General features: G+C 42.0%; 1 protein-coding gene across 1 annotated transcript; it reads left to right on the forward strand.

Annotated features, from left to right (window-relative positions):
• Positions 1-6,402: 6,402 nt before the first annotated feature.
• suclg2 (succinate-CoA ligase GDP-forming subunit beta) lies at positions 6,403-38,509 on the forward strand. Its single transcript, XM_061291949.1, has 11 exons — positions 6,403-6,534; positions 13,299-13,446; positions 17,140-17,239; positions 17,986-18,076; positions 18,886-19,038; positions 19,178-19,267; positions 19,869-19,965; positions 20,515-20,676; positions 21,499-21,641; positions 33,208-33,328; positions 37,595-38,509. Exons 1-11 carry the CDS (start codon positions 6,412-6,414, stop codon positions 37,705-37,707), a joined length of 1,341 nt encoding a protein of 446 aa, XP_061147933.1. The 5' UTR covers positions 6,403-6,411; the 3' UTR covers positions 37,708-38,509.
• Positions 38,510-54,292: the final 15,783 nt, after the last annotated feature.

A 54,292-nucleotide genomic window follows, 5' to 3' on the forward strand; every position in this document is an offset into this window, starting at 1 on the left:
CTCAAATTGCCTCCGAGCTTGTAGTTTTCATTTAAAAAAAACATTGATGTGGCTTTACAAAGCATTCATTGTTTTGAAAAAAAAAATGCCGCGCCTTCCTTCTTAAATAACAACATTGCGACAAAGCAAACAAAAATAAAGCTTGAAGGATCACTCTAATTTATTGCAAATGCAGTCCTTTCACCTGAGTATATTATAAATCAAATTTTAGCACCCAATCTCAGGGAAATTGCTGTGCAGGCTGCTGGGTCCCCATTGTAGTCATGTGGGTCCCATATAGCACAATCACATCTGTGCACAATGGCTCGATCATTGAAAGATGGCAGTGCGGCACTAAGCCTTTTTTTGTGTCTGTGTGTAGTGTGAGGACGTGATATCCATTTTTGCGTTTTGTCCCTGGTGTTTGGTAACATATTCATATGTACAAAGCTTCATATTTATATGTATCCATAGGCTTACAGCATCATATAAAAATATCCAGTGTGTATAATAAAAAGTCTAAAAAAAAAAAAAAGGCAGTATTTTTTGTGATGAAACACATCACAATTTTGAGATTGATTTATTTCTACTTCAGCTCTCAAAAATATTTTTTGATTGATTTGTACAGTGAATAAGTCACAGCAATGGTGGAAAAAGTTCATCTTGGTCTCATTTTTATTCACCAAATGGTATTCATACAGGGGTGTGTAGACTTTTTCTATCCACTCTGTACACCATGGGGTTGCTGTGGTACTGTATAAATTACAGGTATCCAGTTAAAGCATTATAAAGAGCAGGACCAAGCTAACTAAATGCACCTTTAATGGTGCCTGTTTCTATTCAGGGCACAAAGCCTCGACATGAGAGCCTGTTAGATTGGTTTAGTCAGTGAAGTGAAGTAAGAAATATGCTCAAGTCGTGAACCACGTTGAACCTTAAAAATGTGTCAGAGAATAATTCATGGCGAATGAGCTCTATAAGGGAAATTCAATCAAATGAAGTAAAAAGCAGTTTTTATGATATTTGGACAGTAACGTTGTTTTTGTGATATTCCCAAATGTAAAAAAACAACAACACAACATTCTTTATTAGTGTCCTGTCACTTTAATATATTCATTCAACAATGACAATAATAACCTTTGACGCTAAATTAATTTTGCACTAAATTGTATTCAATTGTTTTTTGTTTTGTTTCTGGGGATGCTCTGTTGTGCAATGCACTGGACTGAGCGGACAAAGAACCCAAATAGCCTGCCATGCATGAACTTCCTTTTGTTCTTTACAATTTGGAGGCGCCATCCATTGTTTGACCTTGTGAGTAGGACAACCACTGTGCCCGGCTTAGAGGTATTGGCACAGAGTGGAAGTGGAAACTGCCGAATGTGTGGGCTGATCTTTTCTGAATAGCTAAATAGGCCACTCAGACAGTCCTCGGGAGCCCTCATTACATGGCACATCTTGAAAGGGCACGAAGGGCAAAGCGATCATAAAGAGCAGTGATTATGGCACGGGGCATGAGATGAGATGAAAGGCGTAGTGTCAGCACGCCGAAGATAAGACAAAGCCGATGAGAAGAGAAACACGCTTTTGCGGACCTTTAACAAGGAGGGGGAAAATAGATAGATCATTTTAAAAATGAACAGTGGCCCTTGTTTAACAATTTTGTGCTGAGTCCAAAAAAATGACGCTTCCTGGTATAAAAGAATTCACATCTGTATCAACATCATGTGTTTATTTTATGACTGTAACTAATGAGATATGTAGAGCAATATAGAATTTCGAATCAATTTGACAAAGTCAAAAAATCAATCAAGTCATTTTGGCTTGTTGTGTGTATAATTATCTGATCGAAAGGTTGACCGCAGGTTCAAGTTCAAATCATTGAGATTCATCCAAGCGTAGAAAACAATCATCGTACACTCGTCGTTTCCGCCTTATATTTTAGGTGCTCCAATGGCTCTAATGAAGTTTGACTTGTTTCTGTCCCATTTTCCCGCACCTCCTCTCCCCTGAGGAAAACAAGGAATGGGAAGACGGAGGGACTAATTTGTGGTTTCCCCCAACAATCTATCCTCAGTTTACACTCAGCGAGGAGTCATTACACCAAGAGTCAGAGCACCACAGCTCCCAACAGGAAGTGCAGTCACAAATAAGCCCTCAATCACACTTAAATGGCAGCAGGGGTGCTCCGTAAACAACAGACAGCTCGCAACCCTGAAACCGGGAGTTTGCACCACACCGTCAATCCAATATCGAGTGTCCTTTACTTCCGTAGCTCTGCGAATTCCATCTTCTTTTAAATTCCGTTTCACTCTCTCAACAAATTTGACATATTTTATAGACAGTATTTTACAGGTGGCTCGGTGATGCACTGGGTAGCACGTCCGCCTCACAGTTAGGAGGGTGCGGGTTCGATTCCACCTCCGGCCCTCACTGTGCGGAGTTTGCGTGTTCTCCCCGGGCCCGCGTGGGTTTTCTCCGGGCTCTCCGGCTTCCTCCCACATCTCCAAAACATGCTTGGTAGGCTGATTGAAGACTCTAAGCAATTCAGAAAATGGATGGATGGAGGATATTTTACAACAGTGTTTGTCAACCTGTGGTCCGCGGCTCTCTAGTGGTCCGTGGCAGTATTGGAGGTGGTCCGCAAAATTGGAAATGTAAAATAACTGTGACAGTTTTAAAAATAAAACGGATTTATTATTTTGACTTTTTTTTATTTTCCAGCGGATCTTGTGAACAATGTGTGTGACTTTTTCTGTCTTCCTGGAGGCGGGTTCACCAAGTGGAGCAGATTGGAACTGGTTCCCCCCTCCACAAAGTTACGCGGCCCCATTATAGACCTTGAAGGTGGTGTGTTAAATCTTTGAGTCAATTTAGACTTGATTTATTCTCCAGCTAATTTTGTGAATCATTTACCTTTCCAAATGATGTCAAATGTAGTTGTATGGACTAAACCAGCCCTGTTTTACAACATGCACTCAAAGGAAAATCCATTTCGATTTAAGAACTTATCGACTTTGTAACTTTGTGTGTTTACATTACATTTATGTTGCTTGAACTAGCCAGCAATCACTTGAGCTTTCTTTTAAGCAGAGTTACAGAATAGCGAATGAACGAGCGGGATTGGGAATGAATGCACTAAACTGCTGAGTCAGCGCCAAGAATCCTAACAGCTTAGACAGCATGCTCCAAAACAGAATAAGGAATTAAAATCAGCAAGAAAAAGAGGAAAGGAGGAGAGAAAATGAAGGAGAAGGGATGGTCACTGCCATCATGTATTCAGCACATCTCTCTCAATGTATAACAGATGGCAAACATATTCCGTCATCATTTTTTCCCCAAACCTTCGGTTCACAATGTCACCGCGACGATATGCATATGTATGATCAAGACCTTCCTTTCATCCTCCCGTCTTGCTCCAGAAGAGTTCCGCTGCAGATTATGCCAGAGTAAACATTTTTCCAACAGGAATAAACGGCGTATAGAGTTCTGTGCGCAACCTTCACCTCACTGCTCAAGAACATACCACCTGTGGAGTTTGTCTTTGGGTGACCTTTGCTAATGATGAGAGAACGAGAGAACGTCTTATGATATTCAATCGGAGTGACATCAAAACGAATGCTCGGCAAGTTATTATTTTAACAAGCTGTAAACGACAAGCTTGTTCAAATTATAACTTGCCGAGCATTCATTTGCTTGATACGGGAGTTTTCTCTGACATTTTGTCAAAATTGCTGCACCATGTGGCAGCTCTCATTAGAATCATTTGTAACAACACATTCATGTTAAAGTATGTATTTCGTTAGAAATTAGAAGATAATTTTTTTTCAATGTTTTCAAACTCTTGCCATTGTGGGCTACTATAGAGTCATTTTGAGTCTCACTATTGTCCAAATGAAAACAATGGATGGTCCTTCATGGCTTTGGTATCAAACACACACACACACTGTACAGGCCAGCAGATGCCATGAACGTGCTCAGATGTGCAAATGAAAGAAAGAATGAAGCCAGTATCTTCACAAGCGCGACAGCTTGCTCTCACCCACACCTCAAAGAGGAAGTGAATCATAGTTTAAAACTTTACTCGCTCCTCTGCTCTCTGCTTTTTCCTTCTTTCCTCTTACAAAGTTCATGAATATAAGCATCTGCTGTATTTTCTTGTGACCTCAGAAGAGGCAGCAAGAAGCCAACACACCACTGGCACTTGAAGATTTTCATGCAAAAAAAAAAACATACATTAATCCATTAAAAATAGCGTGATCGTTCTTGCAGACTACAATTCTGCAAATATAAAAAATCTGCAAATAAAAGTGTTGGTGATTTATTTATACATATAGCTTACATTTGGGTCTTACAATTTTCTGGAAAATAAAAATACCCTCAACATGTTCGAACAAGAAAACTATGCAATCAATGCAACAGACACCCCTGAAAATAAAGAAGTATTTCTTGACGTGAACAAAAGCAAATATGATTGTTGCGCATACATTTCAAGACATCCAGCGTGAAATATGGACTTTTTCTTAAGTGCCTTTATGACTATCCTCTATGGAGTCTCGGTGTAATCATGAAAAATGCATGCTGGTGGAGAGGGAGGAAATGTCAATAGAGGAATCAAAGCAATTGGGAAGGTGCTGAAAGGGATATTGGGGTGATAAATCATCTTGTTCCTGACGGAGGTCACAGCAGAGGTGGGAGGATGAGCAAGAGGGAGCAAGAGAATTTTGCCACGCACACTTGCTTAATCATCCTCTAGAAATGGCTTAAAGATGAGCTTTGGCAAAGGTTCGGAGACTGTGTGTGTGTGTGTTTTATTATCTGTAATACTTTCTCAAGAAAAATTGATACACAGTAACAGAAAAGAACAAGCCTCATCAAAACGCTGACGCACAGCTAGAGCAATAATGGATGATATTTATTTTTCCAATCATAATTTAGCCATTTCAGCCGGAGAAAAAAAACAAAGTATTTTCTGCACACTGACATATGATTGCGCCCGGGTGAAAATACCATTTGCCTGTTTACCATACTGCCCTTTAGGACTGCAAAAGGAAATAATACTAAAATAATAGAATGTAAATATATGTCATCATAATAGGTAATGCCAAGAGTTGACGGTCCCAAGGCAACCGGCCCCGCCAGCATATTGGCTGAGGGATAAGTCAGGCACGGTCACACGTGTGGATGCAGGAGAGAGGAGGCACTTACTCGTCCTTGTTGGTGTAGAAGCACCTCCACTAGCCCAAACATATCCCACATGGCTTGAGGAACCTCAGGGGACCCTTCACTAATTAACCTTGTGGAGACACCCTCAGCAAAGAAGGCTGAACCCGGAATAATAAGGAGGCCTTTGCCTGGCCATTAGCAAGGAGATAAACACATCCAAGTCTCAAGTAGCTTTTTGACATAAAACCAATGTTTGTCTGTATGCTGTGAGGAGAGACAAAGCTTAATTCTAAGAGGCAGATGTTTAACCTCACAGATCCCTCTGTCAACAAATAATTGTTTGTTAAGTGAAGCGACAGTGTTTGTTAAGTGGTTGGTGCAGCGATAGTGTTTGGTGGTTGGCTCAAAAACGATAAAACATTCAAAAATGTCGTTCCCCTCAAACTTATATCATGTATTATGAATATAAAGTCTTTTGGATGTCACATGACTCATCCCTCTGTGTATTTGTTGAAATATGCCACCGCGTGGGTTTTTGCTGCAAATGATCAGACTTTGCTGTTCCCGTTTCTTTCCCTCTAAAGAGTGTTTTTAGCCTTTCTGCAAAAAAAGGCACAACATTTGTGTGGTTGACATGTCCCTGTACCTTGTTCCACTACATTGAATTTTGCAGCAAAGTGGAGGGATGTTTTGAATTTCTACCCAGGAGAAAACTCACAGAAACCTGAACACTCCCTGACAGCACTTTGTGATTTTGCATCGAGAGGACACGGTGCACTTCAATATCTTTTCCATCTTCCTCTGTGACATTTTGTATTAAATCCTTCTCCATAGGGAAGCAGGTGTCAGACTTGAAAGGTAATTGACAGTTAGTCACATTTCAGTCGAAGGATTTGGAAGTGGTCAAGGATGAACATTTGTAAGGATTAAGCAGCCAGGGCCTCAAAGGAAGGTTTGGCATCTGAAATAAAGTTAAAAAAAAAAATCAAATGTCAGAATGTGTGACTTTGACTTTTAACTAACTTATAAGTTTAATTATATGACAGTGTATGATCAGTTTTTTCTTAATAACACAACAAAAGTGTCTGATAATCTATCCTAACCTATTTAACGTTTTTTTTTTTCAAACACAAATGACGATTGATCAAAAAATTACATTTGAATTTGCCTATTTTTCTACAGTCTGAAGTAAATGTAGCCACCCTTGCTGAGTGCGCTTTTCTCCAAGCACCGCCCCTGCGTGTCGGTTGACGTGGAAACCAGCACATGCTCGTGACGTCATCCTACTCTCAGTTCCCTAACAATATGGCGGCATCCATGACAGCCCGTGCTGCAACGAGAGGACTCGGTGCAGCCACGTCAAAGCACCTACTTCTTAACAAGCTGAAGGTACAGTCTCTTCTTTTCTCATCACAATGCAGGTTTGCGAAATCGGGTCATATTCGATGATTGCTTGCACGATTGTGTGCACGTTATCGCGAGTCATGCATAAGGTAAAGTTGACAGTAGGAGCGAGTTGTTGACACACCATAACATCACCATCTTATTGTCCTCTAATCGTTATAATCGTGCATTACGTGACTAGTTACACGAGGTTGCGTGAAGAAAAATGTCAGATCATATGAATAAACGACAGTTTATCATCAGTGCATTAACGTATTGACAGCATTTAGAATGCATGTGTTCCCACCGTAAATCAAAATATGACCTTGCCATCTTTTTCAGAACAGAACCGAATGTCTGAAAGCTTTAAGCAGAGGACAGCCTCCGTTTCAGATAAGACCAAAGTGTAAAGGTCGGACGTTGTACTTTGACCAATTGTTAACTGAGTTTGCTACTTAAACAACCCGTTTGTTCTTATCAGATTTGCACATTGCAAATAGTTACTGTTGCATCTTTAAGTTTGTTCTCTACAATTATTGCAATACATTGTAAACATACTTTTAAAATGCATTGTGAATGCATTTAAATGCATCACATTTCGCAGGTAATGAAATCAGCCAGCTATAAAGATAGTCGTCTTGGAACAATTGGTCAAGTGAAATGCATGGAGTCCAAAAAAGTACTAGTTCCTTACTTACATTGTATGAACAACAAGTAAGGTTCAACTAAGTGCATCAAAAATATTTCTGGAGAAGCAACATTTCACATCAAGCTACATTCCATTGTCGACAAAACATTTCTTAAAAATTGACCAGATATTTTGAATGGTATTCTTCTTCCTCAATGTAATTGTTTTTATTTTTAATCAGTTTCATTGTTTCTTATTTTAAATAGGCAAAACCTATTGATAATGAAATACACAATGTTGTGATGTTGGTTCTTATTTTAAATCGGCAAAAACTATTGATAATGAAATACACTATGCTGTGATTCACCTAGCCCACTGGTGTCAAACTCAAGGGCCGGGGGCCACATCATTTTATGTGGCCCGCGAAGACAAATTGTGCATCAAATTCGTGTGTCATTACTAGAGTTGTTTTCACTTTTAATAATATATATATTTCTTTTTAAATATTTGACCAGTTTTTACTCGTCTGATTTGAAAACGAGTTATTTGTCAGTTTGTTTTGTAGCTTTGACTGTATATAATATGAGGTGCTCATACATTTATTTGGGTTGACAGTCATAATGGCCCTCCGAAAGAAGCTATGACTACAATGCAGCCTGTGAAAAAGAAAATGAGTTTGACACCCCTGACCTACCCCCATTAAGCACAATATTTGTCAAAATACATTCATTCAATATTTTTGAGCATCTTCCCCTTTTTGCTTTGCGCTGTTGTCATTGTTGTCGGTTCAGAGGTCATGCATTCAAGATCAACAAACGGCTGAATTACTTGTAACCCAAATTCTTTCAGACCTAATAAAAAGACCTAAAAAATAATTAAAACAAAAAGATGAAAAGAGACCTTTAAAGTAACTGGCGAGTGAGTAGAATGATGCTGTTGCAATCTATTTAGATGGTTTGGATATTACTTCCATTTTTTTTGAGGATTTTATCATGATATCATTGTTCTGTCACTTGTTCGTTATCATTTTTGGTGATATGAGACTGTCAAATGGTAAGGTCTTGACAGGAGATGAATATCCCAAGTGCGGCGTGTATGCGCTGAATGAGAAAGTGGCATATGTTCGGGTCGGAGCCAGGCGGGCATCTGCCACCTCGTCTCGCGAGACGCTCTCTCGACAGTAATTATCGTCAACGGCACTCCAGGGACGACCTGACTCGCTCCTGCTACCTAACTGCCTCTGTACTTAATGGCACACAAGGCCCATGCAACAGCTAGCCTGACACCTCCGACAACAAGGATGCAAGCAAACGTGCTGTAATGTTTTAATTCCCCGGCTGCGCAAAATAAAATATTACAGCAGCGCCGCCGCAAATTCATTTTGGCAGCCACTTATAGATTTGGACACAACTTGTCAATAGGTAACTGAAATTCAATTAACTTTCTTTTGCCGCACGGACGAGCCGCTCTCCTCCTTGTGTGAATCTGCCGATCGATGCACATTCGACTTTTCTTTGTGGTACGCTACTGCATATACACTGCCTCTGTGTGGCCTACTTTTTGATATCATTTTTTTTTTTTTTCCTGGTTGGCCTTTTTTCTCAATCATTTTGTCTTCAAGAGTGGCAGATGTTTGTTTGAAGTCTCTCTGGCGCAACGTATTTAAAAGCTTCAATCAAGTCAAGGTCTTTATGTTTATGTTTGTGTCGCAATTTAAGCATAATTGATGTCTTTTTCTTCTGGGAGAATAAATTAGAGTAGGTTCAAGCAATGTCGTCAGCCACCAAAGGTGGAAACGACGACAAAGCTAAAGTTCTGATGCGATTGCACTTTATAGCGGCTCTTCAATGTTTCCAGGAATAGTGGAAAGGTACAGGTTTTTGGGGGGTTTTTTTTCTCTCTGTGAAAGGACCCAAGTAAAACCTCTCTCACACAACTCACATTAGGCTGAAAATAAAGTAACAGCTAATCTACGGAAGAATTTTGCTTTCAGCAGACTTGCAGCAAGAGTCTTGACATTCAAAGAGTGTGATCACAAAATGTCACGCTAATATGCTGCAGCAGGGATGCGTACTTTGGTCTTAGGGCTGCTTCTGTTTTCAAAATGGGAACTGGAGTTCTGTATGTATGGGCTTGAATGTCAGCCATCCTTTTTTTCAGCCATTTATCTGTTTTCTGTACAGTTTGGCGCCTCCTATACCATCTGCAGAAAAAAAAAAAGGCTAGTAACATAAATCGGTAAGCATTAAGAAGCCAGTTCTGGTTTCTCTATCCAGGGTCTGAGTATTTTCCTGACTGTTGCATTTTTTGGAATTTTCAGAGGAGCTTAATTTCTACCCCCAGTCTGATGAGGTTAACATCCTCATTATTTGTCATGCACTGACCTTGAACCCTTTTGTCTAATTGGTGATGACAAATGGCTGCAGGGTTAATTTACTAGAATGCTCCCGACAGGGGCTTTTCCAAATGCTCATGAAATTAACACATTGCTGGTTCACTAATTCCAAGTAATTGATTTGTTCCCATTCTCATTATGAACTCATGTATTTTCCCTGTTCATTTATCAAACCACATGGGGAGAAATTAAAGGGAACTTGATCGTGTGAACTTCCATGAGCACGGACATCAAATAGCACAGGACCGAAAAACAGTCATGTGTAGCATTAATGTGCTAAATAGAAAGCCATCAAACTCGTCTTGATCTCTTCAACTAAATTCGTGTTATGGCCTATGTTTCTTTCCGTGTACCGGTAATGTTTTTTTTTTGTTTGTTTTTTTGGCGCGCCCTTTATTTGAAAGTTTTGTTATATTAAAATAAAAAAACATTGCATATTTCTCAATACAAAAAACATTACTTTCATTCCCAATCAATATTGATTCACTAATTATGAGTTTGTACATTTACTATGAGTAATGAATTATAAATTAGGGCTCAACATTAACGGTGAACTAATGGCCTGTGGCCCTTAAGGGGCAGTGTCGGGCCACCTGTAGTTCACCAATGGCGGCCATTAAAAATGACAAAAGGTCGACTCAGCCACTTTTGCTTATTTATGTATTCTAACCATTTACAGCAGCTACAACACCTTAAATGGCCGAATTAATATACGACAGACCATATTCGACATGTTTAATGTATTCAGATTTTTTTTTTTTTTTTTCACGATCCTGTTAACGAAAACATTCAGTGTGCTCGCGACAGGAGCTACAACCTTGCAGTACGTTATTTAATCATCTTCTTTTGTAATCTGCATCATCTAGTCGGGTTAAATAGTATTATTCAATGTATTACATACAATAGGTTTTGTCTTGTATGCAATATGGAAAAATAATCAAATGTACAAAACCATTTTCCTTCCTGTTCTTCACCTTTCAATGCACCGTTCTGCGTCCTTGCCTGTTCAAAACGAAAGTCAAGCGCAAACCATGAGGGGATAGAGAAAAATGGCATCTGTCTGCGAACGACCTGTAAATAGTACAGATGAGCAGTGGAGCATGGCCTCCTGGATTTAGATCAAGTCGATTTGCATCCTGGCAGACTCGCTCTAATCTCAAGCAGACAGGTTTAAGAAGGAAAAACCTGACTGGTGTGTCTCAACAGGTATTTAGGTAATTAGCATCGTTAATAAGCTTGCATCTACGGAGTCTCGTTCCAAGGCGTCATGTTTGAGGAAAGATAACAAATGTGTTAGCCACTGTAAAACTACAAAAGTGTTGCTTTGTAAATAAAATATGTTTTGGGTGGCAACACTATTTTTCTTTTTGATGCAAACATTTGAGAGGCAAAAGGTTTGTGGGCCAGACCTTGCTGACCTCATGTTATGTCTCAAATACAACTAAAGTATCTTCATGGGACTTTAAAAATGCTCTGGTGAAAATTTATGGCTGGGTTGTCATTCTTTCTAATGCCCCCGGCAGGGGACATATTGATGTATAACAATGTGTACAGTCGCGTAGTAGTGCTGCCGTCAGTAGATTTATTGCTCAAAAATGACTTCAAATTGTCTTCCTCTGATAAAGGCGAGTAAGGTCTCCTTGACTTTAATAAAATGACTTTAAAATTATGTCTTAAGGAATCCCCTCAGGCAAGCTCTGTATATAGAATGCACAGCAGCATTTTTAAAAATATTTATTTGACTGAAAATGTCTGATAGCATAATTTACTACTGCAGTTGTGTTCATTTATTGTTAACATCAGTTTGTTGCATGCCAGCAACTGATTGTAAATGTCACACACACATTTGACTTCTTGTGACAATCACATTCCCAGTTTTAGAACCCTCCAACATTTCTTAATGGTCATGTAAATTATTGAAAAGCCCTAAGCAGCTGACTAGTTACAGCAAGGCCTATTAACCTTGGTAAAGCAGTATTCAAATCTAGTCGAAGCTAACTTTGTCCCTTGCGGCGAGGAAATGGAAATGTGTTCTCTCGCTGAGACAGAAGGAGAAGCTGCCCGTTGTTTGAAGTTCCTGCAAGAGATGTTTCAAGTTGAGGGGCTCTCCACCCCTCGGTGTAAAATATTCAGTACCGAGTCTCATTGAGACACCTTTGTTGACGGTGTTTTTACACAAGGCTGGGAAAGTGTGTCTATATCATTAAGTTTGCTTGAGGGTATAAAAAAAAAAAAAAGCAAAAAACAACAACATGTTAACGATGAAAGTAGTTTGGCAGAATGCAATCTGCTTTGATTTGCTCGAGAACTACTGGTTGAATGATACGCGGTAAATTTTCATAATTTATTTATTAATTTTTTTGGTTTTTTTTGTTATTTTATGTTGTTTTATTTTTTTTATTAATTTTTATTATTTATTAATTTAACAATTTTAAGAAATATTTGAATTGGTGCAAATCATATTACTTGGCAGAGGAAAAGAAACGACAAAATTCCCTCTCTAGCGACGTGGGAAATTTAACGATAGGACTACAGGTGAAAATGCGTCGAATACATCGACTCGGTGAACTGTCGCCCTGCAGGCTTTGCAGACCAATAGGTTGAAATATTGTTTTGACGGTCTAATTACTCAACAGCAATAGAAATAAAATATTAGTAATTACCTTCGTATCTGATCTATTAGTCCCATTTCCCGCGTAACGCTGAGGCACACGGTCATGGTGCAGCTGCTCTCAATCGCTCTTTGCGCACATGCAACGGTGACATAATGAGAGGCTTCGCTGCTCATAAAAAGGATTTTACCATCTGTCCACGCCTTGTTAACAAGCCACACGACCATTGTACATATTCAGGGTTATTTAATAATTGATACGACAGTAATATTGTTAGTTGGACACGTAAGAAAACAAATTGACAAGAGCACGTTCAGTGCTCAGCTCTCCAGCTATCATTTAACGGTCTATTTGTTTATTTCTTATATACGGCTTATCCTGTTCAGTTCACAGAAATCCTTCTGTCAATTGGTTTTACATTGAAATTGAATGTTTCCCATAAGAAACCAGTGTAACTCATGGGGAGGCACCATAGGTTGCGGTTAGGAGTTAAAAGAAAATCAAATAGGGGGCTTAGAACATAGTCTTGCGGAACATCCGTGTTCAGTACAAGGATTGGAAAAGTGGGGTAACTCGAGCTGACAGATAATAAGTCCATCCTTAGTCGGTCAGTTTAGTCAAATTCCGAGGCGAGTTTGATTTTAATTGACGAAGAACTGCACAAGAGCGAATCGCCTGTGTATTTGCCACAACCTACCTTCCGATTCTTATTTCTATTCACGTAGGGCATCTCTTTCGGGAAACTCCAACCTGCCTTTGTCTCTCCATCACATTTAAAATTCAATCTCTTTTTAATAGCGGCAGCTGGAGCTGACAGGGTCTGTGTCTGCTGATGGTGCAAATAGCTCAAGAGCTGTCCCGGCGCTCAACCTGACTTAACGCCTCATTACTGGAAAAAGGAGAACGAGACATGTTTGGAGGTAGCAGACAAGACGGAGTCAGGGAGTGGAGAGAGGATGTAGTCTGTGCAGTACTCAGTAAGATAAAGACACGTGTACTGTGATAGAGCTTTGTTCTGACACAGCGGAGGAGGAAATGTTCTTGTTAGAGATTGTGGAGATTTGCAACTTTATCTTGGACTGTTTTAACTACATTAGGTCTCGTCCTGACATTCCGGCTGCTTTTCCTTTATCAGCTTCAACGCAATTGGCTGAGTCCTAAACGATGGCTGAATCTTCAAGAGTACCAGAGCAAAAAATTGATGCAAGACTGCGGCGTTGCTGTCCAACGCTTCTTTGTAGCCGACACGGCCTCCGAGGCCTTGGAAGCTGCCAAGAGATTAGGTGAGTCGTGGAAACACACACATTTGTGGGGTAGGATCATTAATCAAAGTGCTACATTGTCAACAATTCATTTATAGTAGATGCATTTCATTTTCTGTGCATTCTATTATAGTATCGTATAAAAATCTAGAAATTGCTAAATAAAATGTTTATAATACTACTTATCATTGGATTCATTTTTTTGGGGTAATCTTGCCTCAGGACAGGAAAAGACATTTGATCTGAAAGTCATAATTTAATGACATCACTACTTCCAAATGATTGCCAAAAACAATGATGTGTATGCAAGCCGTCCCATTTAGCTTGCATGACTCTTTGGCCGCGCTGTTGTGAAGAATCAGAGATGAAGTTTCATCAAGATTAATCATGTCTTCCAAATGTGTCGCTAATGCATCGCAGCCTGTTAGTTTTGTTGTTGTTGTGGTTGTTGTTCTTTCAGCTTGATGGCCGTGCCTTCTTGTTTCTTCATCATGGCACTCAACCAAATTAATTGTTTTAACAGCCTCTCATGTTCAGTTTTTTACACATGGCATGGCTTTCGTTTGCATTTCTCTTCTTCATAGCTTATTTTAACCCTCGCATGTTTACGATTTGGATCATTACCATGCTCGCATAGGGACTCAGAGATAACAGGCGTAGTTTTAGCCTTTTGTGTCAAAAGGTAGGAAACCGTGATAGAGTTTTAGCAGCAGTTCAGATTTTTTTTCTGTATGTACCGTAATTTCCGCCCTATAAGGCGCACCTAAAAACCTAAAATTTTCTCAAAAACCAACAGTGCGCCTTATAGTCCGGTGCGCCTTATATATGGACCAAATTCCTAAATTTAAACCGGCCCAAAGCATTGTGTCATGAAATCAATCATAAGTGGCCCGCTGAAGACTATGAATCATGACTCAAAAAGACTATGGATCATTATTTTATGATTATAAAGTCATTTGTTCCGTCTGAAGTTGAAATAAAAAAGATAAAATGGAGAATGATTTGATTTGGATTAAAAATCTGACATGATGCATTAATGGTGCGCCTTATAGTCCGGTGCGCCTTATATAAGGATAAAGTTTTCAAATGGGCCATTCATTGAAGGTGCGCCTTATAGTCCGGTGCGCCTTATAGGCCGGAAAATACGGTATATTGTATGGCTGCCTGGACCTCCACTCGGTCCATAAACCTTCTTTTGTTGTTCCAACTGTCCCCACTGAAAAACACTTCAAGCGCCTTTTTTTATTTTTCTTTCTTCTAAATGACTTTCATCTTACGCTTTCACAAAAGAAGGCAGTTGTCTCTGGTGAAAAGTGCTGACAGTAGCATTTAGCGGTGCTGAGTAGAGTTGGCTTAACCACAGCCCTTTGTCAGAAGTGCTGAAGGATAAGACGAGCGACCCTCTTATAGCTTTGTGCGTTTGCGACCGTGCTGTTGTGCCTTTCTTTGTGTGTAGGATGGAGACCGTTATGTCCTCTTCTTGATGGTCTACTCCACAGGTGTCAAACTCAAGGCCCGGGGGCCAGATACGGCGCGCCACATCATTTTGTGTGGCCCGCAAAGAAATTGTGCGTCAAATTCGTGTGTCACTACTAGAATTGCAAATTGTCTTCACTTTTAATATCTTTTTTTTTTTTTTTTTTATATTTGACCAGTTTTTACTGGTCTGATTTGAAAACGAGTTATTTGTCAGTTTGTTTTGTAGCTTTGACTATATATAATATGAGGTGCTCATACATTTATTTGGGTTGACAGTCATAATGGCCCTCCGAAAGAAGCTATGATTACAATGCGGCCCGCGAAAAAAATTGGTTTGACACCCCTGGTCTACTCGATTTTTGGAACCATTTGAAGTTTCACAAGACAATGACGTAATTGTGAGTGCGTAAAACTCCATGTTGTGCTGTCGATGAAATAGTCAAGCAACAGCAGTGTGACTAGTTGTAGGCAATTCAGTGTAACATAGGATATGAATAAATTGAGTGCAGTAAGGGATTGCCGTGCTTCACCGACATATTCCCCTGAGTGCTTGCATGGACAGAGCGGCTCTTCTTCCTTACGAGTACTCGCCTGTGACAAAACAAGACAGATAGTATTGCACATCCGTCCATTGTGGCAAATACCTGATTAGGAGAAAAGGTATTGGAGGCTGGAGATATAATTAAAGTGTCTGAAACAAATAAAAAGGATAAAAAATAAAATAAATATGGAACAGAGGACTCGGACAGTGCGAGGGCTTACACACGCATGGACACACACGGTTCAAGGGACTCTCATCGAACCTGCTGTTACAGCAGAAATGAGCTGGCTCTTAAGACTGTGCTTTTGAGAAAGCCCTGAATTTCTAAATTGTCCTAACATCTGTAAATAGGCTTTGCAGGCTAAAGGCGCCCGTCTCTCTCGGAGATGATTTTTGTAAGCAGCTTAGTGTTTCCACCTCCTCATTACGCACGCTAACCTATTCATGTGGCGGGTGAGACATGGAATTATTTTAGACACACATCCTCCTCTATCGAATTAGCATGATGCTAATGTGCCAGCAGAAGTCAACCTGAGACTTGTTTCCATGGTGCCTGGCATGCATGGAGAGGTACGAGGGAAAGTGTTTAGGAATTCAATTTTGGTAAAATGGGGAAATGTGACTTGAAATATATTCAGAAATATAATTTCAACCCTTAGACACAATCAGAGTTATTTAGAATAGTGCATTTTAACGCACCTATTTTTCCGTTATCATTGGAAGGGTTGTTCAATAATATTTTAAATTATTCTCTAACAGACACAACCACGTGATTTTCACTTGTACTTCATCCGGCAACTATTTCATTCTGCCCCCGGTTTAAAACTCAAATTGTTTCCGCTGTCATCCTCTGCTGCTCATGCCCGCGAGATACTATTTCATCTTACTTGGAACTCTTTTTAATTTTGCAAAGAGGCACTCGTTATTAACACTGACGCCTCCTCTCAAACCTCCTTTTGTGTCTAAGTGCACTTTTTCTCCTTCTTTCTTAGTATCCAGGCTTTCAGACTATGAATACCGGGTCTCACTAATGCAGTGTTAGTTTAATCGGCGCCATCTTGCCAGAGACTATTTTCTTTGGGACCGCAAATTCTTTTTACGGGTCTGTGACTTCCCAAGTTCTGTCTCCATGTTCTCCTTCATTTACTGACATAGGATGGGCTTGTTTCTTGCCTCCAGGGTCAAGGTGTCCATCTCGCTCTCCACTATTTCCCCCCCCCCACCCTCCAACTTGACGAGAGCCTCTTGTCAGTGGCTGAATTTGTCCACTTAGATCGCGATAACCTTGCCTGGAACCATCTTTCATCAAGAGTACCAAAGCTATTTAAATTGGGCTATTGTAGGATGAATGCTGAAAAGAGAGCCGAATGACATACGGTGAATTTTCAGCTCTTGTCGGGTAAATGTGACACCAAAGGTTATTTTGCATGAGAGAAAGGTCAAGGTTTCTTAAATTGCATTCTTTTGAGAATGTTTGCTTTATTCATGTACAAAAGTGCATTTTTACATTGCATGGTATAGTCATCGGTGTCACTGAAGTAAATATTGTATGTTCCACATATTACACTCAGTGGTCCACGCATTTCTTTTCTTTTTTCTTCCCTCAATGGGATGAGTAGCACGCTCAAGGGGTACTTCAAGGTGCGAAACGTCTAGTGCATTATGTTTCCATGTATGTCCGTCTATTGTTGCAGATGCCAAAGAGATTGTGCTAAAAGCTCAGATTCTGGCTGGTGGGAGAGGCAAAGGTGTGTTTGACAGCGGCCTCAAAGGCGGAGTACATCTAACCAAGGAGTGAGTATGCCTCTTTGCTTGACATAAACACATGCAGTAGCCAGGATTATTTGAAATTAAAATAAGACTTCTGCTTTTTTTTTTTTATGGCATGACCTTTAGTTTTACTCACAAATTTGGTTTTGACGCATGGGAGAGTTTTCCTCTGTTAAGGCTTTGCGGAGTCGCAGAGTTTGATTTTTGCATGTTCAATTTATTTAAATTAAAATGAGGGTTCACTCTGAAGTGTGGTGCATATTTTTCACTGTTCTTTGTATTTGATGACTATTTCTTTGATTGTTTTGGCTGTTTCTAAATGAATAAAAAAGTTTGCTGCTCCGTCGACACATTTATTTGCAGATTTTAATTAGTTGCGATGAGGTCGTTACCTTGTTGTTTTTTTGATTCATTACAAATCATTACATTTTTAATGTTTGCAACGAGAGTTGAATAATTTAGAGTGCATCTGTATTGCAGAATATGCAGAGGGAAACGGGAATGGGTTGAGTACTCGGCTTTCTGTGATAATCAAAGCTTTATTTCTTCTTTTCTATTCATTCATAAATCCGGCTCTTTCGAAGCAATCCTTGCATACAAATAAAAATGAGGTTTATTGACAGTACTGCATAGAGGAGATATACCCACGTTTCCGTCACTCGTCGTATTCTCCATTGCTTGACGCCCGCATTTAATATGAGTTGAACTCGTTCTCTAATCCACCGTAATGTATTCAGTGTGTGGCAACTGTGTTATCGTCTTTCCCATAGCCCCGCAGTTGTCGGTGAGCTGGCTAATAAGATGCTGGGTTTCAATCTGACCACCAAGCAGACGCCGAAAGATGGAGTGAAAGTGAAAACGGTAAGTTGCTATCCAGCCAAGATAATGATAAGACGGTACTGCACTTCACACATTATTATGATGTGGGCCTCATCTTGAGCCTTCTGACAAACCGGACCTCTTGAGAGTTTCCACGAAAATCGTTATTTTTAGCCATCCCCAGCAAGTGTGGAAGATCTGGGTAAGTGTAGTCCTTTTAGTCTAAGCTTGGCCAATCATACGACCGTCAGAGCTTAGTTGTCAACCTTCCGATGAAGCTTGAATCTACTCCCAGACCTCACCGCGCTACCGAGTAGAGAATGCCATTCAGCGGGAAACAGCACTTGCGCATCACCCACATGGATTTGCTGTCAGCGCTGATAGAGGATTGTGCAGAGGTGATGGAGAGAGGCACGGGGAATATTCTTGTGGAATAGGGCGAGATAGAGAAACAAGTAGAATTGAGAGGGTTTGGTTTTAACGAAACAATATGGACAGAGGTGAACCGCAAAGCGAATGACTGTTACGAAGTTTACGTAATAGCACTAAATGAATACTCTCTAAACACTAAAGGCAGATAAGGCAGTCCTTCCTATTTTAGTAGGTGATGGGTTGGAAGCAGAATAAAGTAGTGTCTATAAACGTAACCACTCCTGTCCCTCAACTGATTTCCCAAATTTGCCTCCCCGATCTCATTATTCCTTCAAAGTGATTCCGCCGATTTTTTTCCCGGTGTTTACAATTCAAATGTGGTAACTTGCAAAATGCATTGAGTGTATTTACCACAGTCAAAGGGATTCGCTAACCAAAGTCCATCCATCAGTCACATCTCCCATTTTCCTCACGTGAAGGTGATGGTTGCAGAGGCCTTGGACATAACCAGGGAGACCTACTTTGCTATTCTAATGGATCGCTCCTGTAACGGTCCCGTTATGGTTGGAAGTCCCCAGGGAGGTGTGGATATTGAGGAAGTAGCAGCTAGCACACCAGAACTCATTTTTAAGGTAAGTCATTTGTGTTTAACAATCCACATACTCGTAAAAAGCGCAAATTTATAATCCATAGTCGGGCATTTGGTGTAAAATTATTCTTCAGCGTTTGAGTTGCTGTCACCTTCTTTCACTTGTACCCCAATTCTGACAGGAAGTCATAGATATATTTGAAGGTGTACATGACGACCAGGCAATTCGCATGGCAGCTAATTTGGGCTTCAAAGGACCTCTGCAGAGACAGGTAATAAGCACAGTAAGGTCTTTACTCTGTAAAGTCCTAACAAAGTGTGATGCAGAGCCACTGATGTATTGTAAAATATGGACGTGCTGTGTGTACCCAAAGACAGCTGCATGATTATTTATAGACCAATCAAAGTTGATATTATTAGTTTTCCGATGTGTGCTGTGAAGTGTCAAGGCATTCGGCGTGCTTGCCAGAGGGTCAACTGTCACATCTGGTGGTTCTGTCTGTACAGTGCTTTGCAAATGGTATTTCCCTAGGTTGTGTTTGGAGGTAGGAAGACACTTTATTATATTTCCTAACCCTTGGAAAAAGCAAGAGCATCGTTTGTGGTTGTCTGGACGCATTTTAGTTTTCAAGTCCACCTTGTTGAAAATAAAAGCAATATATGAATAATGTGAAACCGACAATCTGGCGCCGAACTGGATTTGTTGCCTTTTGTCCAAATCAATTGATTACCAATACTTGAAACCAGACAGTGTGACAGCGAAGGTGATCTGCCAGGTTTTGTTGCGTGTGTTGGAGGCTGATTGGTCTTGGTCGGGCCGGCTGCTCAGATCTGAACCATCCAGTAATTATTTTCCTCTATGGACTTTTGCAGGCGGCAGATCAGATTAAGAGGCTCTATGATCTCTTCTTGAAAGTCGACGCCACTCAAGTTGAAGTCAACCCTCTCGGAGAGACTCCTGAAGGACAAGGTACCTCCTTCCTATCGTGATTTAAATACAGTTGTTTTTGAATGTTTTGATTTTTTTTATTACATGGGTTCTTTATGTAGACATTTCAAAGGTCATGCATTCCAAATATTTATTCTGATGTAATGATGCCTTTATTTTTGTTGCTGTACCGTTTTCAAAGAAATTCCTGTGACGAACGAGCGAATATTTTGCTCGCTGTCTTTTGCAGGTATCCTAATGAATATGGCCCCTTTGAAATTAAATCTTTGAAGTGTAAAGAAGATGTCCATGAGGTCTACTATAATGGTCGGCTTTATCCCTTCCAGGCAGCGAGCGGGGAAGGCGCCGAGCCACAATTTATTCAGACGCTAACCTCTGAAATAATTTATTTAAACAAGCCACAGGGAAACCTTTCATTTTGTTAATTTCAGTTTTTTTGAATTTATAATCACCTGTCTGCACGTGACATGCTTTCATTTTTCCTGCGTCCCACATCAGGTGCTTTTTCTCCTTGTGTCACTGCTTATTTTATGCCCCCCCCCCCCCCTCCCCGTCTGCTTACATGACCAGTGGTGTGCTTCGATGCTAAGATCAACTTTGACGACAATGCCGAGTTTCGTCAAAAGGCTGTCTTTGCCATGGATGACATGACTGAGAGTGACCCCACAGAGATGGAAGCAGCCAAGTGGGATCTCAAATATATCGGTCTGGATGGCAACATTGCCTGCTTTGGTATGGAAGCAACACAGCATATGAAAAGTCTACACACCCCTGATCAAATGTTTTTGTGGCGTCAAAAAAAAAAAAAGTGATTCCAAAATTTGTTGACCATAATTTCGTTGAATACAGTAGATCATCTTAAATGTAAAAAACAAAAAAAAAGACAAATTATTATATTTTTACATCACAGAATGCTGCATTGAACAGTAGCGTAGCGACTCTTTATATCCGCCGTATATCTTAATTCCCTCGGGACACAGTTAAATCCTTGCCAAAGTAAAGGCACTCTGGGCTCTCCTCTAATCCACATTACAAGCAGTTTTCTGAGGACTCCAGAAGGGATGCCACCGTAACCAATGTGTTCTAATTAGTGATAATCCACCCAGAAAGTCTCTTGTGAGCCGGATTGTTAGCGTTCTCATTAAAGGCCCACATTATTGTCATAAATCAAAGCTTTTACAGACTACAGCAGCACCAACAGGTGCACTTCCTTCTTACCCCGTTGGCCCGTAAACGCAAATATTTTCTCTTAGCATCAATCCACGTATGCGACTGCCCACACCTGTAAAAGTAAAGAACGCTTTTAGGGCCCACTTACAATAAAATGTTAATAAGCCACACTAGCGACGTCTGTATGATTGAATTTACATTTGGGGTGAGGTGTCAATCTGCGAGCATACCGGGACACAGTTACAGCGTTTTGTTCTCTTGGCTCAAGTCGTTGTAAAGCCAAACAACAACTCATGATTGGTCGTTAGTTTGACCCACGTTTCAATTTTAGTCTACCCATTCAAAGTCAGTCATGCTTTTTTTTTTTTCTTTTCCCACTTGAAGTGAATGGAGCTGGATTAGCCATGGCCACATGTGACATCATTGACCTGCATGGAGGAAAGCCAGCCAACTTCCTGGATCTTGGAGGAGGAGTCAAAGAGAGGCAGGTGTACGAGGCTTTCAAGCTTCTTACAGCTGACCCCAAGGTAAGATCAAAACATCATTTAAAAAAAAAAGATGCTATACATTTCCCAGAGTAGCACATCCTTTTTTTCTTTTCAACACACATTTTACCTCTCCATCTGCTTCTCCCTCCCTCCTGTGTCGCTGAGCTTTAATGTCTCATGCTCATTGTGTTGAGGGAAGAGCAAGTGACATGACTGAATAGCAGCGATGACAAAAGCCCCTTTCTGTTTCAAAACACCGCCATTGGAGCATGTATTGCCTTAACCGTTATTATATGCCGGGAAAAAAAATAGAGGCGGAAAGGCTGAGAAAATTGTCCTGCTGGGAAAACATGTTTAGAAGTATTGCGAGTGAAAAACATTGTTTGTTTGATTCTGACAAATAATGCTGAAACAGGTTTCTCTATCTTGGGTCAGCAACAGACGAGTCAGGTTTTTATATTTAGACTTCTAGCGTGCTTACAGCACACGGATTTGTTTTCCAGACTTGCTTCGTATAGGAATGTTTGTGCGCCAAATACCTGAATGTGCACTTGATGTCACCTGAAGGCAAGATGCTTTTTGAAGACGGAAAATACCAAATAAGCCTTTTATTGCCTTGTGCCGCTGCAGTCAAGAAAGTGACTGATGGATGTTTTGTCCAACTCGAGATCCATTTTGTTTTCAGGGCTGAAGGCTGTTTTCTGAAATGTTATAGGCTTGAGTAAATAATGACATTTGTGAAGGATGGCAAACATCATCAGATACTGAGATGCCGTTTATATGAAGTGCAGTGCTTACAAATTCCAACTCAGATGCCAAAATATGTATTAAATGTGCAAGGCGAGATGGATCTTCTCTGTTTAATTTTTACTCCTTGGGAAAATATGTTTTAAAAAAAAAAGCACAAATGGGGCTGCCGTTTTTAGGTCTTTTACGAGATTCCGACTTTCCCAGTGACTTTACCTACTCGTAAGAGCTCGCTTCACCCGATGAGTCATGATACCATTAGGAAGTTTGCAATGGAAAGCCCATACCCCAATCACACGTGCAGGAGTGTGTATGTTCATATTATCAGTCAGAGCCCACACATATTCCAAGTCTTGGAACACTGCAACCTTTCATCACAAGCTGCGCCAGAAGCACACGGTCTGTGGGAGGTGCCCGGTCCCCCGTGTTGTAAACATAAGCAATGCAAGCCAACAAGGATGGAAGAAAGCAACCTGCCACCAATAATTGAGTTCATTCCCAATGCGCACGATATTACACAAGATCCAAATATGGGCCTGGCCGTGAAGGGGCCACGTATTTAGTCCGGCCAACAATCTGCCATTGTGACAGTTTTGTGCGCGTAAAGGAGAGCGAGCTGTCTTTCTGATTCATTTCTTTTCTTACTTCTAAGCAACACTATATTGTGACAAAGCCATTGCCTTGGTTAGCCATTACGGGGGAGAAGTTCTGCTTCCTCCAATGTTTTTCCAGCAGATTTGCTTACAGTGCATTAAAATGCTACTCTTGTGACAGCTCGGGGTTTTGTTTGTTGTAGGAAACATTTAGATGTGCTACATTTGGATTCACAATGCTAAAGTGAATGTTGCAGGTTCGCGCAAGGTAGCACTGACCTTGTGACCTTTTAAGTTGAAAGTTGGAACTTTCATCCCTTTTTTCAATCGCTGCTATATATATATATATATGTATATAAAATAAAGTCAATTCCTTTTACTTTAACCAGCTTCATTTTCTGGACAAGTGGAAAAAGGTCTAATAAGGTTGCCACACATTCGGGCCCACATTTGTCTTTTGAAGGTTAATTTGAAGAAGTGAGCGGATTGTCTAGAAATGCGCAAGGGAACTCGAGACTTGTCAGATTGATTTGGCCCTCGGAGAACTTTTGTCTCGTCTTGTCTCCTTCGCCATCGCTTAAGGGTTAGTACAGTGCCTCGCGTGTTTCCGAACAGTGAGATCACTTTCTATTTATCATCATTAGACAGCGGTATTACATCGCCGTACTTTTCAGTATGTATAAAGACGACGGACTGCTAATACATTGCCGCCATCCTGTCACCTTGTCCAATGTGTCCCTGTGGATTCTCACAGCATCAGACAATTCCCAACGGCACGTTTGAGTGAGTGCTCCCCTGTCCGGCATTCCTTGTCTGCGAGAAATCAATACGGGATCTGGGATTGGAGCGACGGCTAATTGAGCTCGGCACTCTTTCTTCTCTTATTGCTGCCAGGAGTGTTTTGTCATTGCGGCACCTGCTTCGCACTGTTTGGACAAAAAGCCGACAGCCACGCCGTCATCGCGTTGGGGCCTTTACATCCACAGAGGGTCGGGGAGGAAGATGATTGTGACTGAGTATGGACTTGTGCAGTCCAAAATGAGTCTGAGTATCATTGCAAATTGATTCATTTCCCAGAATGGAAAAAAAATACCGGGCAGCACAGCGGGGCACTGGTTAGCACGTCCGCCTCACATTTCAGACGTTGCGGGTTCAATTCAACCTCCGGTCCCCCCTGTGTGGAGTTTGCATGTTCTGCCTGTGCCTGCGTGGGTTTTCCCCGAGAACTCTGGTTTCCTCCCACATCCCAAAGTCACGCTTGGTAGGCCGATTGGGCACTCCAAATTGCCCCTAGGTGTGAGTGCGGATGGTCGTTCGTCTCTGTGTGCCCTGCGATTGGCTGGTAACCGGTTCAGGGCGTGCCCCGCCTACTGCCCGATGACTGCTGGGATAGATTCCAGCACACCCGCAACCTCCGTGGGGACAAGCGTTATAAAAGATGGATGGATGGATGAGAAAAATACTCAACAGTTTCAATTTCCTGATGGTGGTTTTTGATTGCAAATATTCTCATTTTGACATTCAGACTTCGATTGTCAGTTACTCCAATGAAGCAAGTTCTTGCACCTATTTGCATCCATTTTCCATCCCACTGCTAACCAAAAGGATGCCAAGTGAGCAAATTCAAATTCACTGCAGTGGATGTCTTTGCAATATGACCAGATATTGCATGTTTTTCGACAGCAGCCATGATTCTCTTCGCTGTTCTGTTTTGCATTTGCTAATGGATGATACTACAGACAACTATTTCTTGTCTAGTGCTGGAACACATTGCAGCAGTAGTGCGCCTCTTAGATTCTTCACATACACTGAGATAATGTGAAGCCACTCAAACATGAGGTTGATGAGCTCATTCACATTCTCGCAGTCATCCATTAAACACTGTAAGCCTTGTTTGTTTTCGTGAGCTGTTAGTTATATTTTGAAGTCAATTTTTGAGGTTAGTCCTCAGTTAATTGCCATGAGAGCAAGTGAGTGCTGCCGGAAATTAATTAGCAGCGGAAAATAGGAGCACCCTGTGAACTTCCATGTCAAAGTCTTAAATATATATGAATATATTTTGAGTTTGAGGTAGTCAAAGTTCAACTTAATGAGTCATTCGATTCATAAAATAGAGTCTGAGAGAGTAATTCATTCCCACAAATGTTTATATTTTCTATCAATCCATATCAGTAGAAAGGCAGACACTTGAATTTGGTGAAAAAAATAAATTGTCAATAACAGCCATCTTTGTTATGGTGGACTGGTCGACTCATCTTGTAACCAAACAGGATTGTCCCTAGTATACTTAATACAGATGATAGTTTGTTAGAGCAATTTGTGTACTTGAAACGAGTCCCCATGTCTCGCTGACCTCTACTTCTGTCCATGCCGTGTGTTACTTTGTAAGACATGCCAGGCATAGTGCAGCAAGAGATTATTATCAGCGTAATTGAATTTTCTACGAGTGATTTAATACTAGCCTCTTTTGTGATTCTCCTATGTCTATATTACCCAGGATAATGGAGAGATGATGAGTCTCACTTGCAACGTCGCCCGCCTGATATCTGCAAAGAAATATGCCTCTGCCTTGTTGTTTTTATTTTCAGGGACTGGATTCAAGTTCATTTGAACAGGATAGACTCAAGACTGAAATCAATATAGCTCAATGTAGATTTGAAATCCCATATTGCATTCTATGTAGAGCATCAGGTTGCTAAACAGTTCCTTCATCCATACATGATTTTCTTTGGTTACGTTCTGATAAGTGGCAGCCAGAAGAAAGAATCAGTATCAGCCGAGGCGATCCTCGTTCGCTGTCTGGATTGACGTGACAATCTGATGGGAGCGCAATCTGCCATGTTCGCTAAACAGGAGAGACAATGCGACAACGCCTCAGCGAGGTTGTTATCTCAGTCGGTATCTGCTGCTGGCGGATGAGACTGCAGATAGTCGTGAAATTTCTGCTGGATAACCTGAACATTGGCACAGATGAAGAATATTATGTTCTGTAAGCCTTTTCTAGCCTAACACCCTTTTGGTTTTTTTTGGATTTTATAATAAAATGGCAGGTTTAAATGACTGGACTCCTGCAGAGTTTGAGAGTCTGGTAGGTTGTTTCTGTACTGGAGGTGCTGTGCGTGGGTGGCATGCTTGGTGTGTCAATGTGGAAATGAAAATACATATCGAGCAGTGGTATGGTTGACCTTAATGGAGAGGAAAAAAATGGAAACTAGACTTCAATCATGACAATTTGGAAAGAAAACGTCATTTTTAATGCAATTAAAACAGAATACATATTTAAGAGCTTATTTTAATACCCATAGTTTCAGTGTAATCATCGTGTGGCAGTTCTTTTCTCCCACACTCGCCTTTTTTCTTTTTTTTTTCCATTTGCTTGTCTTATTAGTCTTTTTACTGTATTAGCTGAAGCACTGGAAATGTCAAATGCTGTCGAGAATAGCAAATATAAAAGGGGACCAAATATGGCTTGAATGGCACAATTCGGACATATGACACAGTAAAAATACACAAAACACCCGGAATTGGTTATCGTTAGCCTGTCGTCACGTTTCTTAGAAATGTAGATGGGGAATCGGATGCATATCGGGTATTTGCCAATGCGACTGCAGCCAGAGTGAATACACCAATTGCTGATCAATACACGATGTGCTCAGTCGACGCGAATAAACAATTTTGAAAAACTCCAAATATAAACTCTAACGAAGCCATAGCCCATTAAATATTATCGAAATACATGTTTTAATAGAGTTGTATCAAACATCAAACAAGGAACATAACTGCCAAAGGCGGAAGTGAAATACTGAGCTTACAATTATTACCAGGCATGTTAAACAGTATTTAATAGTTTATGTCATTTATCATTGTTTAATATTTTCTTGTAGTGTCACTTGTACATGTAAACAAACATTCCAAAAAGATCAGATATGGGAATTAAATTTCAACGAGGTACTCGCGGTTTAAATCTTGCCTAAGTGAGAGCTGACTAGAAAGATAAGCGCAGCGATTCAAGATAGCTGTTCTTTTCGGGAGGCAGGAAAAACTGAAAGAAAAGCAAGTGCAGGATGGCGGCGAGTGGGAGAGTCAGATGCTGGCTCTCGCAGTGATTACATTGTCCATCAGGGCGCAGGATGGCTCGCATCAGCCCACAGGATTGATGGTTGACAGAATAATTAGAAAACTGTCTGAGTCTGTAATCACTGGAGCTCATCTTGCAGGAGAAGACTTCCATTCGCTGTCACTGACACACAAACGGCAAGTCCGAGCCATCTGTTGTTGACCCGTATGTGGGGCACCGGCTCGATAGAGTGCTAAGATGGGAGCCTCTGTGTTTATTCTTAAGGACCTCAAAGAGAGCTTCAGCAGAGGTGGGTAGCGTGGGGGGGGGCAGCCGAGTGTGGTTCACGGCTCACTGAACCCGCCGGCATGGAGAACACGGAGGAAGTCAGGCTTCATGGCCTGTGAAACGGATTTAATGGAAGTTTTACTACTTTGGCAGGCACAGCGTAAAGATGTGAGCGATGTGCTTTGCATGCGTTCCGGGCGTGCGTGCGTGCGTTCAACAGAAGTCGGGTAATTGGAAAGGCGTTGTAGCATGGAATACTAGTAAGGCCCTGAACTGTTATCAAATAGTTTTGCCGCATTTTTTAATCGGAGTTTGCATCTTTTTTTTTTTTAATGCCACGGAAGAAGATCTGAGTGAATGACATCCACTGAAGTGGAAACGGAACTTTTACGATGTAGGAAAGCAGCACACGTGACACACAATCTTTTCTGGGGTCTTTGGCGAAAGTGACAATAAGGTTGCGTAATTATTAAAAGAAGCTGAAGAATGGATTCATGCTGTTAATGCAAAGGGACTCACATTGGAGATATACGCAGTCATCCTTTCGTTTCATGTTTGCCACCGTATCGTCCTAAGGTAAGCGTGAATGCATAATTCATTGTTTTACGATACTGCGGTTTGCATATTTTTACATTTGGAAGATGGCTGGGAATATTGAAAAGCATCATGCATGAAGCCTGCAGTAATTACCTCTCCTCACTTGTGGGTTCCGTACACGCAATTGTCAGGAATGGAATGATTCCAAATGAAAATATTGCGCTCAAGTGGCTAATGTTGGAGTTGGTGTGTGAAGTCCATAATAGACGCCGAGAGGAATCAAAATGTTTTATTAGGATAGCTCATCGCTGTTGAGTTTTATTTATTTTTTGTGTGATGATCTGTGTTGTGTTAGTGCCGATCATACTTTTTGGAATATTGCCAAGATTTTGCAAAAATTATATTATGCAGTCCGATGAAGCCAACGTTCTTGACTTGTTTTAAGCTAAGTTGATGTTGTTTTTACAGTTTCACCTTGCCTTCCTCTCTGCACCACAAATGTGTGACTGACAACAAAATGTGGCTTAACACTCAGCTATTATCTCCAGTTTCAAAAGCTAGCACCTGACACTTTTTTTTTTCCTCTCCAGCCTTTTTTTTTTCATTTTAAGGTGAAAATTGGAGTAGGGTATTAAATGGCTACAATACCTCTGAAACAAGGCTAGTTTACCCTTGTCACATATCATTTGTTGAATTTGACTAGATGTTACTCAATATATAAAATATATTTTAATTTAAAATATTTAAGATGTAGTTGTCCATTAGTCGTAGTTAGTAAGACTTGAGTGGCTCGCCTGCAAGTCAACACGCAAATGCTGCGGGAGTGTCAAAAACAAAAGTCGGGGCAATCATTTGCCTTGCAAAGTGCGCCCATCTGCCCTTTCAGTGGCTCATTGGCTCCTGAGATCATGCTACAAGCTCAACTGAAATTATTTGGTTAATTGACCTTCTGTGCGCATACATTTCAATAAATTAATTTGGGTCAGGCGTGCAACATTCGGAACAAAGCAGAGAATGTTGGCTTTTTAATATTCAGCTTTCGATTTAGCGTAGCCTGACCTAAATACCGTATTTTCCGGACTATAAGGCGCACCTAAAAACCTAAAATTTTCTCAAAAACCAACAGTGCGCCTTATAGTCCGCCTTATATATGGACCAAATTCCTAAATTTAAACTGGCCCAAAGCATTGTGTCATGAAATCAATCATAAGTGGCCCACTGAAGACTATGAATTATGACTCAAAAAGACTATGGATCATTATTTTATGATTATAAAGTAATTTGTTGCGTCTGAAGTTGAAATAAAAAAGATAAAATGGAGAATGATTTGATTTGGATTAAAAATCTGACATGATGCATTAATGGTGCGCTTTATAGTCCGGTGCGCCTTATAGTCCGGAAAATACGGTATATGTCTGCCATTTTGTTTTGGTTTAGCACACAGGCTAGCGACAAAGCCTCACTATTTGCTCTCTAAAGCAATTTTCTCATCTGCCTTACCTGCCACCTTCCAGTTCTTCAAATCTCCATAAGTGACCTTGCCATTCCACGGAAGGTGTCCGTATTGTGTGTGTCATCACCGGGCCCGTGCGGCCCCCCGCATGTCTCACGGCTGCCTGATGGACAACCATTAACCCGCCGTGAAAGGGTTGACGAATATTTATGTCTGCCTGTCAGCGGTGACACGACACCCTCTGGAGATGAATAAAATGGCTGTCCTACCCCAACTTCAATTGTCTGCCCGGTGTGCATGCATGTGTGTTGTGGGGCCATCTTCATAGCCTGAGGTGCTCAGCGGCACGACATCTCTCACTGACATGACAGACCTCCCGCTGCCCGCAGGAGTCCCGCTCTCCTCAGTCAGGCTTGCCGCCCGCCTCTCAATTACTCGATGTCTCTAAGCAACAATAGCACTTGCAAAATACTATGGCAATTGTCACTACTATTGCTCAAGTAGCAGTTGCAATGTAAAAAAATGGCCGCAATAATGAAGAAAAATAAGATCACTATTGCTTAAGGTCTTAGCGTCCCCCCCAAATTGCAAGCCGGGCCTCTCTCAAGGCAATTGGCCGTCACCAGTTGCATTAGCTTTCCTAGCATCACGTGAAACTTAAGCCGCCGCTGTCTGTCAAGAGGTATCTTTGCTCGTGACATGGCCAATCTTTGACATAATGCTCAGTCTGTCTCCCCAGACCCGAGAGGAGCCCGTCATGCTTCAGCAGGCCGGATAATTATTTCCTTCTTATCCCTCCTTGCCAGGACCGGTCTTCGTCTTCAATAGAAGTCAGGGACTGCACCGCTTCCCATCACCTCTTTCCATCTTCTTTTTTCTCCATCTATTTTTGCTTTCGGTGCGCTGCACTCTCTTTTCATGCAGCCTGACTTTGTTTGTTTGTTTGGTCTCGCCTTTTTCTGAATCAGTCCTATGAAGAGATTTGCACGGGCTTTTCATCTTTGTCCAGAAGGTGAATGCTCCACAAAGACCGCGTCGAAGGAGTATCTTTATTATTCATTTTAATATCCTTCGCTGATTCAAAGGCACGACGGTTTACACTTGAGTTCATTCAAGAAATCTTATCACTTCGATTTTATTTCAATTTGATCATTTGTACAATTCATTCTTAGTTTAGTGTACTTGAGCTAAACCACAATTGTGTTTGAAATGTTCCGATACACACCAAAAAAATATTTTGCCATATCCTGTACATCCATCACATTGAACTTTGTGTTCGACATTTTCGGTAGAACTTTGATTCCAGGCATAAGCTCCGCCTTCATTTGGAAGTTGTGCAAGTTAACCTGTGGCTGGAGGTTATAAAATGGTGATGGAAAACAAATAAACAAGGCCTGCCGGAGCACGTGGTGACTTCGCAGGCTGCGTGCTGAAGATAAGACACAACAATGGCCTCCTAATAGGCCGCAAAGGGACACGCGGGCATCTCTAGCCCGCTCATTTTCCAACCCGATCTGCTTTCTGGTAACAAAGGAAACACGACGCTCTCGCTTTTCGTCCTTTCCTGCGGAGAGATTAAGAGTGCTTAACAGGGTTATGGGCATGAAAATGTGTATCTGACTGATAATTCCGCAACGCTTGCACAAGTCTTGAAAGGAGCCCAGCAGAATGAGTAGGAACACAATGCTGACGTTTCCTCCTCGGGTTCCGTCTTGAGGGAAGAAGTTAACACTTTTCCCCTCTCTATTAGTCTGTGGATATAATATGATGACTTTCACGAAAAGTTTTTTTTTTTTTAAACTTTTTACAAAGGTCAAATTATATTATCTCGATTGGGTATTATGGCTTTCTGGTGCGCTTATTTGTTTAACTTGTAGTCGCCTCTTTTTTCCTGTTTGAGTTCAATATGCCTTGACAGGTTTCGGGATGCCAACAGCGATGATCCTATCGAGTCAAATTTGAATAATTTCACATGGCACCAAGGTAGCGACCGGCGTCGTGTGCTGTATAATACTGCCTGGGAAAAAAAGCCCTAAAAAAGAGCGAAGTGGGGCATTGCATGTGATTTTTCACATGTGCTGATCTTTGATGAGGGAAAAAAGAATCTCGCTTCCAAATATGCTCACCGGCGTGTTGCTCCCCGAATTTGATGTTTGAAACAGATTGGCACTTTTTCATATCTTGGGGTGAGAATTTTGAGAACACGACGAGAGCAGGGCACGACTTGTGATTTGAGCGGCTGTCACGTCAGGAAGATTGGCTTTGAATTCGGGCTGCACGATATTAGAAAAACGCCGATGTGGTTGTTGAATATATCCATGTCGATATTATTGCGATATTTAACACGTACCTCAAGAAAGGACATTTCAGTTATTTATGAAAAAAATACATGTTTTTTCCCCATGCGGCAAGCTCAACGCTAATTAATTGTAATTACCTCAGATAATAATCATTTTCAAAAGAGAATTTGCCAGATATTTTTCATTATAATTTTACATTTCAACATTCTATACCACAAACTTAACCAAAAAACGAGTCACACTTCATACATTCCAATGACATTTACATGCTCATTCCTTTATTTGGGAATTTCTTACTATTTTACTTTAAAAGTTTCATTTACTTGCCCTGTCAGACAAGTAAAATGATCTCCCACGAACTGGGCCACTTTATGGGGCTACCACAAGTAAAAAGAAAACACCAACTTTGCAAAAAGTCCTGTGCGCATACACATTGTTATAAACAGCACTTACCTCTGTGCCAAGCAACATAAATCTTTTCCTATGTATCATTTATATACATGGATGTCAATAGGAGACGCATGAATGGAAGACATATTGTTCTTCCCAAACGAGACAGGCTTGAAAAATGGCTTGCAAACACCAAGAGAGCAGAGCCCTGCCGACGGTGGGAATGAAAAAAGCTTCTGGATCTATGCTGCCCCCTAGTGAAGGTTGCTTTAGTGTATTGTGTTAGAACAATACATTTCTTTATCTTTTAAATATTTTTCCTGCTGATTGTGCACTACATACAAACTAATATGTTTAGTCATTCGCTGTGTAAAATTAAATGGCAACTGTGGTGATATTGGCACCTAAGTATTCAGCCTTCTTCGAAATCTCTGTGGGCCACGCCGCATCTGGCCTACATTCTCAAACAAGCCTTCCTTCGTACGCCTGAGCCAAGCGAATTTGTCCGACCACTGCGGCTCAAAACTGCTGGCTGGTCTTTTGAGGAAAACATCACTTCCCCCCCCCTGACCTTCCTCATATTGGCTTTGCGTCAGAGCAACATTATTCCATCTGAACTGAACACCTTCCCTCCCTCGTGTCCTGTCCTGAACCCTCGCCTTCACTGCTCCACTGCATTTGAGGCTTACTTTCAAACCTGATCTTATCAACATTGGGGAGAAAACATCATCTGAGGTGTCAGACTTGAATACTAAAGGTAGTTAAGTAGTTATTTGTCCATTTTCTCTCCATGCTGTTTCCTCTCGGTGCTCTTTACAAGGAGATCATATGGACAGTGCCTCGAGATATCCAAGTCCTTCATCTTGCCTCCCAGTAAACATCATTACCACATGCTGAAAGAAGACACATTCGCATCACACGCACACACACACACACACGTGTGAGAGACACTTACAAACTGTTGGTCCAAATCGGCACTTGCAGATTAGCAATGATTATAAACAAGCGGAGAGGATTAATCCTGTGTGTTCTCCATCTACTTTTCCAGTCAGCGAGCCGGGCTAATTATCAAGTCGGAGATCGTTTGTGTAATCGGACATTTAGAAACACAAACATGTGCGCTGGGCTTCTTTTGTTTCGTTCAATACGTCATCTGCTGTTTTTTTTTATTATTATTATTATAAGAAAATCAACTCTGCTTGTTAGTTTGTCGTTCTACTCGTCCTCTTTTATATCTCAGGTTGAGGCCATCCTGGTCAACATCTTTGGTGGAATCGTCAACTGCGCGATTATTGCCAACGGTATCACCAAGGCTTGTCGAGAGCTGGAACTCAAGGTGCCTCTGGTGGTCAGGCTTGAAGGTAGGCAAACTTCTTCTAAGCACAGGGCCCATCACCACTCACGGTGCTGTGGCCAACAAAGATTCGACTCCACTCCATATCTGCTGCGGTCAATTTTTAAACCTTTAAAAAAAAAAAAAAAAGATCTGACCTGCTGTCGGGAACATATTGTAAAATGCCGCCTAATGCACCTTTCTATCAGTGTTCTGAAACGAATAACACCGCACCTTCTCACCTTGATTTTACTGTTGAAACTACACTTATGAGATTATTCATCTTCATTGCAGCCCGGTGTCCCGACACGAGCAGCAGTGCATTTCTCAAACGTGTCACATTGTGCCGTAGCCGTCATTAAGCTTGGCCAGAATAAGAGTCCAGAACAGCACTGATAAGATCACCTTTCGACTTGTGCCTGCTCGAGAACCCGGGAGAGATTGCGACACCAATAGTCGAGAGATCGGGACATGAAAACCATTTCTCGATGGCGGCTGTGAATTAATTACCGCAGTGCAGTTTTCGCATGGCTGCTCCGTGAAATAAAATAAACACAACAGCTGAGTTTTTTTGGGGGGGCTTTCTTCACTTTTTAAACACACTACTATGACTCCAAACACAATTACGAGGGTGTTAAGCTCTCCAGTGGCAAATGCAGTAAGTTGAGCCTGCAGCGCACAACTCCCAAGCCCTATTATCTAAGATGACTCACCAAGTCCAGAAGGTCGCTGCCTGTGGTGGTCCCAGCCATGCTTGTTTGGCTTGGACCCTTATTCACACTATAGTCATTACATCTCCGTTTTCAGCCTTGTGGAGAAGATTGGTTTGGAATCAATCAGCTCAGCTTGCTAGGCTGGCTTGCTGCGGGGCGGTGGGCACAGGCCAGCACTCTTCAACGGGATCAGAATGGATTAACTGGCACACTTTTAATTGGGAAAGCTCTTTTAGAAAATGGCTTGGCTTGATCGCGTTGGCCCAAGAGTTGCGAAGGAGAAGAAGGGCTGAGTCGAGATGCATGAGGTGTTTATGTAGGACGCCGGCGTCTCACTGAACCTCCTTTGATCATTTATAAGTCTGAGAATTTACATATGCACACACACACACACGTGATCCAGTAGATTTGACTTCGCCGCCCTCTTGGGCCAGCCGTACTTTGAAGAAAAAAAAGAAATTTAAAATAGCCCTTAGGGCTCAGCAACAAAGGTAAAAGCTTAGCTGTGGTCCCGGCCTATTAATTTCCTCCTTTGTCCCTTAACTGCCTGTCAAACAACAAAAGAGCGTTCTCCTTCAAAAGTGATTTGGCGTCATTTTTTTATGATATATTTTACGTTAGAGGTCTTTTTTATGAGTTTAAATCGATTCCATCACGTCAGCTACTAGCATTGTTTGATTCAGCACCTCAATCTACTCACATTTAAAATAAACATGAATCCATGATATTGCCATTCTGCATAACATTTTATTTATAAACTTCCTTGCTTGACAGTGTTTATGTCCTCAACTAAAGTCCAAACAATATTGTCCATGTAGGAACTGGTTAATGACTGGCAGCACATCAAAAGGAAAACGAGGTATCACGAGTATCGAGAGTGCATTCTAATGAGCACATTTGATGTTTCGCTCGCGGGATGCTAATAGGAGGAGCACATTTCAAATATTTTCCGATGCAAAGAGAAAACTTCTGCTGCTTGCCACTGATGATTAGGAGGATTAACAGTCTCAACAAGTATGACGACATCGGGTGATGAAAGTAAAGCTCACTAATAGTACAGCGATATGCTATCGGACAGATTCGAGTTTTTCATTTCCGATGAGGAAATTCATTTTAAATGATCAGCATCCGAAGGTCAGCAAGCATCACGGAACAGACCGTTCAACCTTGATGATGGGTTTACCTTAAATCGAGTCTTTGAAATGCTTATAGTGAAACAAAAATGAAATATCAGTAATCATAGTTGTGACTGTCCTTGATTATTTTAATCATGTATTTTTTTTATATTTAAATATTCTTTCTGTCATGACATATCGATACTTTTCAAATAATGCTACTGTTCGTTCGAAAGTCTTTTCAGTTCACTGAAATTTAATCTTGAATGGGGACAAAAGCTTTTCATATTCACGCCAATGCTGTGCGTTGAACTATTCCAGGGCAAAAACATTGTTTGAATGAAAACAGATAATAACAAATTAGTTTCATTTACAGCAAGCGATGAAAGAGGAACATTTGCTTGGAACCAAACCCTCAACCTCAGCTTGTGCTCAAACATGTCCAGCACAGAATAAACTGAAACGTGCTTTTAAATTACTGTTCAGTTCCAGCACCACTCCTCTTCGAGTGCCTTGTGAAACTAAGACGTGATTTTCTCTTCATCACTTGAGACCCTTTGGTAATTTCACCTTTTTAAAGCAGAATGTGCCACATAATTAGGAGCTTCCATCTTTACACCATCTTTGGCACAGCCCCAAACCTTGTTATCCCATTGAAATACTCTAATTGACTCACACATTCAGGTGACATTCTCACAATTCAAATGCTAAATACAGCGCAGACGTGCCAGAAATCTGTTGTGAAGTTACAAGATGGTGTGGTGGAACTTCTCTGGCTGCATTTAAAGACCTTAAGTTGAGCGGGTTTGGAAACATTCGGTAGCTTAGAAAGTTCTAAAAAGTTAGCCAACCCAATATGTGGGTTCAGGAAAAACTTGAGATTACAGTTTTGACTAGTCATATGAGAATATGCAGACATTGAGAAAAGAGAGCTCATCCATTTTTTTCTGTCCTACGATTGTGCGGCCTGCCGCAAAAGGAGACATTGGAGAGTCGGTCTCCAGCAGCACCCAGTGGCTGCAGGTGAACACGCAGCCATCTATGAAGTCACGCTCTTGGAAAGACTCCACACACGCTCAGCCAGTTCAATTCCGCTGCTGTCAGCCGTCCGAACTCAAACACACATTCACAAAAACGGCAAATAATCGTCTTCTCTGTTCGCACACAGATGCGGCAGTAACCAAACAGTGTCATACACAGTCCACACTTCATAAATATTTATGGGATGCGGGAAGAGCAACGTCGTGTTGATTTACTTTATCTCACCACTGTAGGCACTCGCAGTAGACATTTGTCTATAATAAATGCAGCATGTCATGAATAATAGATTTGCCTGGGCCATATATGACGTACTTGTTTGTCTGGAGTTGTTCTGGCAAATTGCTTTTAATGACGGGAAATCTTCCTTGCGGTGATATTAAGGCAATCCCATAGAAGTTCGTAAATTCCTCCGTCCAATCCGTCTGCCGCTTTTCTATGTGGATGCGAAAATATTCATTGTCACCTCATCTTCCCGTTTTGTTTCCTCGAGGAAGGCCTCTTCCTGCTTTTATACTAATTAATTACACTGTAGAATTGATTGTTTGCAGTGCACAGTGTTTGGAATTACTCATTATCCAGCTGGACAAAAGAGATGAAATATTAGGCGTTAAGTGGCACGGCTAATGCAATTCCTGACAAAAGCTCTATTGATCAGGCTGCCGGGGCCCCGCAAGCACTCACAAACAAACACGCACACACACACACACACACACACGACTTTGGTTACATCATGTGAAACCCGCATGTGTGAAAGCGGACGTAGTGGATTTTATGTAAATATCTTGGGACAGAGCGTATGCAAAAAGGCTTTTTTTTTTTTTTTTTTTAAGTGGGGGGTCATTGTGCTACATGAAGGTCTCGGCATGAGAGCATCAGAGCTGGTTTTGCTTTATTGAACCTTTGTTCTGTTTGGCCCCCTATCTCATTTGGCGATGCTCCACGGGCTTCCTGGCTGGCTCGCCATGTCCTTCCATCCACAGCGGCACCCCTCCGCCCCTGTGTTGTGACACCCTTGTCAGCTTTGTGTTTCCTTTCATAGAGTGCTGAGCAGCGCTCAGAGGCAGCCGGTCGAGACTTGCTGGCTCATGTGTGCATGCGTGTGGATTCTATTTGTGTGCGTGTGTGCATGCGCTGGCGTACGAGGGTCCCGGGCCACCATGTCAGCCAGCATCTGCTCTCCTCAGTTCATCTTGCAGCCAGCGGAGCACATGCAGACAAACAACTGCAGTGTTTGCTGACAAAGAAACTACACTTGACCCATCTGTCATTTGCGCCCGAGTCCTTCATTATGTTTAGCGACTGCCTCTGGAAGCCATTTTTCCCTGTACAAAGAAATGTTGTCGATGCCACTACTGAGTATTCTGAAGGCCTTGGGCAATTTTCATTGACATGGCAATTGATTTCTTTTCTCGCTGTGCGTTGTAGGGACCAACGTGACCGAGGCCAAGAGGATCCTGAGCGAGAGCGGCCTGCCCATCACGGCCGCGGACAATCTGGACGACGCTGCCAAGAAAGCAGTGGCCGCCATCAAGAAGTAGAAGAGCGCCATTTATCTTCCGCAGCAACCTCCAGGTGGCCTTAGTATCGGCGCGCGTTCCGTTCCGGTCGGAGGGCTGACCTCAGTCCAGAAGCTCTTTCAATTTTTTTTTTTTTTTAGTGCAGCTGTCATTAGCACTACAGATCGTCAGCTATTGAGCCAATCGTTTCTCCTCCCTCATGTGCCGATGTTGCCTGTTTGCACCTTTCTGTTTGCTACTTTAAGTGTCGCTGAATATTATTCACTTTTCATTTACACCTCGGTAGCAACACACGGTGAAGATTACAACCACAGATTAGACCGAGCCCAAACACTTTGAACCATTCCGTTTTTTGTGTTGCTCTCCTTTTGTCACGCTGCCACCCTTTTTACGTGCATTTGATTCGATTTGTGCTTTTTATGAAGATGCATTGCCAAGCCTCGAATAATAAGTCACCTTATCTTTGAGAGGGCTCAGAGGCGGCCTATCGCACTGCCATAATTTCATGCCGCTTGACTTGAGCAAAGACAAACGCTAACTGCCGACGCTAAATCATTTTTGATTCTTTTTGTTCCCATCAGTGCATCCATCTAATAATGCCTTATCTCTGTCGCTCACAACAAGTATATAAAACCAGAGTGCTGTGAATTTTTTACGTCAGGTAATATTTGAGGATTTGTTCTTCACAAAATATTCAATGAAGTCTGTACTATTGTTATTTGTGGCAGTTTGACCATTTGGAACACAATTACAAATTCATTGTTTTATCGATTTTTAGTCTGATTGTGCGGTCGAAATAAAATCTAAATGGTTCCAGACACAATGCTCAGTTGCTAATTCGAGTTTGCGTGAATATCTTCAACGGAGACACTCTGGCGCTTAATACGCATAAGTGCCAAATAGCTGGACTTGATTTCACTCAAAGATCCAATAGCAGCTAAAACCTCCTCTGAACAAACATCCAGTCTACATTTTGGTTAGACAATAATAGAAGTTTGAGCTTCTACTTTTACTTTTGAATGACACTCACAAGCTCCTAGCAACTCCCTCTTGCAATTTCCCAATCCAACTCCCAAGGCAGACTTGAGCAAAGTGAGTGCCCTTGGTGGACTTGATGGAGAGTTGACGGAGACTTCCTCCTGACAGCGGCGCTGACTCCATGATGGATTATCTGTCAGTTCAATCGGAGAGGAAACTGCTTTGAGTACTATCTGCATGGAAAATGCCAAATAAGTTGTTTTTGTGCACGCACCAGAGAGGAACCCTTCGCGTCACACTGAACTTTTGACTTTCTGCTCTCTGGAATAATTCAAAACCACTCCAGAAAGCTCCACCGCTACTTGCAGCCGCCATTTATTTTCCCCTACACGTGACACACCGACAAGCCACACGTGCAGGAAGGAAAGAGTCTTATTTTCTTTCTCCCGTCTTATTTTCCGTCACCCCTGTAGAAGAGCCATCTGAAAGCTCAAAGTCGGAAAGGTGTGTAGGGCTCATTTGAGCTTCCCTCGTACTTGCCAGCCAAGCCGTAGAAATGGACTGAAGGGTTCAATAATTGCCTTATTTCATGCTCTTGGCTGCGTGTGTCAGAAAGCTCTCGGCTGATGGATTGGACGGAGGAATTTAAGGCTTGTTAAAGCAGCCTTCTCAGGACCTGATATTGTTTAATTCAGTGTCAAGCTGGAGGTCACAATGAAATGTGCACACTGATTTACTGAGCAAAATTAGTGCCGCTCCGTCATATAAATATAGATGAGGGGGGAAGAAGCTTTGGAGGTCAGCCTGAAGACTTCTGTCAAGCGGCCTTTTAAGCGCACTAAATACACTTTGTAGTCGGGGGGGAGGGGGGGGGAGGACTCGATCTCGATGGCCCTCGGAGCAAAGGGTGCTCATCTAATTAAGATATTTATTATGCCAAGGCAGTTTTACTCATTTTGGCGGCTCACTTTGTCTTGGCAATTGTTGGTGTTTCATCAACACGGTGTTTTGCGGCGACTATTAAAGATGACGTCACGTGGATGTAAATTGAAGGAATGAAGAATGGGGGTATGTCGATACCGCGCTGCCACGGGGGGAGGGGTGTTGCGCTGGCCTTGGCTCGCAAATGGACAGAAAAATCCATTTCCTTCTTTCCAAAACTTGTCGGCCGATGACTCTGACTGGAGGACTTGGAATCGATTCAAATGACTTTGCCTGGAGAATTTGAGTGAGGTTGCGGACAGGATTAAAGAGCTAATCATGATCATCAGCGCACCTCCGCAATCTTCATTTTTGCCGTGACAATCTCTTGTTTTCACCTTGTGCGCCGGCAGCGGCTGCCACGCTTTACTGATAGATTCAGAGTCGATATTCATTTTCTGTCTTGAGCACTCATTTTGTGTTCAGCCTGGAATCATCCTTCACTTTTTCTTGTCTTTCCACTTAGCCCGTCTGAGTCACTTCAGCAAGATATGTTTCGTACTCGCAACAGAGAATCCTGACAAAACTTTTAGTTCAAAATAAAAAGTTAATCTCGTTACAAAATCACATGACTGGCAGTGGCGCAAGTTAATTTTTGACTCCTAATTTGCTTTCAAAGATTGTTTGTTTTTTGTGTGCAGGGAAGGCCCGACCTGGATGCCGCAGTTCTTAAAAGCTCGTTTAGTGCGACCTCTAAAACGGCAACAATTAAAAAGTGGCCCAGATGACACAATATGCTTTGGAATCACTCGCTAATTACGCTGCCGAGTTACCGCTTGCTGTCACCTCACAATAAAAACCCAGGCGTAATGAGCCGAGACACTTTATTTAGTTTTTATTGGTTTTTTTTTTTTTTTTTTTTTAAATAGACGTGATGGCGTGCGTGAAGAGTTGTATCATCGCAGCCGCGTTTGTGTGTACACACACACGATAACACGATAAAGGTGACTTTGACGCTTAACAGCAATAACTAACATTCCCTCTACCGTCTCGTATTCGAGTGGAATAAATTAAAGCAGCTTGTGCGTGCAGTGTAAAATATTCTAGCTCTGATTGCAAATTACAAGGCAGCACGATGTAATCGGAAATACTTTTGTGACCGTGTCAATTTTGCGTTAACTGTGCATGTTGGAATCTTTATATATTATATTCGTACCTTGATATAAAGTGTTGCGTGTGTGTAGTTCACTTGAATTTAATTGATTAGAAAAGATTTATTACCTGGATGTCATTTCCATAGCTGAAAACCAGATGCTTGGTGTTGCTGTACGTGTGTGTGTGTGCGTTTTGTGTGTGTGTGTTGGGGGGGGGGAGTGTATAATGTTTACAGGGCACACTCTCCTTCGATGAACACATTACCCACATCCAAAGGATATTTCAAACCCTTCCCCTTTGTAAAATTCTCCATTACGTGGGTCAATAGAGGGCAATGGGAGAAGAATAAATAGGCCCAACGCCTCCTTTGCCTCCACACACACACACACACGCACACACATAAGCTGACACTTTCTGTCAGCCCATTTGATTGCCTGTTAGCAAGTCGACAAGTGCCCTTTTTCGCCAAGAAGCATTTTCGCCGCCATGTCAGATGCTGGGATATTAATGAATGCACAATGACAGTGCTTAAGGGACCACGGCGCCTTTCTGCCTAGACAAATTTTCCCGCAGGTCACTTTTGTATGACAGCAAAGAAAAGGAGATACGGAAACAAACAGGTGCGGGGTCAGAAACTCATCTCCTCTCCCAGATTAAAAACTCATCTTTCAAAGCAGCGCCGCGTTATTGAGGCTGAATCTCAGAGTCCTCGCATGCAAATTGAGGTGGGACGAGGCGGCGCCGGAGACGGGACCACGCCGTGCGGCTCTGCCTCCAATTACCTCTGTGAGGATTACTGAGAGAGAAAAAGGCCAAAGGCTGCATTTGCATCTAAAACACTCCTCGGGACTTTTGGGGACGGAAAGGTCGCCCGTGTACACACTCTCGAGTTTGCTCGCCGATAACGTTCACGTTGTAAATTGTACTTGAACGTCATGACAGGATGCGTTTTGCTCTCCTTTAAAAAGACTTTGCCGACGGCGGAGGAATGACAAGTTTGCCGTGCGCCGCTGCGCTTAAATACTCGTGATGTGACCAAATGCAAGGGGGTGAAAGTGGGATGAATTCACACCTCATTAAAAGCCCCGCTTCTGATGCCTTTTTAATGAAATGCACCCCAGCAGAGCAAAGCCAGACGGCATAAAATGAGAGCCATTTTATCTGCTGTTTTTCCTCATTAACCTTAAATTATGCAAACCAGTAGAGTTCACATTCGAGTTTGCGGGGAGCTTCGGCTCGCTGCTCCTTTCACCAGTTCTCCATTTCTCCTTCCATCATGATGCTAAGTACCAACTGTTAGCGTTATTTGGCACGGCGAAAAAATGTGAGGTGGTAGGAGCGAAAACGACGAATCGTGACGGAGCGGGGAAAAGACAAAATGGTGGCGCTGTAGTATTTTATTTTAACATTGCTGGGAGATACTAACTTAGGCGATGAGGTCCTGCATAGCCGTTTTAAACTTAATTACGTTTCCTAAGAGTCATCCATCTTTTTTTTTTGTTGTTGTCAAATAGCAAAGCAGTGGGAGATGCCTTCAAAGTATCTTTCAACCCTCATAAATCAAATCGTCGGGCGTCATTTCTCAAGTGTCTTCTGCCTGCGAGAGCTTTTGTTCTCGTGTATTAAACTTGATGTGTAGTTGGATGACAAATTTCAGAAACACGAGTCTCTCTATCATAATCCAGAGTCCTTTTGCATATTTAAAAAGAAAAATTATATTGATCAATATTTTGCACCATGTGCACTTTTTTTTTCCAAATACTTTGAAATACTTTTTAATATATTTTTCAAATATTCTAATAAACCACACACAGGCAAATTGATTTCACCCGAGAGCTGCTGATTATTGTGTTCCTTTGTCAAGTTATTAATTGCTTTCCAATTATTGAAACACCTATGCTACATTAGGTGGCTAATTTTCCGAGTGAACTGCAGCAGATGGACGCAACGGTAGCGGAAACGAGCGTTCTGTACCTCAGCATATTAGCGACTCTCCTTCAGCATTAGAGTGGGAACCATTTTATGATAAGCGGACTTTTAGCAAGGGTACACAAATACATTGATGACCCATATAACTGTTAACACGCTCTTATTTCTGATATGTTTTAGTTAAATGATGGATATTCAATTAGCGGTGAAGGCCAGTCTTCCGTAAAGTGCTGCTTGATTATATTTTGTGCATTCATAAGTGTGTGTGCTTGTGCACGCCAAGCTTGATAGCAAATAGGCGCCAAATGATTCAGACACATTTAAAAGCCTAATGGGAACTATCTCCCCTAATTAAGATGTATGAATAATTCAACTGGTGGCACGCTCATTAGCATTCCATCATTCCTCCACGACCATGACGGCGCACACGTTAGCTTGTTATGGCCCGAACATGGATAGCTGCACGTCAATGTACCAGATGCCTCGGCACTGTCATTTGTTTGGAAAACGGGCTCTTGGAGCTTTTTCTATGTTCTTTTTTTTTTTTTTTCTTATGATATGGATTGCATTGCTTTGAACACTTGATTTAAGCGTGGAAAAGCCCCACAGTTATTGCCTCCCTTTCATAATAATTCATTAAATTTAAATTTGTATAGCGCTTTTCAAGAACCCAAAGACGCTTCATAGCGACACTTTAATTATTAGTAAAAGGAATAAATTGTTAAGATGGAAATGAATTCTGGATAAATTGGAGCGCTCCTCTCTACACTGTCTCGTAATTACGCTAACATAACATTTATTATTCTACTTGCAAGGTGTTTAGCGCTGGGTGGAAGTAGCTCGTTTAATGTATACACTTTGAAAGCGGCTTAATTGCAGCTACTTGTTAAAATGACATATATTAGTGGTGACACGGATAGTATAAAAATGGCTTCGGCGACTGTTTCCAAATGGCAACGTATTTGTTTAATGCCGACACACACAAATGGCTAAAGAAGAAAAAAAGCCCCCCTGTGGGTCTCAGACTGTGTGAGTGGATGCAGCCCCGGGGAGCCAGACCGAGGTTTGGTGGCGTCTTTGTGCCGGGGTTAACCTTGGCTGCGAGCTAAGCACACAGCGAATGCTCTGAGGGGACCTTCAGCCATCAGCTGCAGCTTTTCATATACTGCTCCACTCCTGCGGGAGAGCAGACACAAACACAACTATTGATCCACTGTCATACTCTCACACACTCCTCCTTTCAGCTTTGCTCTCTGACTGGCTTCAGCGTGTGTGTGTGTGTTGTGTGTGCGTGTGTGTGTCAGGTTAAAAAAGTGGTCACAAATCCCATGATGTGATGTGTGGAGGATCAATGTGTTATTGGTGCCCTTAGTATCCAGTGGACTTTGGCTTTTGCATTATATTTCTGTTGATTCTATGTGAGTCTATTCATAGCTTGGTCTGTCATGAGGACGATGCATTAAGAGAATATCTATGGTTGGCCTTTTTTTTTTATGTCACCCTAACTGATCTCATGGGATGAATAAGTTAAGAGATGTAGAGTGACACTGTCAAATGTTATGGAGTTTTGTTTCATTGTCAAGAAATTCAAATTTTCTATATCACCTGTCGTCATAAGGCCGCGGTTGATTTTGTGCGGGCAACATGTCATGTTGATTTTTTTTTTTTGCTGAGTGTTTGTTCCTTTGAATTTTGAGTTTTTTTAGGGGTTATTTTATGATTTTTTCTTCCTGTGACAATATTTCAATATTTGCGACATGTCCCCAAGTATTGAAGATGCGTATACAGAAATACATATGTTGTGTGAAAAAGGGTTAAACAGTGGATAGGGAAAAGGATTCCAGAAAAACTACTATGGCTTCCCCACATTGCCTGTGGACTAAATAAATTTCCACATTATCAATATCATCCATACTTCCCAGTGTTGAGCTCGGAGGTAATCCCAAAGTGTCGGATTTTAAAAAGGGTCTTCTTCTTTGCAGTCTCATGAGAGGGAGCTTAATCCCTGAAGTGAGCTGCATATCTGTCCCAGCTCCGTCGGGGCGTATACACACCAGATGTCAGCTTGGACAAAAAGGTGCATTAATCATTTTTTTGTCCGATGAGCGTGGATATGTCTGTAAGACACGAGGCAGGCTTTGGGGGGTTGAACGAGAGACGTGGACAATGCAGCTCTTGACACAAGGAGGGATGTAGTCCTGTGAGGTCCGACTGTCAGAAAGGAAGTAAAAATAGAAGAGGATACTATACAGTTACACGCCATGTGTATCTTTTACCCTGTCTGAGTGGGGGCTGGTGGAATCGGTGACATTGGGCGCCTGACGTGTGAGCGGGTTGAGCTCATTTTTCTCAATGTCAGCCCCCGTCCCCTCTGATGGATCCCGGGGCCGGAGAACTGAGGAGGATCGGTCCGAGTGATTGATGACTGCGGCAATACTTGTTAACTTTGCTGTGATTTCCCCCGACCGGCCTTACATGACAGCTCTTCCGCTGTCAGGTGGACATCTGAATTTGGCTCCGCCGCCACTGGCAAAAAGCTCTTTTATGCCAAAACGGTGGGAAATCACTACAAAACGGATTTTGAGTATTTTATTTTTGAGTGTAAACTATCAAACTATCATTGAAAAATCCAACACTATTATATAAAATGGCAATTATGCTAATGGTTTTCCACAACTTAAAAAAAAAAGAAACAGGCCTCCATTTATTTAAAATGATGTTCACCTTGACGCAGCTGCAGGAGAGGCATCGACTCCTCAATTAGCACCTTGTCCAAAACTCCACATGTTCAATTTCCTCTCTCACAACAGGCCTGACGTGTAAACACTTCCATTGTACTTCTTTCTCAGACTTCATGCTGCTGAGGTGTTTTACCCACAGCAGGTTGTTTACAGTGGAATGCTCTTCTAGCCAAACCTCACAATGAATTTAGGATCATCACGCTGTGACTCTCTGATGAGTCATCAAGTTTGCGGAGTCATGCTTCTCAGCACCGGCCGTGACCATCTGGACCTGTGAAAAGCTCCCTCCATGTTTCGTGCTCTTTGCAGACATGCCCCGCCCTCTTTTTGCCTCCTGGCCACTTGTCAGGTAAGCAAAGCTGCACCTGTCCGCCCGCTCGCCTGGGAGGAGGAATAAACGTCTGCTTAGTTGGGGAGAGCGTAATTGGCCGCACATGTTCATGCCAAGCAAATAGTTCTAGCTGTATAAATGCAGAAAAATACATATTGGGTAACATTCAACTTTTAAAAAAAAATAATAGAATTAGAAAGACTATATTGTCAAACTAATTTATTTACAATTTGAAAACAAAGGTATAACTGTTGTACATTTTAAAAAAAATGTGTGATGCTTTCTATTGTACTTGATTTTTAATTTCTCAGTTCTTGCAAGCTCAATTTGACTGAGGATCGATTCAATTGTTTCAGTTTATTTCTCATATGCAGAGCTTTGAAAATGCAAACATGCAGTTGGACCAAATTGAGGCGGAAAGGACAAAAAGCGAGGGGGTGCAGGCGTTCAACGAGCCTAGTTTTCCCCGTGTCTTGCCCATCAGAGCCCAATCAAATATTCTATTACTGTACATTATTCTCCAATTTCTGCTCCCATCAGCCTCAGGACCCAGGGGCCATGCGAGCACTGTCTGTGGAGGAAGTGTTTCCTCTGCAGCCATCTGCGGTGATGGGAGGACATATTGGAAATCAAAGCGGCAACAGGAGGAGGGCGCAGAGTGCAGCTCCCTCGGCTCCGGACGGGCTCCTCTTTGACCACGAATCGCTATGCGGAAGAAGAGGGCAGCCGTGTCTTGCTGGTTAAGAAGGCGGCCTGGCTCCAGTCTGCCTCTTGGGACCTTCCGGTGAGCACTCGAATGCAAAAACCTTCAAATTGCTCTTGGGGTGTGCAAGACAGTGATGTGTTAATGTGACTTACAAATTGCATATGCGAAGTATGAAATTCATGACGTAGATAACCATTTTATAACAGAAAAATCTCCAAAACAGGTTTTAATTCAGATCAAAACCAAATTAGTTTTTGGATGTCTCTATTAAAAAGCCACATCAATCATTTAAGTAAAAGAAAGTTGAAAAAATCTGCTAAAATCAGATTAGAAATTGGACCAGGACACAGAATATTAGTTTAATCTCGTGTGGGAATTGGATTTATTAAATCTGTCCGCTCTCTACAAGGGCCTAGCTGCGGTTAAAAAAGTTCAAATAAAATCTCCCCCAAAAATCCTTCAAGGGATATTTCCCCAAGCCTCCTCTCATATCTGTGTAATACAGATGGGCTGTGTCGTGGTGCCAGCATAGATACGCCCTTGCTGAGATTAAGAATGAATCAAGAGGGCTAAAATAAGAAATGTGGAGTTCTATCACAACCATATTTTGCTCGGAATGTCTTACAAGAAAACCCCACTCCAAAAATGTTGACTTGATTAAGCCGTTCTTTTCAATTCTTTTTATTCTGAAAACGTGACTTAACCAGGAAAAACTCCATGAATTGGATTAAAATGTGTTTTATGCACTTTAGAAGAGGCTTTTCTCACCTCTGGATTGAAATCTTCTCAAGTGTAAAAGTGACCGTCACGTGACCTCCTCATGGCTTCATAATGTCACTTTTGTTGTTGTCTGAGATAATCCTAGAAATACTTTGAAATAAAAACAAAAGTGGCAGAATAACAATAAATTGCCCATTCCATTAAGATCAATGAAGAGCCAAAAAATGCACACACGTGCGCACACACCTCCCAGCTGGAAACTCAGGGTGACACACCAAGCAGCGTGACAGGACAGCAGGGGCCCTGCAGTGAGGGGTCAGTAGGACAGCAAAGGTTAGTGAGCGGAAGGGTGGGTGGTAGGGGGGGGGGGGGGGGGTGATATTGTGCATCTCCTGTGGCCACTAATGGTGGCCAGGCCTGAAGATCATGCCAAGGGCACTATGGGCGGCTGTATCCAGCCAACGTTTCCGCATGTGTGTATTTAGCTCACGGACCATTTAACGATAGCAAAAGTATCCACTTTGTGTGCACGCTTATACACATGTGTGTGTGTGTATGACTCACCTGTGACCGACCGTGTTTGCTTGGAGGCAGCTCTTTGTCTTTGTGCTGACAGTATGAATATGATCAAACGCTTTGCGCCTCCACTTTGTCTCCACTGAGGCCGAGAGCTTCACCAGCGATAAGCATCGCTCCGTTAACACACACAAGCATCTTGGCTGGTGGATTCTTTTCAAAAATGTTCTAGATAAAGTTAAATGTTGAGAAAACAGGGTCAGTGTGTCTTTGGGCGAAGGTGGTAGAATGTGATTTTGGTGGATTTGATGAATGAGGGGAGCTGCTTCAATTGGCTGGGAATTAAGTCGGCTGTGTTCACTCCCACAACGGCGCAAACACAGTTATTAAAAAAACTAAAAGAAACACTGAACATTGGTTGGAAAGGATTTCAATTTACAGTCTTATATATTTTTGGGGGTTTTTGGTTTTGTGAAAATTTCCTAATTTCCCTAAATTGGGAACCACCAAGCTTGATAACTCCAGCGCCAGCCTGATCTATGTGGTAGCAGGAAGATGAAGGCAGGCGGCCGACTGCAGTGTTTGTCCTCCTCCCCTCATGATATCATATTTCTCAGGCTGTTTATGCTATTATGCCGACAACTGTGGACTGAAATATGGACTTTGGCTTGAGTCCCAGGAAGGCATGTGCTGCTGGAGTGATTTGCAAAGCATATAAGCAGCCTGTAGCTTGTTGGGCTCGATAGACGAGGAACATATGTACTTGTCAGGGCTCTTGTAATCTAACGCATGGGCTGCTAGGAAGAATGGAGCTGCTTCTCTCGTGGCTATACATACATACATAGTATATATATATATACACACACATACGCACACACTGTCTCCAAAATCTTCGGTTATTTTAGATTTATTTGAAGTGGAGGAAATCTCCGTAATGAAAATCTTCGTACTGGATCTGTCTTTGACCCTCACCGCAAAGTGGAAGTTACAGTCTTTGACTTCCTGCAAATTCTCACATCAGTGCAATGCATCGATTTCATTAGTATCACCTCCTCCTCGATCAATGACTCCCCAGACTGGATTTTGCATCATGGACATGCTTTTAATAGGCTGTTTGTCTCAATCGTGAATGAATTATACTCGTTATAAGAGACGAGGGGATGCGCCGGAGGAGACGATAGTGCAGCTTTTGATTATGGAAATAATAATGAGGGAAATCCTGTCCACCTGTAAAAAGTCTGAATATGACATTTGGCACCGACTGGCTCCAGTGATGATTTTTCTGACCTTGATCTGCCCTTCGTCTCCAGTAGCTGCAACTTAATCACAAAGCTTCAGTACATCGTGTCTCTTTCTTCTCCGATTCTTCCTTTATCTTTCGACTTCCTGTCACTGTCCCATTCGCCTTCTGGCACTGCTGGCATGAGCACTGAACCCCCCCCCCCTCCTTTCTCCCAAACTCCTGCAAATTCATTAATATGATTTCCATAAAGTGAGCATTCTCTGGTGCGCCAAGGAGGCCGCTCTAAAATAAGCAGTGTTGGTGACAGAGCCAATGCGTTATGTGTGGCAAAGACCCGGAGGGGCTGCTGGGTGGGGAAGGCGCGAGGTCCCCGGGGGGGCCGCTGGCCTGGAAATGACACAGAGTGAGGGAAGAGCCCCCGTAGCCCTGAATCACTCATCTCATCTGCAGGGGAGAGGAGGAAGGACAAAGACGCAATGCCCCGCCGCGGGCCACAAACACGCCGCACACTCAACCTCACGCGAATAGAACATTTAGTGGGTGATTTTTAAATACTGTATAGCTTTAGAAGGGATTACGCTAGGATGATATGGGATGAATGTGGTTTCGGGACCTCGAGGGCCACTTTATTCTTCGCTACTGCTATTGTCCAATGACAGCTTTGTAACACTACGTTGTGCCATTTTTACTGTGGTCGCACAGTGTGTTGTATTCTGCATGTAACGGATTCAACATTATTTAAATGTATTGATTTATTATTTTAAACTGAGTGCTGGAGTTTTGAACTGACACCAGACAGTTGATAGTTATCCGAACGACATCGTGTTGAAAAATGGAGTCGCTAAACTCGCCAGAAGTCATTTCTGCTTTGTAAAAATATCGATGTGGTAGTGTGGAAACTCGTCCTTTCACCGTTCCACATGAAAATGCTTTCAAGCTTAAGGGAAACAGTAGACTGCTTCCAAAAGGTTTCGGTATCGGTCGTCCTCATTTGGGTCAGTGGCGTGATAGTTTATTTCAGTTGACTTTTGCTCTTTATTAAATAAATCTAAGCGTTAGAATGCGTAGTTGCCGAAGTTTAAGGATAGTGATATTTCGCAGAAGTTTTATACATTTATGAGAACTGTTGTGTCAAATGAAATTTTGTTTTATTCATCTGTGATTGCTGCTTGCATTGATTTTTTTTTTTTTAAGAATTTCAATTAATCTAAAATCCAACAGTTCATCTTTCAGTAAAAAGGGTTCAAGGGTTTAAAATTTGCTTGGTAAAAGCAGTGAATGAAATAAATAGGTAGTGAAGGGAAGAGATGTTTTTTTCAGATGTCCCAGATGCATATTGAAGTTGCAATTGAAATTATTTCCCGGAACCTCGTTTCATTTCTAGCTAGCCGTAATAATTCCCATGAATCATTAATTTCAGTTCACGGGGAAATTCAAACAGTTTCCAAGAATAATGGAAAGACAAATGTGAAAAAAGTCATGACGGATAATTCAAATATCCTCCAAAGTAAATCCTTGCTTAATGTTGAGTTTGTGTCGGCCATTCGTGAGCTGTGAAATCATCCCTATGCATTTCCTCCTAGCAACAGAAATACACAATTTAAACACCATACAAATGTTTAGGCAAAGTGTGACCGCAGGGGTCCTTTCGGCAAAACCAGGAGCACCCGATGGGAAAATTACCTTGAAACATCCACATAACGCCGCCCTCCCATGCTCCATCCTAGTTACCGCCATGCGAGCCATGCAAATCTGATTGGCCGTTTACGCCGGGAATTTCATAACCACCCAGCACTATTAATTACTCCTGCAAGATCGCTGTTCTATTTGATATGCAAAAGGCGTCGAGGCCATTACCAGCCTTGTGTTTCAGCTCCAGCCCTGCGTGTCTACGGTAATCAAATCTAAACGTTGACAACAACACATTCCCTAATCAATATGGCATGGGAGGGATCCTTTTGATGGTGCAATTTTAATCTGTCTCCTCTCGTGTGTGTCTTAATCTGTGTCAATATCCTGTTAGTGTCCCTCCCGAGCAACTCTATTAATTTTTTTTCATACGCTCATTGGCTTTTCTTTATTCCAAGCCTGTCTTTTGTGTGCTGTTGTTTGCCAACACATTAGATGAAGTGGAGTCAAATCCAATTACCACACAAGGTTGTTGTTGTTTGGTGACGCCAAGTATCTTCTACCTTTTACGGAAACAATGTTGTGTTGTGGCAGTTTAGCTCACAACGGAAGTAGGACTAGATGCAACACCTCAAGTGTGATCCAGAGAGGATGGAGTGCGAGGTGAAGTGAGAGATAGTGAGTAGGGACCATCGACAGGTTGAAAAGCGGGCCTTCGCTTCATCAGTGGAGCAACGCTGACCTCTTCTGGCAACACTACGTCAGAATTTTTTAATTCTGCTGCCCTGAGACTTCCTCTCACTGCCCAGTGGCTTTTAAAATGGCTTTCTTAAATCATTTGCCTGTGAGTGAGGGGGGAATATAAATCAAACCAGAATCAGGACCAGAAATAATGAGGAGGAAAAAAAAAGAAACACCAAATGCAGCGCCAATTACCGGCTCTGGTCCTACATTGCTCTTGTAAAAATGTAATCAATCACTTGCTCCTACATGGACCACCCACAATGTGGTCCACAGTTTAACGCCCCGCAGCCGAAGGTCGCCAAAGGGGAGGTCATGGCGTTCTTAATGAAGTCGCTTCAGAGCACAACTTGGAGATGGGGAGAGAGGTGACAGCGGGATTTTACTCATCCATATCCATAAAGACATTTGTCTTTCATTTCACGGCCCCCCTGGAGGAACTCCATTCTCCTCGAAAACCTTTCAGGCAGGCGCTGGGGATGCCACCTCACGCTAAGAACTGTGCCCCAGGGATCCCGGCAGGCCGAGGCGTGCTTATTAATGTCTCCCGGTGGGCAGCACGCACAACAAAAGCAAGTGTAGATGCTGCCAAAGAAGTCTGGGCATACAGGCGCATGGAAATCACACATGCATGACAATCGCTGGCAGAAATGTCAATGTTTACCTGCAAACAGAAGAAGCCAGGAAATGACTTGTGGAGATTGGCTGAGGTTTAAATATGGTGACTGGAGCTTCTCAATTATGGACCCCAATACGCGGAGGACTCGAGACAATTCGACGTTGCCTAAATTTATTGTAAATAACACTGTGCAAATTTGCTGTTGTTATGGAAAAATATTCAAATCACAATTAAAAATTGGCTCACAGCAGCTGGAATAAAAAACAGAGGGAGGCCCAAATGGAAGTTGGTGCTTATGAATCTTTACCAAGATGCAGGGCCAACGCTACATTTTCAACAGCTGACTGTCTTCATCAACATGGGCTGGAAATAGTTGCATTGACCCCGCAATGAATTAACAGTACCGAGCTGGACTGGCCGTCGGGCGTAGCCGTCAGATGCCCGATGGGCCGGCGTCTTTGGGGTCTTTTGAATTATTACTCTGGTGCTTGTGCGTTACTTCCGAAAATTCATTTCTCACTCCCTAAATAGTTTTCCATGGTTTCAGTGTACAGTACATACAATTGAGTGTGATTAATTGAATAGTTTGCCAACAACAATCGGCCAAAAGGCAAACAATGATTCCCAGTTCCATTTGGTGACCCACAATTTGTTCCACTAAATGCAATCAAAAATGATTACAAATCCAAACAGCTATTCCATGTGTGTTTGGGTGTGTTCGTATCCCAGCGCCATCCTCGTGTTCTGTTCTGGCATGCTTGACGTAGCATTGCAGTCCTTCGTAGTGCCGGCGTGCGTTAATGGCCTTGGCGCCCCCCGTACACAGTTAACCCACACACCCAGCTGGCTTAATGGTGCACACGGACCGGACAGAACAGATGCCACTCACTTCGGCTGGCCAAAGTCACCCAGCAATCAGCTGTCTAAGCACCTCGAGATCGCAACAAGGAGAGGGATGAACGCTCCGCTGGGTGAGATCGGAGAGTGTGAGGGTGTCGTCACCGTGGCCACCTTTTGCCGTGATTGCCCTTTTTCTGCTCTTCCCAAGTCAATCATCTTTCCAGCCTCCTGCCGTCTGACTGGGAAACACTGATTTGTGCACACGTGTGTGTGTGTGAGATGCTGGATGATGCACTCCATGACATATTGAGGTAATAAAAAGCCACTCCATGGGGACGGCCGTGGCTCAACTAATTAAACACCTCCGATGCGAGCTTATTGCCGTAGAGTCAGCTGCCCGGCCCCTGCACCGAATTTTGCATCTTTTTTGTCTGCCTGAATCACAGAAATGAGAGAGAGGGAGAATATGGTAAAAAGGAGACGTAGCAAGGTCATTGTTTTAGAAAGGCAATTATACTGGTGGGTGGGTGGGTGTGTGTGGTGGGGAAGGGGGCATTTTCTAGCATGCAATGGAAGTATTAAAACGCAGAACACTCAAACAGTCAGCATGACAATCAGAGAACGAAATAATCTCATTTAAAAAATAGGCGGTCGTTTTTCAATGGACTAAATGGTGGGGGGGGGAAAGTGTGTGTGTGTGTGCGTGTGTCAGGCTTGCCAAATGCATGGGTACACTGATTTGGTCTGCAATGCCGTTAGGGTGGACAGGATGCACAAGTCAGCACCTGTCCCTCTCAGCTGTCTCACCATCCATATGTCGACCATTTAAATGAGACACACGGACACTCATGTGGCACACCAAGCGACCCTAGACACATCTGTTGACAAAAACTTTAAAAGGCCAAGTGTGGGGACAGTGAAGAGAGAGAAGGAGCTTCATTTACATGCACTGAAAGCTCACTTGTCTAGTTTCCACGGGAACCGCTTAGTCACGTGATAGGATCCGATCCATGGAAAGAAGTTGCAGTAAAATACGTGCAGGAAATGTTCAACCGAAAATAATGAGTACACATACCGCTGCAGTATATGTATATATATATATATATATGGTAATATACTATATATATATATATATATATATATATATATATATATATATATATATATATATATATATATATATATATATATATATATATATATATATATATATATATATATATATATATATATAATCTGCATTTGTGATCAAAAGGACAGAAAAATCTTTAATATTGAAAGATGACATTTATTTCCGATGTTAATCATCAACATTCGTTCATGTCGCTGATATGAAAACAAAACAAATATGCACTGACAGCATACTAATTGAATTTGTGATTTTTTATTGCGACGAAAGTCTTCCAATTAAAAAACATCAGGTATGTCAAAAATGTAATTGAAAGTCATCCGTCACTTTGGTTTTGATCCTACAAGAGTGGCCGAGAAGAAAATGCAAGCTCCATCATGATTATGATGGCTGTCTAAAACTTATTTC

This window comes from Syngnathus typhle, linkage group LG11, assembly GCF_033458585.1.
Source record: "Syngnathus typhle isolate RoL2023-S1 ecotype Sweden linkage group LG11, RoL_Styp_1.0, whole genome shotgun sequence".
Classification (NCBI taxonomy): domain Eukaryota; kingdom Metazoa; phylum Chordata; class Actinopteri; order Syngnathiformes; family Syngnathidae; genus Syngnathus; species Syngnathus typhle.

Excerpts from the sequence above, each read along its gene's own strand:
- suclg2 (XM_061291949.1), top strand. The coding sequence starts at position 6,412 with ATGCTCGTGACGTCATCCTACTCTCAGTTCCCTAACAATATGGCGGCA. Across the intron at positions 6,535-13,298 it reads TACTTCTTAACAAGCTGAAG|CTTCAACGCAATTGGCTGAG; the intron begins GTACAGTCTCTT and ends TTCCTTTATCAG. Across the intron at positions 19,039-19,177 it reads CACCAGAACTCATTTTTAAG|GAAGTCATAGATATATTTGA; the intron begins GTAAGTCATTTG and ends CAATTCTGACAG.